General features: G+C 46.6%; 1 pseudogene; it reads right to left on the bottom strand.

Annotated features, from left to right (window-relative positions):
* Positions 1-27,053: 27,053 nt before the first annotated feature.
* Positions 27,054-68,541, bottom strand: LOC141273072 (uncharacterized; annotated as a pseudogene).
* Between the last annotated feature and the right edge of the window lie 3,548 nt (positions 68,542-72,089).

Genomic DNA, 72,089 nt, shown 5'->3' with positions numbered 1-72,089 from the left:
AGGTAGTCGGACCCCCGTCCCTGGTGGCCGCAGGACTCCGCGAGGAGCAGGGAGTCGCCTTCCCGCTAACACATCTGAGTGAGTAAAGCCTTGGAAGTTCACCCCTATGGCCTCCGGACTGTTCATTACGCGCCATACCACGCGACGCGGTGCCCGTACTCCCGCGCTACTGCAACCCCCTCTTCTTCCTGTCTTGCCTGCCCTGAGGCCCTGCTCCGCCTGTGGGGAGCAGCGAGAACTTTAGCCGCCATAACACCGGGCCTCAGCGGACTGCTAGCGGCGCTGGTGGCCCTTCACCAGACACCACAGGTGGCGTAGTCGTTAACCAGCCACTCAACCCGGAATAGCCCACACCATCTCTTTCTAATGTGACGGCCCTGAGCACGGGTCGGGCCAGGGCCACGGCTGCATCCCATCTCTCCAACACGGGGCCCGACACCGAGTCCCCCAACACCCAGGGTAAAACACGGGCTTTCTTAGTAGAGGCGTCACACAATCATGTCACTGTATACTTTCCCTATGGCTAGGGTCAGGGTGAACGGGATTTTATCTGCGCCTTTTAATATCACTAATGGCACCAGGCAGGGCTGCCCTCTCTCTCCTTCTTTATTTGTATTAGTGATGGAATCCTTTATCCAAGCAATCAGACAACAGCCTGGGATTGAGGGTTTGAAGATCAACCATTTAGAGTTGAAGGCTGCTGCCTTCGCGTATGACCTCTTGCTCCTCTTATCCAACCCAAAAATGGCAGTCCCAAAGATTTTGGAGCTTTTCTCCTTATTTGGAGAACTCTCCAACTTTAAGATTAACCTAGATAAATCAGAAGCACTGAATATATCGGCTACTGAAAAAGATGTACAAATTTTGAAGAGCCTTGCCCCTTTTAAATGGCAACAACACAAACTTAAATATCTTGGGATATATAACGGGTGATCCCAGTATGCTTTTCAAACATAATTTCTCCCCTCTGATAGGACAAACCGAAACTCTCCTACGCTCCTATAATACTCCTCTTCTGTCCTGGCTCGGTAGAGTCAACGTGTTTAAGTCCTATGTTTTCCCCAAGATTTTCTATGTGATGAATATGATCCCAAATCAACTCCCCGTTTCTTTCATACGCTCTCTCAATCAATTAATAGCCAAATTTGTTTGGAAATACAAAAAAGCCAGATTACCTTTGAAACTCTTGATGCGCTCAAAATGCGGGGGAGGCGTGGATTTACCAAACCTAGCTTTTTATCATCAAGCCATTCTTCTGGCAAATTGGCTAAAATTAATAAGATGGGCGGAAAAGAGTCATGATTCGCACATTGAAATGCAACTTCTGGGAAAACATGCATTGAAATACTTATGGACAGATTGCCCCCTTCCTAAAGAGGGACTGGGAGATATTCTCCTAGCTATTCTACAAACCAGACGTGCACTGATTCCAATCCAAGCCCCAACTTGTAATTTTCTAGATAAAATACCAATAGGACTTCTCCCCTATCTGTTCTCTCCGGATTTTACAGACCCTTACGATCTATGGTCCTCCTTACCACTTAAACCCATTTCACATTTACTTCAGGGGAAAATTCCGTGTGTTAACGGTTGGCCACTGGCGGCGGGGAAACGCCCTCTCAATTTTTTACAACACCTACAGTACAGACCAAAAGTTTGGACACACCTTCTCATTTAAAGATTTTTCTGTATTTTCATGACTTTGAAAATTGTACATTCACACTGAAGGCATCAAAACTATGAATTAACACATGTGGAATTACAGTGCCTACAAGTAGTATTCAACCCCCTGCAGATTTAGCTGGTTTGTTAAGATGCAAATAAGTTAGAGCCTTCAAACTGCAAACGAGAGTAGGTTTTATGAACAGAAGCATAAATCTTACAAACCAAAAAGTTATGTTGCTCAGTTGAATTTTATTAAATTTTAAACATAAAAGTGTGGGTCAATTATTATACAACCCCTATGTTTAATATTTTGTGGAATAACCCTTGTTTGCAATTACAGCTAATAATCGTCTTTTATAAGACCTGATCAGGCCGGCACAGGTCTGTGGAGTTATCTTGGCCCACTCCTCCATGCAGATCTTCTCCAAGTTACCTAGGTTCTTTGGGTGTCTCATGTGGACTTTATTCTTGAGCTCCTTCCACAAGTTTTCAATTGGGTTAAGGTCAGGAGACTGACTAGGCCACTCCAACACCTTGACTTTTTCCCTATTGAACCAGGCCTTGGTTTTCTTGGCTGTGTGCTTTGGGTCGTTGTCTTGTTGGAAGATGAAATTACGACCCATCTTAAGATCCTTGATGGAGGAGCGGAGGTTCTTGGCCAAAATCTCCAGGTAGGCTGTGCTATCCATCTACCCATGGATGCGGACCAGATGGCCATGCCCCTTGGCAGAGAAACAGCCCCACAGCATGATGCTGCCACCACCATGCTTGACTGTAGGGATGGTATTCTTGGGGTCGTATGCAGTGCCATCCAGTCTCCAAACGTCACGTGTGTGGTTGGCACCAAAGATCTCGATCTTGGTCTCATCAGACCATAGAACCTTGAACCAGTCTGTCTCAGAGTCCTCCAAGTGATCATGAGCAAACTGTAGACGAGCCTTGACATGACGCTTTGAAAGTAAAGGTACCTTACGGGCTCATCTGGAACGGAGACCATTGCGGTGGAGTACGTTACTTATGGTATTGACTGAAACCAATGTCCCCACTGCCATGAGATCTTCCCGGAGCTCCTTCCTTGTTGTCCTTGGGTTAGCCTTGACTCTTCGGACAAGCCTGGCCTCGGCACGGGAGGACACTTTCAAAGGCTATCCTGGCTGTGGAAGGCTAACAGTAGTTCCATAAGCCTTCCACTTACGGATGATGCTCCCAACAGTGGAGACAGGTAGGCCCAACTCCTTGGAAAGGGTTTTGTACCCCTTGCCAGCCTTGTGACCCTCCACGATCTTGTCTCTGATGGCCTTGGAATGCTCCTTTGTCTTTCCCATGTTGACCATGTCTGAGTGCTGTTCACAAGTTTGGGGAGGGTCTTAAATAGTCAGAAAAGGCTGGCAAAAGAGATCTTTAATCCACACATGTGAAGTTCATTATTCTTAGTGCCTGAACTACTTCTTAATACTTTAGGGGGACCAAACAGAATTCTTGTGGTTTGAGGGGTTGAATAATAAATGACACTCTGAATTAACTTTTTACGTTTAAAAAAAAAAAAAATAAAAAAAATTTGCTGCAGTGCATTTCCCACTTCCAGGCTGATCTACAGTACAAATGTCACAATGCCAAGTTAATTCCGCATGTGTCAACCAGCTAAATCTGCAGGGCGTTGAATACTACTTGTAGGCACTGTATATACTTAACAAAAAAGTGTGAAACAACTGAAAATATGTCTTATATTCTAGGTTTTTCAAAGTAACCACTGTAGCGTCGGCGTCCCTGCCTCCTGCTAAGCAGGGACGCTGTTCCCCTCACCTCTCCGTGCCCGGCGTCTTCCTCCCGCTCTGCTGGCAGCGCGCGCTGCTTCCCGGCCACGGTGCTTAGGGCGCGCGCGCTCCCCCTCTCTTAAAGGGGCCGCGCGCGCCATCCTAAGGAGTCCCCGGCCAATGGCCGGAGGACTTCACCATATATAAGGCACCTCCTCCAAAATGGAGGTGCCCGAGCAATGTTGTTGCAAAGCCCTCACTCTGCTTCAGCCCTCAGGTCCCGTTACCAGTTACCTGCCAGTCACCTGCCAGATTCCTGCTTGTTACCTGCCAGTCACCTGCCAGATTCCTGCCTGTTACCTGCCAGATTCCTGCTTGATACCTGCCTGATATCCGCTTACCTGCTTGCAAGCCTGCGGTCCGACGGTCTGCCTTCCGACACCTGTCAGTCTGTCTATGGACCAGCCTGCCGGCTCACCTGGGAGCGCTCACCTGCTACCTGCCTGCTAGCCTACCTGGAGGCTCTGCCATCACTTGCCGTGACCACCTGCCTGTCCAGAGACTCTTGCCCGCTCACCTGGGAGCGTCCACCTGCTACCTGTCTGCTAGTCTACCTGGAGGCTCTGCCGTCACTTGCCTTGACCACCTGCCTGTCCAGAGACTCTTGCCCGCTCACCTGGGAGCATCCACCTGCTACCTGTCTGCTAGTCTACCTGGAGGTTCTGCCGTCACTTGCCGTGACCACCTGCCTGTCCAGAGACTCCCGCCCGCTCACCTGGGAGCGCTCACCAGCCACCTGCCTGCTGTCCTTCTACCCAGAGACTGTCCCTGTCACTTGCCGTGACTACCTGCCCTTCTACCCAGAGACTGTCCCTGTCACTTGCCGTGACTACCTGCCCTTCTACCCAGAGACTGTCCCTGTCACTTGCCGTGACTACCTGCCCGTCTTCCCTGGGAGCCACCCGCTTCCTTACAAGGACCGCCCCCTTGTATAGTTGCTCAGAGGTTCCACCTCCCAGACCCGTTACAGTTTGCTCGGGCCATGGAACCCGGTGGCACCCAAGCTCCCTCGCTCTCGGACCTATGTCATGAACTTTCCCGTCAGAGGACCCAACAGGAGTCCATCCTGAGTCACCTGCGTGGTGTTAACTCCCACCTGGACACATTGACTACCTCTTCGGGAGCTGCCTCCACTCGCACACTTACTACCCCAGCACCGCCGCAGCCCATCAACACCATGGCATCTCTTCCCGGTCCCCGCCTCTCAGCCCCTCCTCGTTTTTGCAGAGATCCCAGCCAGGCACGGGGCTTCATTAACCAGTGCACTCTGCACTTCGAACTGTTGACACACCAGTTTTCCAGCGACTGAGCCAGAGTAGCCTTCATCATGTCCCATCTCACGGGAGAGGCACTGGCTTGGCTAAATCCTCTATGGGAGAGAGGAGACCCCCTGGTGTCCAACCTGCCAGCCTTTCGGAAAGTCTTCGACGAACCAGGACGGAAGACCTCATCCGCATCATCTCTGCTACGCCTCAGTCAAGGAAATCTCTCCGTGGGCCAATACGCCATACGGTTCCGTACCCTTGCTTCGGAGCTGGCCTGGGATAACGACGCCCTGGTGTCTGTCTTTTGGGAGGGTCTGTCCGGCCGGATTAAAGATGAACTTGCCGGTCGGGACATTCCTACCACTCTCGACGACTTAATAACACTTGCCACCCGGATTGACATCCGGTTCCAGGAGCGCGCCAAAGAGGTCACCCGTGAGAGGAGGTTTCCACGTCTAGCCCCTACCTTCCAGAAACCTGTCACTTCTCCCGTTACTACCCAGGCGCACTCACCTGAGCCTATGCAGGTCAACCAGACCAAGATGGTCAAAACCCGTCAAGAGTTACGCCGAGCCGAGGGGAGCTGCTTCTACTGTGGCAGTAAGGAGCACCGGATCCGTTCCTGCCCGGAGAGGTCGGGAGACGCCTGTGTTTAGGATCGCTCAGAGAGGTCGTCCTAGACAAGAGTAAACCCTCTCCATCTCTGTTGCTGTCGGTCTCTATCATCTGCGGGGAGAACCGTTATTTTGAACTAGCCCAACTTGACTCTGGAGCTACCGGAAATCTCATTTCTCAGTCTCTGGTAGAGAAATACCGCATTCCCACCAAACCTCTAGCTGTACCCTTATCTGTCGCTGCCGTGGATGGGGGCCTCTTACCAAATCCCATCCAACTCATCACCGAATCCATAACCCTGCAGGTGGGAATGCTGCACTCTGAGAGCATCTTCTTTCATGTTCTGCCTGGACTCTCTCACGCCCTCTTACTAGGCCTACCTTGGCTTCAGAGACATGCACCCGTGCTTGATTGGCAGACCGGAGAAGTCCTTCGCTGGGGACAGGACTGCCATAAGACTTGTTTAGTTCCCGTCCATCCTGTCCGTCCTTCTCCTACTCCAGCCAATCTACCTGGTCTTCCGGCTCCTTATTGGTCGTATGCGGACGTCTTTAATAAAAAGGAGACAGAGACATTACCCCCTCATAGACCATACGACTGCCCAATCGACCTGATGCCCGGCGCTACTCCTCCCCGTGGGCGCATTTACCCTTTGTCCGCTGCTGAGACCCGATCCATGTCAGAATATATTGAGGAGAATCTGGCCCGGGGATTCATCTGGAAATCTACTTCCCCGGCGGGAGCAGGCTTCTTCTTCGTCAAAAAGAAGGACGGCTCACTCCGTCCCTGTATGGACTATAGAGGCCTTAACCAGATCACGGTGAAGAATAAATACCCCCTTCCGCTCATTCCGGAATTATTTGACCGTCTGAGGGGGGCTAGAATCTTCACCAAGCTGGACCTCCGTGGGGCGTATAACCTGGTCCGTATCCGTCAGGGGGATGAATGGAAGACGGCATTCAACACCCGGGACGGCCACTATGAATACCTGGTAATGCCCTTCGGTCTCTGTAACGCTCCCGCCGTCTTTCAAGAGTTGGTCAATGACATCTTCCGGGACCTTCTCTACTCCTGCGTAGTGGTGTACCTGGACGACATCTTGGTCTTCTCTCCGGATCTCCCCACACACCGGAGGGATGTTCGTCAGGTTCTGCTCAGGCTCAGGCAGAACCACCTCTACGCTAAATAGGAGAAGTGCCTCTTTGAGCAGACCTCGCTTCCATTTCTGGGCTACATAATCTCTCAGACCGGCCTACGAATGGATCCTGAGAAACTGTCTGCCATCCAGAAGTGGCCCTGACCAGAGGGGTTGAAAGCTATTCAGCGGTTCCTGGGTTTCGCCAACTACTACCGCCTCTTCATACCGCACTTCTCTTCCCGGACTGCCCCAATCTCTGCGCTCACCCGTAAGGGCACTAATCCCAGAGAATGGCCGCCCGAAGAAGAGGAAGCCTTTCTTTCCTTAAAACAGGCTTTCTCTTCCGCCCCGGTGCTGCATCGTCCGGACGGCAACAAACAATTCTTCCTGGAAGTTGACGCCTCCTCCTCTGGAGCCTGAGCGGTACTTACCCAAAAGTCGCCTTCCGGAAGAATGGTAACTTGCGGCTTCTTCTCCAAACTTCTCCTCTTCTGAGCGCAATTATTCTATAGGAGATCTAGAGTTATTGGCCATTAAGCTGGCACTGGAGGAGTGGCGTTACCTGCTCGAAAGGGGCTCTTCACCCGGTAATTATTTACACGGACCACAAGAACTTGGCTTACCTCCAGAGCGCCCAGAGACTTAACCCGCGCCAAGCCCGGTGGTCCTTATTTTTTGCCCGCTTTGATTTCGTTCTTCATTTTCGCCCGGCAGACAAAAACATCAAAGCTGACGCCTTGTCCCGATCCTTCCTGGTGTCTGATCTAGAGGAGGAACCGAAGCACATCATTGATCCCGCCAGAGTAATGCAGGTGGCTCCCGTGAATCTAAATCGTCTCCCTCCCGGTAAGGCGTTCGTAACAGTACCTGATCGGAAGAAGGTCCTACTCTGGGGTCACTCATCTAAGCTAGCTGGCCACGCCGGTCAGAAAAAGACCCTCCAGCTTATTACCCGGCATTACTGGTGGCCTACCCTGCACAAGGATGTAATAGACTTTGTTTCAGCCTGTGTGTCCTGCGCCCGCAACAAAGTTCCGAGACACCTGCCAGCCGGTCGCCTCCTTCCTCTTCCAGTACCTGCTGCCCCGTGGCAGCATATAGCTATGGACTTTATAACGGATCTCCCTGTCTCTGCCGGTTGTACGGTCATTTGGGTGGTCGCTGACCGCTTTTCCAAGATGGCGCACTTCATTCCCCTGCCGCGTCTCCCGTCTGCACCCGAACTGGCTAAAGACTTTATCCGCCACATCTTCCATCTCCATGGCCTGCCCCTCCACATCGTGTCGGATTGTGGGGTTCAGTTCACCTCACGCTTCTGGAGAGACACATGTAAGCTGCTTGACGTCACCCTGGACTTCTCCTCCGCTTACCACCCACAGTCCAATGGTCAAGTGGAGCGGATCAATCAGATCCTGACCAGTTACCTCCGGCACTTCGTTAATGCCCACCATTCGGACTGGGTGGATTTCCTACCATGGGCCGAATTCTCTTACAATAATCACGAGAGAGAATCTTCCTCCAAATCCCCGTTTTTTGTAGTCTTCGGTCAGCATCCTCGGATCCCATTTCCCGTCTCCACCTCGGTGGACAATCCGGCTGCGGAATCTCTCATTAGCGAATTCTCCTCCATTTGGGAGAGTACCCGATCCGCACTCCTTCAGTCGTCCGAGCGGATGAAAAAACACACTGACAAAAAACGCCTGGATCCTCCACAATTCCGTCCTGGAGATAAAGTCTGGCTCTCGTCCAAGTATGTCCGGCTCAAGATTCCCTCCTACAAGTTAGGGCCTCGGTTCATCGGCCCACTGGAAGTTATCAAACAAATCAATCCGGCGGCCTATAAATTGAAACTCCCGGCCAACTTACGGATCCCTAACTCCTTCCATGTATCTCTCCTCAAACCCGTGGTACTTAACTCTTTTTCCAAGTCTACAGGTACGCCCCCTGCTCCGGTTTCCGCAGAGAACGAGTTTGAGGTAGAGAACATTCTGGCCACCAAAAGGGTAAGAGGAAAAACCTTTTTTCTGGTAGATTGGAAGGGGTTTGGTCCTGAGGAGAGAACGTAGGAGCCCCGGGAGAACATCCATGCCCCTCTCATCCTTGATAAATTTCTCTCTGGCCTAAAAAAGGGGGGGCCTAAAGGGGGGGGTACTGTAGCGTCGGCGTCCCTGCCTCCTGCTAGGCAGGGACGCTGTTCCCCTCACCTCTCTGCTCTGTGCTCTGCGTCTTCCTCCCGTTCTGCTGGTAGGTCGCGCTGCTTCCCGGCCACGGTGCTTAGGGCGCGTGCGCTCCCCCTCTCTTAAAGGGGCCGCGCACGCCGTCCTAAGGAGTCCCCGGCCAATGGCCGGAGGACTTCACCATATATAAGGTACCTCCTCCAAAATGGAGGTGCCCGAGCAATGTTGTTGCAAAGCCTTCACTCTGCTTCAGCCCTCAGGTCCCGTTACCAGTTACCTGCCAGTCACCTGCCAGATTCCTGCTTGTTACCTGCCAGATTCCTGCCTGTTACCTGCCAGTCACCTGCCAGATTCCTGCTTGATACCTGCCTGATATCCGCTTACCTGCTTGCAAGCCTGCGGTCCGACGGTCTGCCTTCCGACACCTGTCAGTCTGTCTATGGACCAGCCTGCCCGCTCACCTGGGAGCGCTCACCTGCTACCTGCCTGCTAGCCTACCTGGAGGCTCTGCCGTCACTTGCCGTGACCACCTGCCTGTCCAGAGACTCTTGCCCGCTCACCTGGGAGCGCTCACCTGCTACCTGCCTGCTAACCTACCTGGAGGCTCTGCCGTCACTTGCCGTGACCACCTGCCTGTCCAGAGACTCTTGCCCGCTCACCTGGGAGCGTCCACCTGCTACCTGTCTGCTAGTCTACCTGGAGGCTCTGCCGTCACTTGCCGTGACCACCTGCCTGTCCAGAGACTCTTGCCCGCTCACCTGGGAGCATCCACCTGCTACCTGTCTGCTAGTCTACCTGGAGGTTCTGCCGTCACTTGCCGTGACCACCTGCCTGTCCAGAGACTCTCGCCCGCTCACCTGGGAGCGCTCACCAGCCACCTGCCTGCTGTCCTTCTACCCAGAGCCTGTCCCTGTCACTTGCCGTGACTACCTGCCCTTCTACCCAGAGACTGTCCCTGTCACTTGCCGTGACTACCTGCCCTTCTACCCAGAGACTGTCCCTGTCACTTGCCGTGACTACCTGCCCGTCTTCCCTGGGAGCCACCCGCTTCCTTACAAGGACCGCCCCCTTGTATAGTTGCTCAGAGGTTCCACCTCCCAGACCCGTTACAGCCACCTTTTGCTTTGATGACTGCTTTGCACACTCTTGGCATTCTCTTGATGAGCTTCAAGAGGTAGTCACTGGAAATGGTTTTCACTTCACAGATGTTCCCTGTCAGGTTTAATAAGTAGGATTTCTTGCCTTATAAATGGAGTTGGGACCATCAGTTGTGTTGTGCAGAAGTCAGGTGGATACACTGCTGATAGTCCTACTGAATAGACTGTTAGAATTTGTATTATGGCAAGAAAAAAGCAGATAAGTAAAGAAAAACAAGTGGCCATCATTACTTTAAGAAATGAAGGTCAGTCAGTCCGAAATCTGGAAATCTGTGCTTTGGTCTGATGAGTCCAAATTTGAGATCTTTGGTTCCAAACACCGTGTCTTTGTGCGACGCAGAAAAGGTGAACGGATGGACTCTACATGCCTGGTTCCCACCGTGAAGCATGGAGGAGGAGGTGTGATGGTGTGGGGGTGCTTTGCTGGTGACACTGTTGGGGATTTATTCAAAATTGAAGGCATACTGAACCAGCATGGCTACCACAGCATCTTGCAGCGGCATGCTATTCCATCCGGTTTGCGTTTAGTTGTACCATCATTTATTTTTCAACAGGACAATGACCCCAAACACACCTCCAGGCTGTGTAAGGGCTATTTGACCAAGAAGGAGAGTGATGGGGTGCTACGCCAGACCTGGCCTCCACAATCACCAGACCTGAACCCAATCGAGATGGTTTGGGATGAGCTGGACCGCAGAGTGAAGGCAAAAGGGCCAACAAGTACTAAGCATCTCTGGGAACTCCTTCAAGATTGTTGGAAGACCATTTCCGGTGACTACCTCTTGAAGCTCATCAAGAGAATGCCAATAGTGTGCAAAGCAGTCATCAAAGCAAAAGGTGGCTACTTTGAAGAACCTAGAATATAAGACACATTTTCAGTTGTTTCACACTTTTTTGTTAAGTATATAATTCCACATGTGTTAATTCACAGTTTCGATGCCTTCAGTGTGAATGTACAATTTTCAAAGTCATGAAAATACAGAAAAATCTTTAAATGAGAAGGTGTGTCCAAACTTTTGGTCTGCACTGTACATGTTGCCCATTATATGAACTTGATCACAGAATTACCTCAACCCCACACCAAATGGCTTTGGCTTGAGATTCTAACAAAAGTCAATCATTTTGTTCCGAAAATTGTTTCTAAACTTTACTCTAATCTTGCAAACTTGGTAGACAATGCCCCACCGTTATTCTTACACTCTTGGGAATCTCTGAACTGAATATCCACCTCTCCCCAAAAGATAAACAAATGATATGCCTCAATTCACATGGTTTTTCACGATGTGTGGTGTCCCAGGAAATGGTGTACAAATTGCTCTCGCGATGGTGCTATACACCAGATAAACTTTATCATTTGGGGTTAACTAGCTCTCCTCAATGCTGGAGGTGTGAGGGGTCGCGAGGTACTTTGTCCCATGTACTGCCCGGTCCTTCGACAGTTTTGGTCTGAGGTTATGGGGGTTATGCGTTCTCTCAAACTAATTGTTTCAGATTTGACGGTAGTAGAGGTGCTTTTGTCCCTTCCCACAAACAACTTCCACCCTAAAAAGCATGAGTTGGCAACACTGATGTTAGGGGCTGCGAAACAACTGATAGCCTTTAAGTGGAAGCAGCGAACCCTACCAACTTTGGATGAATGGAAATGTAAAATGAGAGACCTTTTCAGGTTGGAGGAACTGACGAGTTGGGACTCCCTGACACATAAGAAGTTTAGGAAGATCTGTGCCCCGTGGATACAATATACAGGGGTATCGCATCTTAGTCCCTGGGTGTCTGGGGGGCACCACAGTGGTCAGCTGAGTATTAAATCACCGTTAAGTTTTGTGTACGACAATGTTAATCCTTCACATATATTGCCAAATTTCGCAAGGAGACTTGAGGGTTTACTGCCCTGTGGGCACTGGTTTGATAAGGGACGGATATCACAAATTTCTCTAATGTATACTGTAATGCATCGACTTGCTGGCATTACGGTAATGGTCCAGGATGTGTTTTTCCTGACCATGTAACTTTCCCCTCAGGTGACTGGTCACATGACTGTGACATAGCACAGGTCCTGCACGCACAGAATGTCTGTCTGATCACATGACTGTGACATCAGCAAGGTCCTGTCAGTATGTGTGTGTGTGTGTGCACGGGATGCATATATAAACCCTGCTTGATGGGAGACAGGTGTGTTCTGTGAGAGAGTCGTAAGGCCTGTTCACGTGTATGTGGGACACCGACCGTGTGAGGCCTAGTGAGGCCGAGTGAAGCCTGGATCCTGTGTGGATGCTTGTGGCCTTGGAAGGCAGAGGCTTGAGTAATAGTCCTGAAAGGCAGAGCCTGGATCCTGTGTGGATGTCAGTGGCCTTTGAGGGAACGACGGCTAGAGACCCCTACCTGGGAAGCCGCAAAGCCACAGTGGTGGCGGAGTAATGGACTGAGACAGCTAAACCCGGCAAAGGTAATACCCTGTGTTATATGGACATTAATATGGACATTGCTATTTTATTACCTTGCTGAAGGCTGTTACTTGGGCCACTTGGGCCTGTCTGCTACTTGAGAGACTCCCAGATGTTAGGTGTGTAAACCTGCCGGTGGCGGACTAAGATGGAAAGTGTGAACTGTGGTTTATGAAGTGTAATAAACTGCAGCATTAAGAAATACCGGAAGGACATTGCTGGTGTGCTTTGATTTACCCGGTGCAGCGAGTATTCCCCATTATGATGACTAATGCTGCCTTACAATACTTAACATCGGTTTATCTCAGGAATTGCTTAAATTCTAGGGATGAGCTAATGCTTTATTGATACTCTCCTGTAATTGGGAATGTTTTGTTTTGAACTGTTTAATATTTCTCTGCTTGTTTAGAGAAAATTGTTAAATCTACTGTATTAAGACTGTGTAACGCAGTGATTTTGTCTTCTTTACTATCGGAACCTATATGTGTCTCTGTTGCATAGTATTTCTTCTTTATTGCAAAATTAAAAATAAAGAATTTTTTTTTAAAAAAAAAAGCCCCCGATATGCCCCCTTCCTTGTGAAAGCCCCCCGACATGCCCACCTTTCTCGTGAAAGCAGCCCAACATGACCCCTTCCCTGTGAAAGCCCTGCAAAAAGCAGCATGCCCCCTTCCCTGTGAAAGCCCCTCCAACATGCCCGCCTTCCACGTAAAAGCCCTCCGACATGCCCCCTTTCCACGTGAAAGCTCCCCCAACATGCCCCACTTCCACGTGAAAGCCCTCCGACATGCCCCCTTTCCACGTGAAAGCCCCCCTTCAACGAGAAAGCTCCCCAATATGCCACCTTTCCATGTGAAAGCCCACCGACATGCCCCCCTTCCCTGAGAAAGCCCCCCGAAATACCTCCCAACATGCATCCTTCCTTGTTAAAGCCCCCTGAAAGCACCCCAACATTCCCCTCTTCCACGTGAAAGCCCTCCGATATACCCCCTTTCCACATGAAACCCCAGCAACATGCCCCCTTCCCCGTGAAAGCCCTGCAAAAAGAAACATGCCCCCTTCCATGTGAAAGCCCCCCTTCCCTGACAAAAAACCCCGACATGCCCTTCTTCCCTGTGACAACCCCCAGACATGCCCTCCTTCCCTGTGAAAGCCCCCTGACATGACCCCCTTCCCTGTGAAAGCCACCCGACATGCCCCCTGACATGACCCCCTTCCCTGTGAAAGCCACCCGACATGCCCCCTTTTCCCGTGAAAGCCCCCCGACATGCCCACTTCCCTGTGAAAGCCCCCCGACATGCCCACTTCCCTGTGAAAGCCCTGCAAAAAGCAACAAGCCTCCTTCCATGTGAAAGCCACCCGACATGACCCCCCCTGTGAAAGCCCTGCAAAAAGCAACATGCCCCCCTTCCACGTGAAAGCCCCTTGACATACCCCCATTCCAACGTGAAAGCCCCCCGACATGCCCTTCTTCCCTAAGAAAGCCCCCTTCCTTGTGAAAGCTCCTCAACATGCCTCCTTCCTCGTGAAAGCCCACCAACATGTCCCCTTTCCTCGTGAAAGCCCTCCAACATGCCCACCTTTCCCATGAAAGCAGCCCGACATGCCTCCAAACATGAATTTCTTCCCTGTGAAAGCCCTGCAAAAATCAGCATGCCCCCTTCCCTGTGAAAGCCCCAACATGCTCACCTTCCACTTGAAAGCCCTACGACATGCCCCCTTTCCTCGTGAAAGCCCCCCAACATGCCCCACTTCCACGTGAAAGCCCTCCAACATGCCCCCTTTCCACATGAAAGGGCCCTGACAAGCCCCCCTTCAACGTGAAAGCCCCCGACATGCCACCTTTCCATGTGAAGGCCCACCAACATGCCCCCTTCCCTGAGAAAGCCCCCCAACATGCCCCAGCATGCATCCTTCCTTGTTAAAGCCCCCCAAAAGCACCCCCAACATGCCCACCTTCCACGTAAAAGGCCTCCGATATGCCTCCTTTCCACGTGAAAGCCCCTCAACATGCCACCTTCCACGTGAAAGCCCCCCCGACATGCCCCCCTTCCACATGACAGCCCCTCTTCCCTAAAAAAGCCCCCGATATACCCCCTTCCCCATGAAAAGCCCCAAACATGCCCCCTTCCTTGTGAAAGCCCCTCAACATGTCTCCTTCCTCGTGAAAGCAGCCCAACATGACCTCTTCCCTGTGAAAGCCCCCCGACAAGCCCCCCTTCAACGAGAAAGCTCCATGATATGCCACCTTTCCATGTGAAAGCCCCCCCGAAATACCTCCCAACATGCCCCCTTCCTTGTGAAAAGCCCCCAACATGCATCCTTCCTTGTTAAAGCCCCCTGAAAGCACCCCCAACATGCCCCTCTTTCACGTAAAAGTCCCCCGACATGCCGCCCTTCCACGTGAAAGCCCCCCCGACATGCCGCCCTTCCAAGTGAAAGCCCCCCCGACATGCCGCCCTTCCAAGTGAAAGGCCCCCGACATGCCGCCCTTCCAAGTGAAAGGCCCCCGACATGCCGCCCTTCCAAGTGAAAGCCCCGTGACATTCCACCCTTCCCTGAGAAAAAACCCTGACATGCCCCCCCCTTCCCTGAGAATGCCCCCAAAACACCCCATTCTCCGTAAAATCTCATAGACATGCCCTCCTTCCCTGTGAAAGCCCTGAAAAAGCAACATGCCCCCCGACATGCCGCCCTTCCAAGTGAAAGCCCCCCGACATGCCGCCCTTCCAAGTGAAAGCCCCCCGACATGCCGCCCTTCCAAGTGAAAGCCCCCCCGACATGCCGCCCTTCCACGTGAAAGCCCCCCCGACATGCCGCCCTTCCAAGTGAAAGCCCCCCCACATGCCGCCCTTCCAAGTGAAAACCTCTGACATGCCACGCTTCCCTGAGAGCCCCCTGAAATGCCCCCCAACATGCATCCTTTCCCGTGAAAGCACCCCGACATGCCCCCTTTCCCTGAGAATGCCCATTACCCATGAAAGCCCCCAAAAATGCCCTCCGTTCCTGTGAAAGCCATCTGACAAGCCCTCCTTCCCTGTGAAAGCCCCCTGACATGCCCTCTTCTGTTAAAGTCCCCCAACATGACCCCCTTCCCTGTGAAAGCCCTGCAAAAAGCAACATGCCCTCCTTCCACGTGAAAGTCCCCCGACATGCCTCCCTTCCACATGAAAGCCCCCCGACATGCCCCTCTTGACTGAGAAAGCCGCCCAGCATGCCCCCCTTTCACGTGAAAGCCCCCTGACATGCCCCCCAACATGCCCTCTTCCTCGTGAAAGCCCCCCAACATGCCCTCTTCCTCGTGAAAGCCCCCCAACATTCCCGCTTCCTAATGAAAGCCCCCCAACATGCCGGCTTCCTCGCCAAGGCCCCCGACATGCCCACCTTCCTTATGGAAGCCCCCCCAACATGCCCCCCCTTCCACGTGAAAACCCTCCGGCATGCCCCCTTTCCACGTGAAAGTCCCCTCAACATGCTTCCCTTCTACATGAAGGCTCCCAGACGTGCCCCCTTTCCACGTGAAAGCCCCCCCTCTGTGAAAGCCCCCCAACATGACCTGCTTCCCTTTGAAAGCCCATCAAAAAGCAACATGCCCCCCTTCCATGTGAAAGCCCCCCGACATGCCCCCTTTTCACGTGAAAGCCCCGCGACATGCCCCTTTCCCCGTGAAAGCCCCCCAACATGCCCCTTCCCCGTGAAAGCCCCCCAACATGCCCCCTTCCACGTGAAAGCCCCCAACATGCCCCCTTCCCCGTGAAAGCCACCTGACATGCCCTCCTTCCCTGTGAAAGCCCTCTGACATGACCCCCTTCCCTGTGAAAGCCCTCTGACATGACCCCCTTCCCTGTGAAAGCCCTCTGACATGACCCCCTTCCCTGTGAAAGCCCTCTGACATGACCCCCTTCCCTGTGAAAGCCCTCTGACGTGACCTTCTTCCCTGTGAAAGCCCTGCAAAAAGCAACATGCCCCCCTTCAATGTGAAAGCCCCCCAAAATGCCCGCTTCCTAATGAAAGCCCCCCGACATGCCCACCTTCCTTATGGAAGCCCCCCAACATGCCCTCTTCCTCGTGAAAGCCCCCCAACATGCCCGCTTCCTAATGAAAGCCCCCCGACATGCCCACCTTCCTTATGTAAGCCCCCCAACATGACCCCCTTCCCTGTGAAAGCCCCCCAACATGCCCCCTCTTCCACGTGAAAGCCCCCCCGAGATGTTCTCTTTCCCTGAGAAAAAACCCCAACCTGCCCCCTTCCCCGTGAAAGCCCCCAACATGTCCCCTTCCCTGTGAAAGCCACCTGACATGCCCTCCTTCCCTGTGAAAGCCCTCTGACGTGACCTTCTTCCCTGTGAAAGCCCTGCAAAAAGCAACATGCCCCCCTTCAATGTGAAAGCCCCCCAAAATGCCCCCAACATGCCCCTCTTACCCGTGAAGAACTCCAACATGACCCTTTTCCCTGTGAAAGCCCTGCAAAAAGCAATATTCCCCCTTTCCACGTGAAAGCCCCCCGACATGCCCCCCTTTCACATCAAAGCCCCCGACATGCCACCTTTCCACGTGAAAGCCCTTGACATGCTCCCTTTCCTTGAGAAAGCCCCCTGACATGCCACCTTCCCCGTGAAAAGTCCCCAACATGCATTCTTCCTTGTGAAAGCCCCCCAGCATGCCCCCTTCCCTGTGAAAAGCCCCCCAACATGACCCCCTGCCCGGAGCAAGCCCACAACAAGCGGCCCCATGCATGCAGCTCCAGAACTACATGCAATCTCAAGTAGTCACATGCATCCAAAATACAATCTTAGACACTTAGTTCTATATGGAAAAAAAATTAAAAGCCATAAATGTCCATCTGCACACAGCTCCAGTATGCCGCACCTCAGCCCACTCAGGATCGTGTGTACACAGCTCACTCACCGGCAGCCGCAGCACAACACTGCGCTCTGATATCCGATCTGACCTGGACTGAGGAGGCTCCGCCCCTTCTAGTGACATCATTCCCTCAAAAAATCAACTGCAATCGCGTCGCTACCGTGACAGGAGGGTGATGCGGAGAAACGTATGACGATTAAGGACTTTCTGATCATTTTGTAAGGTCCTGTTCACACTGCATTTTTTTCTTCAAATGAGCGCAGAAATGTAGTCTAAGGCCACGTGCACACGCTCAGTATTTGCTGAGCTTTATAACTCAGTATGTGTAAGCCAAAACCAGGAGTGGAACAATCAGAGGAAAAGTATAATAGAAACACGTCACCACTTCTGGATTTATCACCCAATCCTGGTTTTGGCGTACAAATACTGAGGTAAAATACTGACCAAATACTCAACATGTGCACGTGGCCTAGGAAACAAGGGGCCATGGGAACCAGTCTATGATGCACAAAGAACCATGAAGTGTAATTGTGAAAGTAAGGGTATGAAGGGTAGTCTGTGACAAAGTGGGATGTGGGGAAAAGTCTGTAAGAGAAGAGGTACCAAGGGAATAGTCATTGAGAGCAGGGCAGCAGTCTGTGGAATGGATGAGTCTATAGGAGGTAGTTCAGACGTCTAAGCAATATAGGTACATCTTAATATGATGACAGTATAAAAAAAACTTTTGCATGCGTATTTGCTATGCGTTTTTCCAATGCATTGTATAGGCAAATACGCATGCAGAAACGCACAAGAATTGGTCATGTCCGTATTTTTTCTGCGAGTAAAATCTGCGCAGAAAAAATCCTGACCATGTGCACAGAACTTGCAGAATGTCATAGAAAGTCATGGGATAAGGTATGCAATGCATTTCTGGAGCGTTTACGCACTGCAAATACGCACCAAAAAACACACCAAGAACACATTGTGGGCACACAGCCTTAGGGTAATTCAGAACGTGGCTGATCTGCACCTAACGCACATTTCACGTATTTAATATAATCCACTCCCCATGGTCCTCGATATGGTATAATGCACTCTCCCTGATCCTCCATATGGTATAATGTATTCTCCATGGTCCTCCATATGGTATAATGCACTCCCCATGGCCCTCCATATGGTATAATGCACTCCCCATGGCCCTCCATATGGTATAATGCACTTCCCATGGTCCTCCATATAATATAATGCACTCCCCATGGGTCTCCATATAATATAATGCACTCCCCATGGGCCTTCATAGAATATAATGCCCTCCCCATGGTCCTCCATAGAATATAGTGCCCTCCCCATGGTCCTCCATAGAATATAATGCACTCCCCATGGTCCTCCATAGAATATAATGCACTCCCCATGGTCCTCCATAAAATATAATGCACTCCCCATGGTCCTCCATAAAATATAATGCACTCCCCATGGTCCTCCATACAATATAATGCACTCTCCATGGTCCTCCATACTCTATTATGGCCACCAGTCACTAATTTAAAAAAAATATATAATACCTCTCTTCGTTCCACCTGATGCTCCGGCCTTTTAAGCGTGTGGTGTAAAGAGCCGCACATCTCAGCAAAATGGGCGCGCTGTAATGACATAATCACGCCCACTGCACTGAGACGTTAGATGCCAAGGAAGAATGATTGGGGCGAAAGAGTCTGCTGACGCTCCCTCCTCCATCATAATTGCTCATAATGACGATGACGGGAGAAGGGGTGGCCCAGTGCAGGTGCTGGCACAAGGCCTCCAGACTTACTGGCCCCATAGCAGTCACGTTCATTGCCGCCACTGGTCACACTGATAAATGGTATTCTTTCGTATCCCCCTTAACACACTTTGCACCTTTTTTGCGACCTTCCTCTCTTTGCTGTTTGAGGGACCTCACCGGGGAAATGTTGCCCTGGTAGAATACAGGCTCCTTCAGTTCTGGAAGTACTGGGGCCCGCTCCTTCCTGATTGCCAAATATTAGGCCCTTGATCACTACTTCCTGGAACTGAAGGAAGGTCCCGTTCTGGCCTGCACATCGTGATAGCATGAAAGAGTTATACATTGCCATCTGTACTGTGTGTACGGCCAGTTTCTTGAACCACACCTTGACTTTTCTCATGGCACTGTACGGCAGAAGGACTAGATCAGAGAGATCAACACCCCCCCCCCCCCCCCCCCTTCATGTTCTTGCTGTACCCCAGTACACAGTTTGGTTTGTGGACCTGTGTAGAGGTACCTCGTACAGCGGTGAGGGTGCTGCCATCACCATGTATGGTGGTCAAGAAAAGGACATCCCTCTTGTACTTGACCACCAGCATGTTGTCGCTACATTGGGCTCTGCTCTCACCCTTTCTGAGCAGCTGCCCAATTAACGTCTTAGGGAGGCCTCTCTGATTTTTGCAGGGGGGGGGTATTCAAGGGGTATAAACCGGCTGTCCTTCCCTTAATAAACCCTAAACTTGTGGGTGTACCCTGAGGTACTCTGTTTGTAGAGCTTAATTCTGTACCTGGCCCTCTTACTGGGCAGGTATTGTCAGAATTTGAGCCTCCCCTTGAAATGTATTAGGGACTCATCCACGCAGATGTCCCTTTGGGGAACGTACACCTCAGCGAAATTGTTGCTGAAGTGATCAATGACCGGCTGAACTTTGAAAAGTTGGGGTCATCTCAGGGAGGACATTGGGAGGGAGGACATTGTGCATTATCACTGTAATGCAAAAATGTGTGGATGGCATCAAAGCGTGTCCGGGGCATAGCCATGAGGAACAGTGGAGTGTTATACAAAACGTCAACACTCCAATATTGCCGAATTTCTGGCTTATGCACACAAAAAAAAACAAGCGAATGCCGATCAGTAATGTGCGTCATTGATCAACGCTTTCTGATGGCAAGAGCAGCACACTTTTATTTTTATGTTGACTCTTTAATCTGTGTTTTTCTTTAGTTGATTAATACAGACTATTATTTGTATAACCCTGAATGTTATCTACTCTTTGATTCTGAAACAATGATGTGTATTTACAAGAGCCCCTGTGATACAAACTATGTAAATAGATTAGCTAGAACAATGAATGTTTCCTAGCTATGTTAAATACCATTGTAGGGTGTTTGCCAGTCAATCTTGGGGGATGAGCTGTGGTTACTAAAGCCTTGTGGAATAATATCATCCCTAATTCTTAACCTGTGGATGTGTATTTAAAAAGGGACATGTGTTTCTGTAGGAGTGAAGTCTTGGAACAGAGATGCAGAAGGACTTTGGAAGGAAAATGGGAGACATCCTTCAGGAAAGTAGATGGATTGCATGGCATCTAGAGACACAGATTTGTATTCTACATGATTCTAGTCTAAGTGTACCAGCCCTGACTGGAAAGATTCGGATCTTCTCCATTAACCATCAGAGAGACATGGATACATTTTGGGGAGTCCAGGAGAGGACGAAGAAGTCACTGGGCCCCTTGGATATGTTGTTTTGGGGCTGCTAGGAGGGACCCACCGCTCGCCTAGAACCCATGAAGACATTTGGAGTTGCCAAGAGGGACCCACTGGTCGCCTGGCCCCATGGAAACTCTCAGAGAGGCCAGGGTGGGACCCTTGAGTCTCCTGGCCTTGTACCTCAATGGATTGCTAGCTTCCTAAGCTTGCAGCTGCCTCCTCTCTGTGGGGGCCCGCCAGAAGCGGGGGGCCACTCATTGAAGTAGTCAGCCCTGGAAGGCTCCAAAGTCGCAGCTGCTCTATCCCAGGCGGGTCAGCGGAAGGGTGAAAACTGTGTAATGTTGGGTATTTGCTGGGACTGTTCTGTGTGTTTATTGTCCGCTTTATGGTTCAATAAAGTATTGCCACGCTGTTTTACCCTCACCCTGTGTTGTCTGAGTAGCGTTCCCCCCCACGGAAGACCCCGGGTCTTCACATTTTGGTGGCAGCGGTGGGATACTACTCAGCCCAGCAGATGTGGGGGAGCAGCAGGGGACTGGTGTTAGCACACACCATCCAAAGGGCTCCACAACCAGGGAGGCATATAGACAGACCCAGCAGTTCATAGGTGAAGCATGCACAGCAGGTTTCGGATGCTACCATGTCCAACTCCACCAGCCCGACCTTGGGAGGGAGACAGGAGAGGATATACAGATAAAGAAAGGAGAACATGTGAGTAATGTTAGTGCAGCATGAATGACAGGAGAGTTCCCTGAGGCTGGGAAAGTCTAAATGGACCAGGGCATGTGGAAAATTCCCTTCTCATGGACAGCCTATTATACCACTTCCAGCACTGACACTCACCGAAAAAGTTCAAACTATAAAGTCCTCTGATCCAAAGGAGTCCCTAGTATGCAGGTGGTGATGAAGCAGACGCTGAAGCAGGATATACAGCAGCAACAAGAAACGGCAACTACAGGAGCTGTGCCAGCTTCAACGGATTGAATACCACCAGGCCACCGAAACTCATCGGATTTAATTCAGGAACCATAGCATGCAGAGGACGGCATGTATGGACACAATGGATACCAGTCTGTTTTCTTCAATTACATTTGGAGTTTATTTGCAAGGAAGACATGGAATATGCTCTGAGGAAACTGGGTGATGCAAAGTTTTGTTCTAGTGAAGGTGATACCTCTTACATTCGTGTCTGTGCTTAAAGACATGCAGGTGGACTGTCTCCAATAAATAGAGAAGGATGATTGGGATCCGTATCGTCACACCTAACTAAATTCAGTAAAAAATACTGTAGTAGACGCCGATTACTAGAGTATAGTTTTACTGTCCTTAATCTAGTCTTATTGACTAATCTAAATTGTTTGCTTTTTTTGTGAAGGAGGCCGGTCAGTGATGTACGTCAGTGATCAGCGCTCAACGGCTGTAGGACGCACGCACGGATGTGGTGCAAAAAGGGGATAAAAAAAATTAGACAGGAAAAAAACAAAGTTCTTGCCAAAAGCTAGCACGGACGGTAATCAGTGATGTTTGTCTGCTTAGCGGCTCGACAGCTGTAGGACACACACATGGAGTGGTGCAAAGAGAGGGGAGAGAAAATAGACAGGGACAAAAAAATGTCCTGGAAAACAGCGAGCACGAGTGCAAATCAGTGATTTGTGTCACTGATCAGCCCTTAGTGGCTTCAGGATGCACGGAAAACAAAAACTGCCAAAAAATAAACCATCAAGTACTAATCAGGGCTTGGCGTCAAAAGGGGGGGTGGGGAGAGGGGAAAAAATGGGGATTGGGTTGGCGTGGATTAGGAAAGATCAGAAATGTCTTCTTTCTTCTTCAGCAGCAGCACCAGCAGAAGTGAAGGCACAGGCTTGAAAAAGTCTGTGGCACCACAAAGCCCAGCACAGCACGAAAGAATGACACAGTAACCGCTCTATACACGTCCGAAGCTAGAATGAGAAAGTACACTGTGGGCTCAGAATTGAACAGCCAATCACAGCACTCATAGTTGCAGAGGGGCAGCGAGCCCCAGTGCCCTGCTGTCAGAAACCGCAGGCACCTTCATGCGATCACCGTGCATTTAGTCACGGTGATCGCATGAATGACATGACGTACAGGTGCATCTCACTAAATTAGAATATCATCAAAAAGTTAATTTATTTCAGTACTTCAATACAAAAAGTGAAACTCATATTACCGTATATTCCGGCGTATAAGACGACCTGGTGTATAAGACGACCCCCCTACTTTCCTGTTAAAATATAGAGTTTAGGATATATTCACCGTATAAGACTACCCCTTTTCCAACGCATACCAAACACCGGTAAAAATAAAAAAAAAACAGATTTGAATTTAACATGGTCCTTTTTTAATTTAAATTCTTATGACATGCAGGTATATAGCAGGAAAACTGTCACTCATAAACATATTAAAATAGGGGGGACCCCACGTCTTTTTGGGGGGTCCCCCATTCTAATAGCTAGTAAAGGCTAGGTATTCAGCTGGGGGCTGATATTAGTAGCCTGGGAAGCTCCGTGGGTATTACCCCCTTCCCAGACTTCAAACATCTGCCCCAGCCGTCTGCTTAACCTCCGCTAGAGACTATAATGATGGGGGATCCCACGCCAATTTTCTTTTTAAAAAATCCTTTATTTTAACACTAAATGACAATTGAGGGGTTAATAAAGATGCAGTCCCTAAATTATTATTAATTTTGTAATTCATTTTTCCCAAAAATGTTGACGTGGGCTTCGCCATATTTTTGTGTCCAGCCAGGTACAGCAGGCAGGAACGGGCTGCCCCCAACCACCAGCTGCCTATTTGTACCTGGCCGGACACAACAATATAGAGAAGCCCTTTTTTTCTTATTTCATGAATTTCATGAAATAATTTAAAAAAAAAAGACGTGGGGCTTCGCCCTATTTTTGTGTCCAGCCAGGTACAACAAGGCAGCTGGGGGCTGGAATCTGCAGCGCAGGGAGGCCCAAGCTTTCTGGGCATCCCCCGCTGCAAATTGCAGTCCGCAGCCACCCCGGAAAATGGCGCGTTCATAGAAGCGCTATCTTCTGGCGCTGTACCCAACTCATCCAGGGCCCTGGTGCGGTGGCTCACTGGGTAATAAAGGGGTTAGGGCCAGCTTGGCATTATCAGCTGGCCCTAAGCCTGAAATTCATGGGGTCACGCCAATATTAGACATGACCGCCATGAATTTCTAGTAAAGTAATTAAAAAAAACACAACACCCAGAAAAAAGTCCTTTAATTGAAATAAACACACAATTTTTTAATGTTCTAAATTAAACCATACTTACAGTCACGCCCATTCCAGCTGAAGCCAACGATCTCCTGCAATAAAAGAAAAATAATAAAGCAACCTCATCCTTACCTCTCCATGGTTCCCAGGACCGGTCCAGCTCTGCTACATTCACATGACAGGCTGCACCGCAGCAGAACGCTACCGTTCAGCTTGCCATGCGGCAGACACTGAGAAGCGCAGGCATGCTTGTGCTCCTCAGTGTCTGACTGTGACGGCATCCAGATGAGCCGACAATGAACTCTGCTCACCTCATGCACGTCACTGACAGCGTGGGAAAATTCTCCTGCTCCCCGCATGCGCAGTAGAAGTTTCCCACGCTGTCAGTGACGGACGTCCAGGAGGTGAGCTGAGTTCATTGTCGGCTCATCTGGATGCCGTCACAGCCAGACACTGTGGAGCGCAAGCATGCCTGCGCTTCTCAGTGTCTGCGGGATGACAGGCTGGATGGCAGCGTTCTGCTGCGGTCCAGCCTGTCATCTCGATGTAGCAGAGCTGGAGCTGTCCTGGGAACCATGGAAAGGTAAGGATGATGTTGCTTTATTATTTTATTTTTATTGCAGGAGATCGTTTGCTTCAGCTGGAATGGGCGTGATGGTAAGTATGGTTTAATTTAGAACAATAAAGAATTGTGTGTTTATTTCAATTAAAGGACTTTATTCTGGGTGTTTGTGTTTTTTTTTTTTTTAACTTTGACTATGGGGTTAGTAATGGGGGTGTCTTATAGACGCCTCTCCATTACTAACCTGGGCTTGATGTCAGCTGGCATTATAAGCTGACATCAACCCCAACCCTATTACCCCACTGCCACCGCTACAGGGCAGTGGGAAGAGCGAGGCTAAGTGCCAGAATTGGCGCATCCTATGGATGCGCCATTTCTGGGGCGGCTGGTGTTTCTAGCCTGGGAGGGGGCCAATATTCATGGCACCCTTCCTGGGCTATTAATATCAGCCCCCAGCTGTCTGCCTAGCCTTTGCTAGCTATTAAAATAGGGGGGACCCCACGTCATTTTTTTGGGATCCCCCATTTTAATAGCTAGTAAAGGCTAGGTATTCAGCTGGGGGCTGATATTAGTAGCCTGGGAAGCTCCGTGGGTATTACCCCCTTCCCAGGCTTCAAACATCTGCCCCAGCTGTCTGCTTAACCTCCGCTAGAGACTAAAATTAAGGGGAACCCCACGCCAATTTTTTTTAAATAAATCCGTTATTTTAACACTAGATGACAAGTACAGTAACCAGCACTGTCACTGTACTTCATATATATGTGACTGACATGTTTCTATCTATCTAATCTATGTGTGATTCTCTATTCTTTCTGTTCTAAATTGTCGGGTACCGCTGCTGAATTGCCGGCCGGCTTTTTTAAAGAGACAGTGCATGAAAACACTAATATTTGTTTTAATAAATCCTTTACACTAAATGACAAGTACAGTAAGCAACACTGTCACTGTACTTCATATATATGTGACTGACATGTTTCTATCTATCTAATCTATGTGTGATTCTCTATTCTTTCTATTCTAAATTGTCGGGTGCCGGCTTATGCCGCTGCTGAATTGCCGGCTTTTCATATATTGTCACAGAAGCGATGCGAACTTCCCTGCTCCGGACACAGCGCAGCGCTTCTGTGACAAGTGAAAGCTGTCGGCACAGAAGCCCTGCGCTGTGTCCGGAGCTGGGAATACGCAGCGATGTGTCAGTTTCAGCACAGAAGCGCTGACTGTCTGGACCTACCGCCGCCGTATTTTAACTCCCTCCACCTTATATTAACTCCCACATGGCAGGGATACGGCCACGGCAGCTTATTAACACCCCCAGAGTATCCCCGCATGTCAATTTCTGAAAGTTCAAAAGCATTACCGGCGTATAAGACGACCCCAGACTAGACAGAAGATTTTTCAGTCTTCAAAAGTCGTCTTATACGCCGGAATACACGGTATATAGAGTCATTACAAACAGAGTGATCTATTTCAAGTGTTTATTTCTGTTAATGTTGATGATTATGGCTTACAGTCAATGAAAACACAGAAGTCATTATCTCAGTAAATTAGAATACTTTATAACAACAGCTTGAAAAATGTTTTTAAAATCCGAAATGTTCGTCTACTGAAATGTATGTTCGGTAACTCAAAATGTTGGGAAGAGGTTAAAATCTAACAAGTGTCACTTTGAGGTAACAACTCTGGAACACTTCAACTTATCCCGGTGATTCTGAAGTTGTTTTTTTGTTACATATTGTACTTCACGTTTGTGGTAAATTATTGTCAATATGATTTCCGTTTATTTATGAATATATCTAACATTTAAAAAAAAAATAGAAAATTTTGCATTTTTAAACTTTGAATTTTTATGCCCTCAAATCAGATAATTATACCACACCAAATAGTTAATAACAATCCCCATATGTCTATTTTACATTAGCATAATTTATGACCACCAATTTTTTGTTAGGAAGTTAGAAGGGTTAAAGGTTTATCAGCAATTTTCCATTTTTTGAACAAAATTTCCAAAACCTTTTTTATTTATTTTTTTTTTTTTTTTAGAGACCACGTCACGTTTGAAGTGACTTTGAGGGGCTATAGGACAGAAAATATCCAAAGTGAAACCATTTTAAAAACTTTACCCCTCAAGGTGCTCAAAACCACATTCAAGAAGTATATTAACCCTTTAGATGCATCCTAGGAATTAAAACTGTGAAAGGAAAAAATGACCATTTTACTTTTTCCCACAAAAATGTTGCTTTAGCCCCAAATTTTTCATTTACACAAGGTTAACAGGAGAAAATGGACCCCAAAATTTGATATTCAATTGCTCCTGAGTATACCAATAACCCATATGTGTTGAAAACTACTGTTTGGGCACACAGCAGGGCTCGGAAGGGAAGGAACGCCATTTAACTTTTGAAGTGCAAAATTGGCAGGAATCGTTAGCAGATGCCATGTTGCGTTTGGAGAGCCCTTGATGTGCCTAAACAGTGGAAACGCCCCACAAGTCAATTTTATAATGTTGAGCCATGAAAGCAGAAAAATACACTTTTCCCATAAAAATGTTGCTTTAGCTGCAAATTTTAAATTTCCACAAGGATAACAGGAGAAAATGGACTGTACAATTTGTTGTGCAGTTTCTCCTGAGTGCACAGATACCCCATCTGTGATGGAAAACTGTTTGGGGGCACGGCAGGGCTCAGAAGAGAAGGAGCGCCATTTGAATTTTGGAGTGCAGGATTATCTGGAATAGACAGTGGACACCATTCACGTTTGCAGATTCCCTGATGTGCCAAAACAATGGAAACCCCCAACAAGTGACCACATTTTTTAAACTACACCCCACAAGGAATTTCTCTGAAGGTTTGGTGAGCATCTTGAACCCACAGGTGCTTCACAGAATTTTAAAGCATTGGACCGTGAAAATCAAAAATGTTTATTTCCCAGAAATATTGTTTTAGCCTCAAATTTTTCATTTTCACAAAGGTAACCGGAGAAAATGGACCACATAATTTGATGTGCATATGTGGTCAGAAACACTTGTTTTGGCAAATGGCAGGGCTTGGAAGGGAAGGAGCGCTATTTGAATTTTGGAGTGCAAAATTGTCTGGAATAGACAATTTCTTGTTAACATGAGAATACCCCATATGTGTCAGTACAGTTCTGTTGGGACCCATGGCGAGAATCAGGAGGGAAGGAGTGCTATTTGACTCTTGGAGAACAAATTTTGGTAGAACAGCTCCTGGACTCCATATACAGAGCCCCTAAGTGCCAGAAGAGCAGAATCACCCTCAAGTGACCCCAATTTGGAAATTACACCCCCCTGGGAATTCATCTACAGGTGTAGTGATGATTTTGCTAGCAACAGATGTTGCTAAGTGAAAATGCAAATATGCCATTGTAGGGCCTGTACATTGTACCCCGTAAATTAAGTGGGCTCTCCTCGCTACAGTAATGCCAAACTTCTGGACGCCAACTGCGGTTTAGGCACACTGTGGGGCTCAGGAGAAGGGGGGCATTTAGGTTTGGGAGTGCAGATTTTGCTGGATTTCTTTTGGTGTGAGCCACATCACTTTTCAAGAGCCCTTGTGCTACCAGTAATGTGGACACTCCCTATATTATGGTTAACAGATGATGGACCTGATTGAGGATTTGTTTGTTTGAAGGTTGAGTGGAAGATTTTATTGGTGGCATTTTGGGACACAGAACACTTTGAATCACATTTATCCGATCAGCACTTACATCGGGTTTTCCATCTCAATCTACAAAATATGTGAATCAGATGAAACCCCTGAGGGATCCATTCTCTAATGACGCAGCAGAGCAGGACCGGCTCCAGGTTTTCATGGGCCCCGGGCAAAAGACTCTCAGTGGGCCCCTTCAACACATACCACTATTCATGATGCACGGATACGGCGAAGAAATATATTTATACAACACAGGACCCAGGATGTCCCCTCAGCCTTAACATATGCAAGCACACACGCACACACACGCACGCACACACACACACACACTGTATGCAGACACACAGACATGAGCGCACGCACGGTACGCAGACATGCACACGGTAATGACGCGTAAGACACAGCCGCACAGCGCACTGCGCGTGGCCATGTGCCGGCAATCAAGCAGCGCCGGCAGTCCTGAACAGGTGCCGGGGAAGCGGCCCAGGCCCCGACAGCGAGTGGGCCCCTCTGATGGTCCAGGGTCCCAGCATTTGCCCGGGTACGCCGGCCCTGCAGCAGAGTTACTTTGGACTCTTTGTGGCTTCTATTCTGTGGTATCTGGCTTCTAAGAGGTGCACAAAACTGTGGCGGACCGTGCTTTATACACGACTACATAGACTGGCACTGCCAGATCATAGACCAGACATAGCCCACAGTGTCCCCTGAATCACGTATTTCAGAGATTTACACGGAAACTCCAGTGCAAACGCTTAGCACAGGATAAATGTAAGCCAAGTATTACTGTGATCTTTGGGAGGCAAAATAAACAAATCAGTAGCAGGTCAAGAATTGGTTTTATTCCTTTTTTACGCCGTTCCTCGTGCGGTATAAGTGATTCGATGACTTTATTCTTCGGGTCGCTGCGATTACAGCGATACCAAACTTATATACCGTAGTCTTTTTGTTTGGCTGCTATCACACACTAAAAACCGTTTTTGCATCGCCATATTTGAGAGCTATAATTTTTCCATACTTCTGCCTACAGAGTCATGTAAAGGGCTTGTTGTTTGCGGGACAGGTTGATGTTTTTATTGATACTATTTTCGGGCTCATACCATTGTTTGATCACTTTCTATTTTGATTTTTAGGAGGCAAAATTAATAAAAACCAGCAACTCAGAGATTGTTTTTTTTTTTTAGCTTTTTTTATGCCGTTCACTGTGTGGTGAAAGTGAACGGCATCAGGGTCAGCGCGATTACAGCGAGACCACATTTATATTATTTTTTTATGTTTTGTCGCTTCTACACAATAAAAACCATTTTATTGAAAAAATATTTTTTTTACATTGCTGCATTCAGAGAGCTATAACTTTATTTTTCCACTGATGGAGCTGTATGGCGGCTTGTTTTTTGTGGGACAAGATGACGTTTTCAGTAGTACAATTATTATTTACATTGGTCTTTTTGATTGCATTTTATTCTCAGCGGTATCATGAAAAAATTGTTTTTTTCCATGTTCTTTATTTTTTTTTCTTACAGCGTCCACTGTAGGGGTTAACTAATGTGATAGTTTTATACATTGGGTCGTGCCAGAAGCAGCAAATACCAAATGTGTACTTTTTTGTTTAGTTTTGTTTTTACAAAAAAATGTTTATTTATTGGTGTAATTTTTTTTGCTCTTTATATTGTGTTTTTTATATATATTTTTTCAATCATCGATATGTTCAAATGTGAAATCTTACAAAGATCCATTACATGGGATTAGGGTTTTGAAAACTCCATTAACATATACTGTACTATACTTTATTTCAGTGCTCAATCTGTGCAGAAAATCTGTGAGATCTGCCAGCCGGTTTTGTTTTCTATGTTGTTTACCTTGCACTTTATAAATGCATGATGCATGAATGAAATATCTAAAGCAATGAAAACATAAATGTTTATTGTACCACAGCTAACAATGGCTCAATATATTAAAGTTTTTTTTACAAGTTTTACCATTATATCTTGTTAGATTTATACAATTTGTGAATAGAATTAGGACACATCCACATAGGACTTATATATTACTGTAAAAAAAAACAAAAAAAAAACATCTTGACATTTGTAGGATTTCATTAACTCCATTATGATGGTTTTGCATAATCATGTTTCTTGTCACCCAGCTTTGATTTGCAGGCACTCTGCTCATCAATATGGCTTCTCTCTGTGGAATTCTAATGCTTTGTGAGGTCGCCGTTCTTAAAGAAGCACTCCTATCAATTTTTTTTATCCTTTTAATATATAGGAATTATCATATTATATAACACTGTATACTTACTATTGCTCATTTTGCCTTTCTAACCAGCTAATTCTTCTTTTACATTAGGTCTACGACATCACGTGATTAAAAACTAGCTGAATCCTTCTGAGCTCTATGTATAAACAGGAGGTCAATTTTCCCTGTATGAGCCACTAGTTACTACAAACATCAATGGCGGGGGGGAGGGACAAAGCAGCTAGGTCAGGAGTTGAAGGAGAGGTTGATTTTTGCAGGGACAAGCAACTTCTTGTTTTTACATAGAGCAAAGAAAATAATTAACTGGGTAGAAAGGCAAAACGAGCAATTACAAGGGCACATTGCTATATAATATGGTGATTGCAATATATTAAGAGGATAAAAACTTTGATGGGAGTGCTTCTTTAACAAAGCAATTGTCACTCTACAGCTATTGGGCCTCTCCCGTGTGAACTGGTTCTTCAGATTGCTCTTGGTAGCTATATGGCCTCTCTCCTATGTGAGTTCTATGATGTTTTGAGTTCACTCCTCGTACAAAACGTTTTGTTACACTCCTATCAAGAATAAAGCCAATCTCCTGTGTGAACTCCATAATGTCTTGTGAGGTTGCTCTTTCTAACAAAGCACTTGTCACACTCCGAGCAGCTATAAGGCCTCTCATCTGTGTGAACTCTTCGATGCTTTGTCAGTTCGCGCTTGGCACTAAAAGTTTCGCTACACTGAGCAGCCATTGGGCCTCTCCCCTGTGTGAACTCTATGATGCTTTGTTAGTTCACTCTTGGTACCAAAAGTCTTGCTACATTCTGAGCAGAAATATGATCGAACCCCGATGTGAACTTTATGATGTTTTGTGAGGTCGCCCTTTGTACAAAAAGTCTTGCTACACTCTGAGCAGATGTAAGGCCAATCTCCTGAGTGTACATTTTGATGTTTCTCCAGCCTTTCTTCTGTGAAGAAAGACCTATTACACTCTAAGCAGGAATAAGGCTTATCCATTGTGATTTTTTTATGATGCTCAAGTTCATCTTCGTTTACTAATGACATATCGCAGGAACATGAGTACAGTTTCGAATGACTTCTTTTGTGCACAGAAAGCTCTGATTTGGTCCTAAAAGCTGTCCCACATTTTTGACAGAATGCCATTTTTTCCCCAGTGTGGATTGTTTGATGATCAACAAGATTAGCTTGATTCTTAAAAATCTTTCCACATTCAGAGCATTGAGGTAAATTCTCAGCCATGTGGATGCTCTGATGTACAACAAGGGATGATTTACTAATGTATGTTTTCCCACAAATCCAACAAGAATATGGCTTTTCGCCTGTGTGGATTTTAAGGTGTCTGGCAAGGTGATGTTTATGAGCAAAAGACTTTCCACATTCAACGCACAGATGTGGTCTTTCTCCTGTGTGAACTTTGTGGTGACGAAGGAGATGTGATTTATCCTTGAATGTTTTTCCACATTCGCTGCAAGAGACTAAACAGTCTTTGCTGTGAATTTTCTGATGGTTATGAGGAGCAATGTTACCATCAATACATTTGGTACGTCGGGAACATTTAAAGGGTGTCTCTTTGACGTGATTGTTCTGGTGTTTAATAAGGTTATATTTCTCACTGAAACTTTTACCACATTCAGGACAAGTGAATGGTTTCTCTCCTGTGTGGACCTTCTGATGTCGAGTTAAATCTGCCTTACAAATGAAGGATTTCGGGCATTCAGAGCATGTGTACGGTTTTTTCCCAGTGTGGATAATCTGGTGTCTTAAAAGTTTGGAGTTTTGTTTAAAAGACTTTCCGCATATTAGGCATGAAAACTCTTTCTCCTTCACATTGGTTCTTCGAGGTTTTCCAGTTGTAGCATATTTAGGACAATCTGGGGAAAAAAGAAGAATTTCACTCTTTAGATGTACCATCTACAACATGAAGAGAAACTACTTATTCTTTGAGTTACATGACCTACCAGTGCCAACAAGAATAGGAGATGGAATGAGTAAGAACAACTGCTCTAAACGCCTTAGCAATGTGAATGTGGACATGATGTTTTGTTAACTTATAAAATAAAGCTTGTTGTCTGCTGGACTGGACTTAATGATTTTGTTGGATCATTTAGCGTGCGTGATCTGAAAGTGTAGGGAGCTGATATGGGCTTTTGGTTTGCTTCAGGGCTGTGGAGTCGGAGTTGGAGTCGTGGAATCGGGGTCCATTTTGGTGGAGTCGGAATCGGAGTTGGTATAAAATGAACCGACTCCAACTCCTAAAATATATAATAAATTGGGTACAGTAGTTCAATGCAGTTTGTGGGGAATATTTTTTTTCATAAGAATTTGGGATAGTTATGAAATGTCCTATAAATGTCTGTCCTATTCCTGATCTAAGGGTCTGGACTTTTAGCTGAGATTAATCTGTGCTACAGTAAATTTATCACTTAACTATCTATGAGGGAGGTGGAGTTGGGAGTCTGTGTCATGGAAATTGAGGAGTCGGAGTTGGAGTAAGAGGTTTGGCTTACCGACTCCACAGCCCTGGTTTGCTTGACTTTGGGGGAATTCATGAAGATGCACTGATTGTTTGCCATGAGCAACATCAACAAGTTTTTTTTGGGGGTGAGGAGGAAGAAACACCATTATTACAAATATACTAAAGACAGGTACACTCGGCTCAGCAAAGCAAATTTTTTTTTCTCTATAAGAGAGCCGCTGCCAGTGGGGTCTATTATCTCTGAACAAAACAAATTGCCATTGAAATTCCAAAACTGAAATCCTTATCTGTCAGGGGAGAGTCGATATGCCCCTATACACATTAGTTGGTGTGCCGATCCAGGCAAAAGTAGTGGGTTCGGTTGACTTTAATATAGTGTGTTTTGGGCCCTTAAGCGTATGTTCACATGAAGATTTTGACATGGATTATGAAGTAGATGCACTCCAAAATCAAAAACCTCTTTACTTGCGATTGATTTAAATGGGAAATCTGCATTGCTGTTCACACAGTGATTTTTTTTTTTCTTACAAGGTTTTGAAGACCTTGCTACAAAAACAAATGACATGTTGCTTCCCTTATGTGGACTCCTTGTGGAATCGCCACAAACCTTGACACTGAAGTCTTGGATACAAAATTAAAAAAACCTACATTAAATAAAAACAAAACAAAACTGAATGGGTTTCTGACGTAAATTTCTCTTGAACACAAAGTCTGATTTTTGCACCTCAACTCTGTCTGAACACACCCTAAGATTACGTTCATACAACATTTCTTAGATGTTGGTTTTTGTTCTGAAGCATTTTTTAGTGGCTTTTTGGTTGTTTACTGAGTGCTTGTTAAAGTTGTTTTGACAACTGGTGGCTTTTTTGAGTGTTTTTGTATAATTTTTGGGTCGTCTTTTTTTACATTCAACCATGAAGAAACCACTAGTGTTGGAAAAACACCCAAAAAAAACCCTGGGCATCTTTTGAGCCTTTCCACTGACTTGTATTGTAAAGTATACAGCAACTTCCAAGTGGAAGACACCTGAAGAATGGGCTGGCCACTTCTTTTAGCCGATTTGCAAGTTGTTATTAAATAGAAATGTATATGTTCATTATTTTGAGCATTTTCTGAGCGCTTTTTCAGACAAAATCACCTCAAAAAGACATTGGCCCTGATTCATCAAGACTGGTTCACGCCAGTCTTGATGAGGTGTCATGGTGAAGTCAGACACTCTTGATTCATTAAGAGGCGCAAGTCTCTTAATGAATCAGGCGCATCTGTAAAGTGGTGTTTCTGGTGTAAAAAAACGCCACAGCTCGTCATGAATTAGACGTGTATATACAGTACACATGTATGCATCCCTACATATTGATATACATGTACTGTACATTTATTTGCCATGTATTATATATTTCTGTATACAGAGAGACACTAAAGTGTATCATTTTTTAACACCTCCCAAATAAATGAAAAACGTTAGAACTGCATTTTTATTTTTTGATCACTAAACCTCCTTAAAAATGCAATAAAAAAAAATTGATCAAAATGTCATAAGTAGCCCAAAGTGGTATCAATAGAACCAGGCTCCATTGATGGAAAAACAAAAACCTTAAGGACATCAAAAAAATGGAAACAGACCAAATTTTTTTTTTTTTTTTTTTTTTTTTACAAAACAGGATTTTTTTTCACCACTCAAACCAAAACAAACTATACAAATTTTGTGTCACTGTAATCGTAGTGATCGGGAGAATCATGTTGCCAGGTCATTTTTACCATAGGTTAAAACATAATAAAAAAAAAATAAGGAAGAATTTAATTTTTTTCACCATTTCTTCCCACTTATAATTTTTTTTATTGTTTTTCAGTATATTGTATGCAAAAAAGGATGGGGTCATTCAAAAGTACAACTTATCCCACAAAAAAGCCTATGTATGGTTATGTTGATGGTAGAATAAAAAAAAAAAAAAAAGTTATGACTATTTCAGGAAGGAGAGGGAAAATGCAAAAGTAAAAACTAAAATTGGCTGTAGAGGCAAGGGGTTAAAGGGAAGCAGTCAGCTCATTCATGATGCCCAAAGCAAATGCTATATTTTTCTCTGAAACGCTCCAGATTTTCAGAGGCAATTAATAGATCACTACCACCCTCTAAATAATCTCCAGTGTATTATCCCCACATCCCATGCCCTCTGGTATACCAGTATTTCCATCCCTTTCTTTATATTATTAACTCTGTATCTTCCATTACTCATCCTCACATTTTTCCGTCAAATGTGTAGGAGCAGCTCTATTCTCATCTGCAGTACCTTCAGCTTTCCTGAGCAAGACTGGGTTCCATGATGACTAATTGCCTGCACTAACCACTCACACAGTGTGCACCTACCCCGCCATCTCCAGGAAACCAGCTCAGACCCCACCATGAGCTACATTTATAATGCATTGCACGATGTAAATAGATGCATAATCCTGGGGACACTTGTACAAAATTTGCTTAAAGAAGTTGTCTACTACTTTTCCATTGATGCCCTATCCGTCTAGCTGTGGTGGCCACCACGGGGTACTGCACATCCGCCTCCTATTCAATTCAATGGGAGGCGGATGTGTAGTACCCCCCGGCGGCCACTACAGCTAGCCAGCCAAGCACCGCGAGTACTTCCAGCCGGCAGCCGCCACCGCCGATAACAGCTGATCGGCGGGGTTGTTGGGTGTGGGACACTGGCCAATCAAACATTGATGCCCTATCCTATGGATAGGGCATCAATGGAAAAGTAGTGGACAATTTCTTTAAGTGCCATATTTATTACAGTTTAAGGCTATTAAACATGAGAGACAGGCAAGTCATGCAAGGTACTCAAACTTGCCTGCAGCTCACTTGTGCGACAAAATGTGTATTTTCCACATTTATTTGCTTCATCTTTGTTCGAGCTTCTGAATTCTTTGAAATATACAGCCCGGTCGCACACTACGCACTTCATAAATATCAGTCCTTCTCTCTTGTACAGCTCTCATGCTCTTATGATATTCTTAAAGGGAACCTGTCACCAGAAAAAAACGCTATTAACCTGCAGATGGGGTTAATCGTGTTATTAACCTGCCTGTCACATGCATGTAGTCGAACACTGCGGGGAGAAAATTAACTTGATTCTCCAGACAAGGGGACACCTCCACAGGTCTAGTCACTGCTCTGAGGGCCACTGTAACCATGCCCCCAGCCCTGACTGACAGCCTGCCCCAGTGTCAGTCAGGGCACTGGGCGCCATTACAGCCACTGCTCTGTATACTCAGAGCAATGACTGAACCTGCACCGCCCTCGTGACTGAAATCCGAACACTGCCGGGAGGAATAAAGTTAATTTCTCCCAGCAGCATTTGGCTAAGTGCAGGTGCTGGGCAGGTTAATAATGCTATTAACCCCATATCTGAAGGTTAATAGCGTTTTTTTCTGGTGACAGGTTCCCTTTAAAAACACTCAAATCCATTCACTCCCACCATACAACACAAGACACACTCTAAAAGATCACAGAACCATCTGCTCATTTTGGCTTTTATCCTTCTAGTCGCAGGAGATATTTTCCCTAACCCTGGCCCTCATTGTACTAATACATTTAACTAATTCTCTGCTTCACATAGAAACTCTGCTAATCTCTTTAATGACAATCTACTCTAGATGTCTCAAACACGTTGCCCAGGAGATGTGTTATGATCAGACTATGTGCCTGTAAGGTCAGACACGGCCATTACACAGTACACAGCAGGGGCACATTTATACGATTATCTCAGCACAGGAAAGTTTTTTTAAAAACACATCCAATTGTGGAAGCTATTATTATTCTAACATCTAGTGTTTAAAATTAACTTTGTGGAAAAACCCCTTTAACCTTCTGGCTCTTACTGAAACCTGGATCCAGCAATCGGACACCACCTCGGCTGCTGCTCTCTCCTATAGAGGCCTACAATTTTCACATACCCACAGACATAAGAACAGACAAGGTGGAGGTGTGATTTTCAGGTCATCTATCCCAGTACCCTCCCTTATCTTCCCCTCTTTTGAAGTCCACATAGTCAGACCTTTCTGCCCCTCCTCTCTGTGAGTGGCAGTTGTGTACTGTCTCAGGGCCAGTCCCACTAGTTCTTAGATCACTTTGCAACCTGGTTTCCTTACTTTCTATCCTGTGACATTCCTACTCTTACTATGGGGAGCATTAACATACTTACTGATAATGTCTGTAAAGCGCTGTGGAAATAATGGCGCTATATATGTGAGTAAAATAAATAAATACTGGCCACGAGTCTCCCGACCAGAGTGGGACAGCTGCCTATATTTCTATGAGGCTGTCACGCTTGCTTAGGGAGACGCATGGCCAGTCAGTGCATTGCGATCCGAGATTGGACCAATGATCACAGACATCTGAAAGAGCCCTTAAACCTATGGTATAGGCCCCTGTAACCAACCTCAGAGTTTATGATATGGCCAATTATTTAAAAGAAAAAATGTACCATATCTGACGTTTTCGCTCAATCTCCCAATACCATGGATCCTCTTCCCTCCCTCACTTCCTCAAGTTCATTTTCTCTCTTTGAACCGGTCCCAAACGAGGTTACCAAGCTCCTTGCTTCTTCTCGCCTTACGAGCTGCACCAGTGACCCTAATCCCGCTAACCTCCTCCAGTCCCTCTCTCTGGCTATCACTGCCCACCTAACTAAAATATTTAACCTCACTCTTTCATCTGTCCAGAACCTTGCCCTCCTCCTTCAAACACATCATCATAAACCCTTTACTAAAAAAAATAAAAGAACTGCGCTGTTAACTACAGACCTGGTCTCTAAACTCCTGGAACACTTAGTTTACACTTATCTAATCTGCTATCTTACAGATAACTCTCTTCTTGACCCTTTATAATCTAGTTTCCGCTCTTTACCTTCTACAGAAACTGCCCTTACTAAGGTGAGTGACACTACCACCGCCCCACAGTTTCTATCATTGCCCTGAAACAAATAGTTATCAAGATGCGGCACTGTTGTCACTCACCCTGCTTCTATCACGACACCCTAATGACATACTGTTACAGAGAAACAAGCTGTGGCCAGCAGTGACAAAATGAGTGTGTGAGTGCTGTTCTCACCTCTCCCACAGCCTCCATCACCACAATTCACTGCGGTTATTATCAGAGGGTAGCGATGAAAATCACTGTGGCAAGTGACCGCAAAGCCGCCCCCTGTTGATGTCTTGTTTCATGCAGGATAAAAGAAGAGAGAAGTCAATGCAGAGTCATCCTTATGAGATGTCCCGTTTGCGACTCCTCTCAAATGAAACGTTCACAGGAAGTAAATTTAAGAAAAGACATAGGGATTAGCTGTATAGGGAGGAGAGTGGGTGGTTTTATAACAAAGCAAATGACAAAAGGTGGTTAGGGGTTAAAAATAGATAACTATAAAGGGCATTTCAGGTATCGGGTAACCCCTTTAAATATCTGTTATGCAAAGAAGAAGACTAATATCCCCACAATCCAAAACACTGCAGTCTCCTCTGAGCCAAAACTAATTTAAAATGGACTGAGGCAAAATGGAAAACTGTTGGTCAGATGAATCAAAATGTGAAATTCTTTATGGAAACCATGCCCGCCGTGTCCTACAGACTCAAAGAAAAGGCATCATCCAGCTCATCAGCACACAGTTGAAAAACCTGCATCTCTGATGGTATGGGGTCGCATTAGTGGCTATGGCATGGGCAGCTTACACATTTAAAAAGACATGAAGTCAGGGCTGCCACTAGGAATTTCAGGGCCCCATACTGGCAAAAGTTTCGGGCCCCCCTGAGACTCCACCCCAGTTCCACCTCCATCCCGCCGCCCAATCTTGGAAAAACTCCACTTCTGCACCATGTCCTCACCAATCACACATTAACAGTTCCCATTGAAGACCAGAAGCTTTTGTTTTAGCCAAAAGATTTCCTAAGCCGCTACCAGGACAACCTATTAAACATTTCTTATAATAACGCTGCAAGCGTCCCTCTGTCTGAAGCCTTTATAGACTGCGCATGCGTGACACGCAGTCTGGCTCCAGACTGAAGAACGCATGAAGCCGTCACAGGTAAGAGGAGTGTATGGCACCGGAGATCGCAGTATGTGTAGACACTGAACGCATACTGCGATCTCCGGCGCCATACTTAGATACTTACCTGACTGTGAGGAGCGTTGCCGCGGCGCCTCTCTCTTCGCCGGAGACCGGGGCAGGAGTGAGGCGTCGGATCTGCGCATGCGCATAGCGCTATCCGGCGCCATTTTACTGAAGACACATTTGCAGTGTCTTCAGCAAAATGGCGCCGGACAGCGCGGTGCTCTGGCGCAGCGCTCCTCCCCGGCCTCCGGCAGAACAGGACGCAGCAGCGCTGGAGCACAGAGAAGAAAGGTGAGTATAAGTGTTTATTTTTTTTGGATGTGTGTACAGTGTGAAAGGGATGCGGGGGCTACACATACCAGGATTGGGGTGAGGGGTACCACACATACCGGGATTGGGGGGGAATGAGGGGTGCCACGCATACCGGGATTCGGATGAGGGGGGCCACGCACACCGGGATTTGGATGAGGGGGGCCATGCATACCAGGATAAGGAATACCACACATACCAGGATAGGGATGGGGTACCACGCATACCAGGATAGGGATGAGGTATGGGATACCATGCATACCAGGATTGGGGTGAGGGGTACCACGCATACCAGGATTGGGGTGAGGGGTACCACACATACCAGGATTGGGGTGAGGGGTATCACACATACCAGGATTGGGGTGAGGGGTACCACACATACCAGGATTGGGGTGAGGGGTACCACACATACCAGGATTGGGGTGAGGGGTACCACACATACCAGGATTGGGGTGAGGGGTACCACACATACCAGTATAGGATGGTGGGGACAGGAGGGGGGCAGCACATACCAGCATGGGAGACCATATACCAATAAAAATGCTCGCCACCCAGGAGTAGAACGGGTTCAATAGCTAGTTTCTTATAATACCCAATACTCTTAAGTATATTTTTCTTTAAGAGAATGTGTCACATACATGGTTTAAAAATGACCAATAATACCACGTAGAAGAGTCAATTACTGCAACACCATTACCAGACCACATATTACCACCACATAGTGATTGAATAATACCAATAATGGGCCAAGTGTTTTCTATTGGTGAAGGGTCTGGACTGCAGGCCGAACTCCTCTTCTGCAAAGCTATGCTGTTGTGGTGAATTAAATAAGTGGCTCAGCATTGTCTTGCTGAAATAGGCAAGGCCTTTCCTGATCTAGGCTTTGGCTGGATGAGAGCATTAATTGTTTATTTTACTTATATAACGCCATCATATTCCACAGCACTTGACATGGGAGGAGAGATGAGACATGACATGGGGGGCATAGATGAGACAAGACATGGTGGGAGAGCGGAGAGACATGGGGGGGGGGAGCGGAGAGACATGGGGGGGGGGGGAGCGGAGAGACATGGGGGGGGGGGGAGAGCGGAGAGACATGGGGGGGGGGGGAGAGCGGAGAGACATGGTGGGGGGGGGAGCGGAGAGACATGGGGCGGGGGAGCGGAGAGACATGGGGCGGGGGAGCGGAGAGACATGGGGCGGGGGAGCGGAGAGACATGGGGCGGGGGAGCGGAGAGACATGGGGGGGGGGGAGAGCGGAGAGACATGGGGGGGGAGAGACATGGGGGGGAGAGCGGAGAGACATGAGGGGAGAGTGGAGAGACATGCATTTTATTTTTTAGGATACTGTTTTCAGTGGGGAGGGGGTCCTGTTACTGTGCAGGGCGACACTTGTCACTTTTTTTTGTCATCTGGTGTAGTGTAGAAGTTGGGGGAAAAGTGGAGAATATGCTCTAGATAACGGTGTTATTTTCTGCAGCGATGACTCCTGGCTGGAAGAAATGGTGGTGGTCTGTGCTGGATGAACAAGAAAAGCTAAGCTGAAGGACTTCAACTAGAGATGTCGCCGGTGAGTCAGTGTGTTACCTGTGCACTGACACTATACACTACATACTACATACATGGCTACTGTGTATAATATCACTGGCAATCACTGCATTACCTGTACACTAAATACAGAGCTCCTTTGTATAATGTCACTGGTGATCCCTGTATTACCTGTACACTGACACTATACACAGAGCTCCTGTGTATAATGTCACTGGTGATCACTGCATTACCTGTACACTTACACTATACACTGTATATTATGTGCAGAGCTCTGGTGTTTAAAAGGCACCTATGGTAATATTAGCATTCTGTTTTTTTTATTAATGATCAGTATTGTAGTAGTCAGTCACTATGTCATGATAATATGTGGTCCGGCGGTATTTGTTCCTAGTATGTGACATTATTTGGTCACTATGTGGTGGTAATATGTGGTATGGTCATGATGCGACTATATTTGTCCTTTGTAGGTGGTACTATTCGATCACTATGCAGTGGTAATATGTGGTCTAGTCATGGTCTGGCAGTATTTGTTCCTTGTATGTGGTATTATTCGGTCACTATGTGGTGGTAATATATGGTCTGGTTATGGAGTGGCGATATTCCTTGTATGTGGTATTATGTGGTATAGAAAGATGCCTGCATTCTCTTTTGTGTGAATACACAATTTTAATCTTAGCTTCATGTACCTTGGAAAATAAAATGAACTTTTTTGGACTTCATCTGTGAGCTGGATTTTTCTGCTTTCTCTATTGGAGTTTGAATGAGCATCTCAAGCTTGAAACAAAGTTGTTTACCTACAATTTTGGAAAGGTGCCAATAATTTTGTCTGGACCATTTCTGGATTTTTGTGTGAAATCATGTACAATTTGCCTTTTTTTCCTCTGTTTTTTTTCGTTTTATTCTAATACACACAGATTTTCTTGGAAAAATACTTCAAGGGTGCCAACACCTCCGGCCATGACTTTATGTGTGCGTGAGGCCGGACAAAACGTTCGCACTGATCAGCTGGAAAGAACATATTGGAACCAAATACAAGTGCTTCTGAGTAAGCCTGAACACAGATAGGGGGAATGCAAGGGAAGAGGTTGTTCCCGAACCTGTTAAAATTAAAACTACTACAGGTCGTATCTAGGGAGTACAACTAAGCTGTAAAGCCTGGGGATGGTGTTCTAGTGGAGGCTAAAACTCATTGCTGCTTTATTTTTTAAAAAGAAATGTATTTGCAAACATTAATAAATGTTTAATTTCCAATTTAATTGCTTAACTTTATATCTTCAGACAATGCCTTTAAATAAAACATAAATCATAATTTGAATCATAATTAAATACTTGCTTTTTTCTGGTGACGTGGAGGGTCGGTGATCCTCCAGCATGATGTCCTTGTACAGGTCCTTGTGTTCTTCAATGTACACCCACTCCTCCATGGAGAAATGGACAGTGACATCCTGACATCTTATAGGAACCTGACACACAATGATACAGTCATCATCCAGACACATTAACCCTTGTGTTAGTGTATAATGTCCCAGTATTCCCAGCAGCGCTCACCTCTCCAGTGAGCAGCTCAATGATCTTGTTGGTGAGGTCCAGGATCTTCTGCTCCTTGTTTTTGTCATATATTAAGTGAAGTTGAGTATTAGCAATGGACCTTAATTTTTTTTTTCTTTTTCCTGATATTCGGTGGCGGATGCTTGATTTCAACGTTTTACTGTCGTTCTCCAATATTAGATATTGCTGTGCATTGTGAGGGGAAAAAAGGTGTTAATTTGTTATGCAGCATGTGCACCCGTAAAAAACTGACACACAGATGGCATAAGGATTGCATATGGATGACAATACAGATAAAAAAAAAAGTCCTCTTCTAAACAAAATTGCTGTTCAATAAAAGTAATCCCACTGTTATTTAGACCAAGTTGACAGCAATAAACATCTTTGTTCATATTTTCAGTCATTACAAAAAGCCATAAAGCATGAACAGTTTGGACTAAAGGAACCCACAGATGGTACACTGGGCCCAATGAGAATGGCTAGATTTACTGGTTCCATAAATCAGAGCTACTAAAGTTGGAGATAAAGTCCCTTATAAATCTTATAGCTAGATATAATTGTAACTATGTTCTAACCACTATGCCTCACCTCCCCTGTGATCTCAGCAAAGAAGTCCAAGGTGAGATTTAACATCAGCTCCCTCAGGTGAGTCCTAGTCTTGTTCACCTGTAAGCCACGTGCGACTCTGACACTGTCCACCATAATGACGTCCTTGTACAGATCCTTGTGTCCTTCTATGTACTCCCACTCCTCCATGGAGAAATGGACAGTGACATCCTGACATCTTATAGGAACCTGACACACAATGATACAGTCATCATCCAGACACATTGACTCTTGTGTTACTGTACAATGTCCCAGTATTCCCAGCAGCGCTCACCTCTCCACTCAGCAGATCAGTGATCTTGTTAGTAAATTCTAGGATCTCCTGATTATTGTTTGCTTCATTTAAGGACAAGTGAAGAGACTCCTTTATGATAGACTTCTGGGTCTTCTTCCTTTCTGAAGATGCAGGATGATGACTGCTGAAGGTCACACACTTACCATATGTTTTCTTAGCTATTGTAGAATCCTGTGTAGAGAGAAAGACATGATCATTATCTATATAAATCCTCAAAAACACATTTTGTCATGTCCCTGTTTTAGTAATAAATGAGTGAGGTCAGATACAGTAACATAAAAATTAAGTACCGTATTTTTCAGACTATAAGATGCACCCCAAATTTAGAGGAGGAAAACAGGAAAAAAATAAATGTGAAAATGGGTTCCATCTTATAGTTCAAATTTAGGTTACCAAGAGGTGGCGGAGCGGAGTCACAGGAGGGAAGAGCAGGGTCTCCGCTGCAGGATTGAGCTGAGATCTAAATCTGCGCATGCACTGTCACTAGCGCCATTCTCCTGAAACCCACCATCGGGAGATCAATGTGTGCAGCTGGGACTCTGCTCCTGCCTTGCACTGCCGACTCTTTCCTGAAGCCCACCACCGGGAGATCAATGGCTCCTGCCTCGCACCGCCGGGACACCCCCTCCTCCTCCCAGCTCAGCCCGCAGCATCTAGTTAATATCAAAAATAGGATATAGGAATTAATTATAAATCTAATTCCAATGGAGATCCCAACATTAATTCATTTTTACAACATGATCCCATTTAACTCTGTCGATGCTCAAATTTTTACATTTAATTTCATCTTTTATTGCACACACAAAGGCAGAAGTACAAACAATTAAAAACGTAACCCCTAAAACTCATAAGAAATCAGGCAGTGTGGTCCAAGATAAGTCTATGTTATAAATATTATTCAGGTTCTATTGAAACTTAGTAATATGAACATACTTATATATGCTGCCTAACTTTGGTGCTGGGTTGTTCCTTTTTTATGTGATTTGTCCTAAGTGTTTAATAAAATATTTTGCTAAACTTTTGCCAAAAAACTCCTGGTTTTTCGTTTTTGCATACAGATCAGCTTTAAGGAGTGGCACAAATTTCCACTTTCCCTGTATTTGGGATCTTACCTTGGTTAGAGTGGTTTTGTTACAATGTACCTAATGAATATATGGATATTTTTCTGTGTTATTCACAGCAGATTCAAAGGGTAATATGGACTTTAGGGCTCGCGATGAGGCGTTGCTCCTAAAATTAAATGAAGGGTTTAAGGATGACTTTGGCTCCATGACTGATGCCAGTGACAAAGGTTTGCAGGAAACGGTGGTGAGACTTAAGATCCTTTTAAATAAAAGGATTAAAACATGGTGGAACCGTGCATTCCCCGAGAAGTACATTCAAAGAGGATTGATTCCCCGTGGATTAAGGGTACAAGTGTTTCCATCCTTCCCGTTGGAAGATGATACCTTTAAGGCCAAATGGGAGGATTTGGAGGATTTATGCTCAAAAGGGTTCATGGAATTACTATGCAATTTTAATCAAACTACATTGAACAATCTAGAGAAAGAGAAGAACTACAGGATACCCTTAAAAAGGGAATAACCAACTGATGCATTGAGGAAACTTAGTGAAGAACTGGACCATGATTTCCAGATATGGGAGAAAGAAATTGTATCCACCAAAACAAAGAAGTTCCAGAGAGATCTTAATGACAGGGCGACCGGTCGGGTTTATAAGTGGAAAACGAATACCAATCGTTCACGGCCTACTTATCATACCGGATCCAGATCTCGCTCTAGGTCCGGATCTGTTGTATCCCTTACATCTGGGGATGAAATTCAAACTAAGACAAATATGGAAGGAAATGACGATCTATAGATGCAATAAAACCAGATTGGCCGCTAAACGAAAGAATTTGACATGTAATCAACAGGATAAAAAAATTAAGACAAATCTACAGGTAATTAGTCATCTCATAACCTTACCCAAGCCCAATATGAAGTATTGAGTAGAGGTTTGTCCTTTGCACCAACTAACCCATTTCATCTGTTTACAGCTATGAAAGATCTTTATATCTTCTCCCGCAAACTCATTATGAAAAAACTGCATAACCGTGGTACATAGGATTTTAGTTTGGACAGTGCAGCTGAGCGGGAAGCTCTCTCCATTCTGGAGGAACTATTACAGGATCAGAGTGTTGAGAAACAAGGCATGTTTCCTCGGAATGTTGTACCTAGATCGACGAGGTTTCCCCGCTTGTCCTTATGCCCAGCTGTTGAGATCTTCACTAAATTAGTGTTGGATGATTTCAGGGAAATTTCTACACAAAGGACACAGCAATCTTAATTATAGACAAAGACAAGCCCTTAGAGAACTACAGGCACTTGATTATGTAGTTTTCAAGGCTGCAGACAAGGGGGGGAAACATCGTCGTCTGGCCAATAAACAAATACGAAAAGGAGGCTCTCAGACAACTGAGAGATAGTTTTTTCATAGGTATTTCTATCGTTCTCACCTCTTGCTTCTTACTCGGCTCAGCTGCACTCCATACTTTGTGGGGCTTTGGATCAGGGTATAATCACAAAACAAATTTTTGAAGGACTGATGACTAAATATCCAAAAGTCCTAACTTTCTACATCCTTCCGAAAATCCACAAAGATCCCGTCGACCCTCCTGGCCGTCCGATCGTGTCAGGAATTGATGGCTTGTGCGAACCAGTGTGTAAGTTCATAGATTACTACTTGAAACCTATGGTGGAAACCTTGCAATCTTTTGTGAAGGACACGACGGACGTGCTAAGAAGGGTGGACGGGATCTTTGTGGAATCAGATATGATATTGGTTACCGTGGATATAGAATCTCTCTACACTTGCATTGATCATGAGGATGGTCTTGATGCTGTCTGCTTCTTCCTGGGGAGTTCAAACTCGGACAGCCAATTGGGTGATTTGGTCCTTGAGTTGCTCCAGTTCATATTAACACAATTTTTTGTATTTAAGGATGTTTTTTACTTGCAGAAACTCTGCACTGCCATGGGGGCGGCCTGTGCGCCCGCATACGCAAACCTTTTCCTGGGTTTCTGGGAGAGGTGTTTGTTTGGTGGTGCGGGGGCGCAGGCTGCCGACAATGTGCAGTGTTGGCTGCGGTATATTGATGATCTTTTTATTATTTGACAGGGTATTGCCTATGAACTGGAGCGATTCATGGACCTACTCAATGATAACCCTTTTAATATTAAACTGACCTTTCAATATAGTGTGAAAAAAAATTTATTTTCTGGATATTTCACTTGAGGTGGATGAACAGGGATGCATTCAAACTGATGTCTACCGCAAGTCTACATCAGTGAATGCATTATTACATGCTGATTCAGCACATAATGCTTCTACGGTCAGGGCTGTCCCAGTTGGTCAATTCCTCAGGATGAGGCGGATATGCTCCTCAGAGGCGAGATTTGAGGATCAGGCCATAGATCTTACCCCGACGCTTTGTAGAGAGAGGCTATAGTAAGCGATGTGTGAAACAAGGGTATAGGAGAGCAAGGCCCACCCCACGTAACAAGTTGTTGAGCTCCACAATAAAACCAAAAGGAGGACTTTGGACCACTGAGATTCATTTCCACTTATAATCAGGATTGGTCGCTCATGAGAACCATCTTGCAACGGCACTGGCCGGTCCTATTGACAGAACCATCTTTGGCTCCCCATATCTCAACATCCCCTCTTATGACTTCAAGAAGATGTAAAAATATCAAAGATATTTTAGTCAAAAGTCACTATGTCCCGCCAAAGCCTAATCCATTTGGATCAAGAGGACCAATAAAGGGGTGTTTTCCGTGCGGTCACTGTGTGGCATGCACCAATGTCTCTCGCAGCACTGATTTCTCTAATGCCTCTGGAAGTCGCCACTATAAAATTAATGAATATAGCTCATGTGGGACCTCAAATGTGGTATATTACGCAACTTGTGGCTGTGGAAAAATATATGTTGGATTGACATCTAGAGAACTGCGAGTGAGGATTAGAGAGCATGTGAGAGACATTGGTGCAGCAAGGACAGTGGCCGACGTTTCTCTATTAAAAACGATATCACGCCATTTTAGGCAACATCATGGTAGCAGCCCCAAAACCTTCATGGTGCGGGGAATTGAAGTTATCCATTGTGGTATTCGAGGAGGAAACATAAAAAAGCTTCTAGCCCAGAAAGAGGCTAAATGGATAGTAGAATTGGGAACTGTGACCCCTAATGGCCTTAATGAGACTTTAAGTTTCGCCCCGTTTCTGTGAACATACAGTAACCCTTTGGCATTTTTAACTAATTTTAATTATATATTTTTTATTTTCTACTGTCCCTTGTCTCTTTTATCTTCTTTTTTCCTTCCATAGCCATATCAATAATCACATGGTATGAATCAAATTCATCTTTCAACACATGAATTTACATCATTTGGACTGGACCTAATAATGTTATTAATATGAATGTATATTTTTTGTCATCTGTATATATTAGATACTGTCATAAACATTCTTTAAATGGTGTGCGCGTGCATGCTGCGCTGTCTGATGTCCCCGCTCTGCCCCCGACATCTCCATGGAGCCTGCGTGTTGTCTGGGAGCCATGGCAACTTACCCTGGTTTTACTGACCTGCGCGGGTTACCTTGATGGCTGTGGGTGGTGCGGCTGACGTGCACGGCGCAGTGCGCCGATATACCATGATATGATTGGTCCATTGTGACCATGTGACCGCAGGTCCTGACCACATTTAAACAGGCATGGAAGGTCCTTTTCTGCATTCCCCCGAGGAAGCTGTCAAATACACCACGCGAAACGCGCGTTGGGGATTTTTCTTGTTGGGCTGCTACTTTCAGCAATGGGTAAGAGTGCAATATTATGACTTAGTGCATCTTTCTATAGGTTGATGTGCTGACACGACTGTTATACCATTTTGCACAGACAATGAACTTATTATTGGATTTGATTGTCGTGTGCAGCACTTAAACAATTATCCCATGTGGGAATAAGCACTGCTGCACTTTTTCCATTGTGGTTTTTACCTTCTAATAGTAGTAATATGAACATATTTATATATGCTGCCTAACTTTGGTGCCGGGTTGTTCCTTTTTAATGTGATTTGCCCTAAGTGTTTAATAAAATATTTTGCTAAACTTTTACCAAAAAACTCCTGGTTTTTCGTTTTTGCATACACATGAAACTTAACAATAAGTAATGTCTATACCCAATGCATAGTCAGTACATCATTAATACAGTTTCGGTGTTTATTAGTGTTGAGCGAGTATGTTCTGTTAACCCTTTCGGCGAGTATGCTCGGGCTGAGCACCGAGTAGTTACAGCTGCTCGGTGATATGTTTGAATCACTCCCGACTGTTTGACAGCTTTATTATGTGAGGAATGCAAAAGAAACAATCATTCCTCACATGTAATAAAGCTGTCAAACAGTCGCAAATCATGCACACGGGAGTGATTTAAACATATTATTATTATTATTATTATTTATTATTATAGCGCCATTTATTCCATGGCGCTTTACATGTGATAGGGATATACATAACAAAAGCATTTACATAATCTTAACAAAACGAGTCAGCGACTGGTACAGGAGGAGCGAGGACCCTGCCCGCGAGGGCTCACAGTCTACGAGGGATGGGTGAGGATACAGTAGGTGAGGGTAGAGCTGGTCGTGCAGTAGTGTTTACTGCAGGTTGTAGGCTTGTCGGAAGAGGTGGGTCTTCAGGTTCCTTTTGAAGGTTTCCACGGTCGGCGAGAGTCTGATATGTTGGGGTAGAGAGTTCCAGAGTAGGGGGGATGCACGGGAGAAATCTTGTAAGCGATTGTGGGAAGAGGAGATAAGAGGGGAGTAGAGAAGGAGATCTTGTGAGGATCGGAGGTTGCGTGCAGGTAAGTACCGGGAGACTAGGTCACAGATGTATGGGGGAGACAGGTTGTGGATGGCTTTGTATGCCATGGTTAGAGTTTTGAACTGAATTCTCTGGGCAATAGGGAGCCAGTGAAGGGATTGACAGAGAGGAGAGGCCGGGGAATAGCGGGGGGACAGGTGGATTAGTCGAGCAGCAGAGTTTAGGATAGATTGGAGAGGTGCAAGAGAGTTGGAAGGGAGGCCACGGAGCAGGAGGTTGCAGTAGTCGAGGCGGGATATGATGAGGGCATGCACTAGTGTTTTTGCAGAGTCTTTGCTGAGGAATGCACGGATCCGGGAGATGTTTTTGAGTTGGAGTCGGCAGGAGGTGGAAAGGGCTTGAATATGTGGCTTGAAGGAGAGATCAGAGTCCAGGGTTACCCCAAGGCAGCGAGCTTGTGGGACTGGGGAGAGTGAACAGCCATTGACGTTGATGGATAGGTCGGATGGGGGATGTGAATGAGAGGGTGGAAAGATGATGAACTCTGTTTTATCCATGTTGAGTTTTAGAAACCTGTCGGAGAAGAAGGATGAGATGGCGGACAGACATTGTGGGATTCTGGTTAGTAGGGAGGAGATATCGGGTCCAGAGAGGTAGATCTGTGTGTCGTCAGCATAGAGGTGATACTGAAAGCCGTGAGACTCTATGAGCTGTCCCAGGCCGAAGGTGTAGATGGAGAAGAGCAGGGGCCCTAGAACTGAACCTTGGGGGACACCGACAGATAGGGGGCGAGATGAGGAGGTGGTGCGTGAGTGGGAGACGCTGAATGTCCTGTCTGTTAAGTATGAGGAGATCCAAGATAGAGCCAAGTCCGTGATGCCAAGAGATGAGAGAATCTGGAGTAAGAGGGAATGGTCCACTGTGTCAAAGGCAGATGACAGGTCCAGAAGGAGGAGGATGGAGTAGTGTCGCTTGGATTTGGCATTTAGTAGGTCGTTGGTGACTTTGGTCAGGGCAGTTTCAGTCGAGTGATGCGGTCGGAAGCCAGATTGTAGACGGTCGAAGAGGGAGCAGGAGGAGAGGTGGGAGGACAGTTCAAGGTGGACATGTTGTTCTAGAAGTTTTGAGGCAAAGGGGAGAAGTGATATGGGGCGGTAGCTGGTCAGAGAGGAAGGGTCAAGGGAGGGCTTTTTGAGGATGGGTGTGATTGCGGCATGTTTGAAACATGAGGGGAAGACTCCGGTTGTTAGTGATAGATTGAAGAGGTGGGTTAGGGTTGGGATGAAGACTGAGGTGAGGTTAGTGATGAGGTGGGATGGGATTGGGTCAAGTTCGCAGGTGGTGAGGTGTGATTTGGAGAGTAAAGAGGAGACTTGACCTTCTGTAATGGTGGAGAAGTGGGGTTTGGAGGAGGATGGTTGAGTAGATATGAGGAGGGGTTGTGTGGACTTTAGGCCAAAGTTTTGTCTGATGGTGTCAATCTTCTGTTTGAAGAATGAGGCAAAGTCGTCGGCTGAGATGAGAGAAGAGGGAGGAGGTGCTGGGGGACGAAGGAGAGAGTTGAAAGTGTTAAATAGCTGTTTAGGGTTGTCAGATAGGGAGGATATGAGAGATGAGAAGTAGGTTTGTTTTGCTGTAGTGAGTGCGGACTTGAAATTAGTGAGGGATTGCTTGAATGCGATGAAGTGCTCGATGGAGTGAGACCTTTTCCATCTCCGCTCCGCAACCCTGGAGGCCCGGCGCAGTTCTTTGGTAAGTTTAGTGTGCCAGGGTTGCCTGTTGAATGTGCGAGGTGTGGTGTGTGTGAGAGGGGCGATCGAGTCTAGAGCTGCAGCTATTGTGGTGTTATATGAAGCAGCAGCAACGTCTGCATCGTGCAAGGAATTTATGTCTGTGAGAGGAAGGAGGGATTCAGAGAGAGAGTGTAGGTCAAGGTGTTTGAGATTTCTGCGAGGGTGTGTGAGTTTGTGGAGTGGGGATTGTGCACCCGGAGAGGAGAGGGTAGAGAATGTGAGGAGGTTATGGTCAGAGAGAGGGAGTGGTGAGTTAGAGAGGTTAGATAGGGAACAGAGGCGGGTGAAGATGAGGTCCAGTGTGTGGCCATCTTTGTGGGTGGGTGTGGAAGACCATTGAGTGAGTCCAAAGGAGGAGGTGAGGGATAGGAGCTTAGAGACAGACGAGTGGGGAGTGTCAATGGGGATGTTGAAGTCACCCATTATGATAGTGGGGATGTCAGTGGAAAGGAAGTGAAGCAGCCAGGTAGTGAAATGGTCTAAGAAGGTGGTGGCTTGCCCTGGGGGTCGGTAAACGACGGCCAGTTGGAGGTTGGAGGGGGAATAGATGCGCACACAGTGCACCTCAAAAGAGGGGAGTGTAACGGAGGGTGGCAGTGGGATTTTGGTGAAAGCGCAGAGTTCCGATAGGAGGAAACCTACGCCTCCACCATGTTTGCCATTGGGGCGGGGGGTGTGGGAAAGGTGGAATCCGCCATATGAAAGGGCAGCTGGGGAGGCTGTGTCAGAGGGGGTGAGCCAGGTTTCAGTGATGGCGAGGAAGGAGAGTTTGTTTGTAATGAAAAGATCGTGGATGAAGGAAAGTTTGTTGCAGACAGAGCGAGCGTTCCATAGAGCTCCTGTTAGTATAGCTGAGGAGGTGGGTATTAGTTGGATGGGTATGAGGTTAGAAGGGTTGCGACAGTTTGAGGAAGGTCGTGGATAGGAGGTAGAAGTGACTGTGGGGATATGGCGAGGAGGACCAGGATTTGGAGAGATATCTCCAGCAGTGAGGAGGAGCAGAGAAAGTGTTAGCAGGTGGGAGCAAGAGAGAGCATGAGGTGGCTGTCTGTGTTTGGAGATCCAGGATTGAATGCTGAGGAATAATTTGGAGGAGGAGGTGAGATGAATGGGGAGAATAGAGGGAGAGATGAAGAGTTTCTTACTTGGTGTAGGGATTTGAGGGGTTATTAGAAAGTGGAGGACTATCACGGAGCAGCTGTAACTACTCGGTGCTCGGCCCGAGCATACTCGGCGAAAGGGTTAACAGAACTTACTCGCTCATCACTAGTGTTTATATATATACCAAATTATTGCACAAAACATAGCAGTATTTACAATAAAGTAGATCTGTTGACCCAAATCAATAATTGATCATATAGTTATTAATATTATTATTTATTTATATAGTGCCATTGATTCCTTAGTGCTGTACATGAGAAGGGGGTTACATACAAAATAAAGATATCACTAACAGTAACAAATAAATAATGATAGACTGGTACAGAGGGAAGAGGACCCTGCCCTTGCGGGCTTACATTCTACAGGATGATGGGGAAGGAGACAGTAGGTGGGGGGGTTGCAGCAGCTCCGGTGTTGGTGAGGCAGCAGCTCCAGTGGTGGTGAGGAGGCAGTGGGGTCATGGCAGGCTGTAGGCTTTCTTGAAGAGATAGGTTTTCATGTTCTGTCCGAAGGATCCGAGTGTGGTGGATAGTCGGATGTGTTGGGGCAAAGAATCCCAGAGGATGGGGGATATTCGGGAGAAGTCTTGGAGGTGATTGGGTGAGGAACGAATAAGTGTGGAAGAGAGAAGGAGATCTTGGGAGGACCGGAGATTATGTGAGGGAATATATCGGGAGATTAGTTCAGAGATGTACGGAGGCTTTGTTGGTCAGTGTTAGTAGTTTGAACTGGAAACGCTGGGCAATTGGGAGCCAGTGAAGGGATTTGAACTAGTCGCACAGCAGAGTTAAGGATGGACTGGAAGGGTGCGACAGTGTTAGCAGGTAGGCCATAGAGGAGGGTGTTGCAGTAGTCGAGGCGGGAGATGATGAGGGCATGCACAAGCAGTTTTGTAGATGGAGGGTTGAGGAAAGGACGGATTCTGGAAATATTTTTGAGCTGGAGGCGACAGGAGGTGGCGAGTGCTTGGATGTGGGGTTTGAAGGACAGGGCAGAGTCAAGGGTTACGCCGAGGCAGCGGATTGCCGGTACAGGGGAAAGTGTGATGTCATTTATTGTGATAGAAAAATCAGGTGGGAAAGATATGCGAGATAGAGTTAAGATGATGAGTTCAGTTTTTCCACATTGAGCTTGAGGAAGCGCGAGGAGAAGAAGGAGGATATGGCTGATAGACACTCTGGGACTCTGGACAGCAGAAAGGTGACATCTGGCCAGAGGTAGATCTGACTGTCATCAGCGTATGGGTGGTACTGGAAGCCATGGGAATTTATGAGTTGTCTCAGGCCAAGGGTATAGATGGAAAAGAGCAGGACAGAGCCTTGAGGGATTCCAACAGAGAGAGGGCGGGATGAGGAGGTAGTGTGGGAGTGGGAGACCCTAAATGTGTTGTTGGAAAGGTATGAGGAGATCCAGGATAGGGCAAGATCTTTGCCGCCAAAGGAAAAGAAGATCTGTAGTAGGAAGTAGGAGGCAGTGGCCAACTGTGCCAAAGGCAGAGGACAGGTCTAGAAGGAGGAGTATAGAAAATTGTCTGTTAGCTTTGGCTGTAAGTAGGTAATTAGGAATTTTGGTCAGGGCAGTTTCAGTGGAATGATGAAAATCAGATTGTAGGTTGTCGAAGAGAGAGTTACTTGTGAGATGGGAGGAAAGTTTAGCGTGAACATGTTGCTCAAGGAGTTTGGAAGCAAATGGGAGCAGTGATATGGGGCGATAGCTTGACATAGCGGTCGAGGGATGGCTTTTTGAGGATAAGCGTGACTGTGGCATGCTTGAAAGCAGAAGGGAAGGTACCAGAAGTTAGTGATAGGTTGAAGAGGTGGGTTAGGGCCGGGATAAATGTGGTAGCGGTGTGATATGGAGAGGAGGCGAGTAAGCACTCCTTCAGTGATGTTGGAGAGGGAGGTTATGGGGTAAGGGCATTGGTCTGGTATACAAAGGGGTTGTGGTGGTTGAACAATAAAGACTTGCCTTGTTTGGTCGATCTTATTTTTGAAGTGTGTGGCAAAGTCCTCAGCAGAAATGGTGTCGGAGGGGGCAGTGGAGGGCGGAGGAGGGAGTTAAAAGTGTTGACTAACTGTTTGGGATTGTAGGATAAGGAAGATACAAGAGTTGTGAAGTAGGCTTGTTTAGCAGAGGTGAGGGCTGATTTGAAAGTGAGTGTGTTGCTTGTTTGAATGCAGTGAAGTTATCTTGTGAGTGATTAGTTACAGTCATAGTTATAACCAAACAATGCAGCATCAACATGTACAGATTATTAGATCATTTATCAATAATAGTCAGTCAAATAGTCATTTATCAAGCCTCATACACACCATGTGCCATATTTGTATAGAGACCACACTGCCCAGCACCCAAAGCATCGCCCCACTCCTGCCGCCGCCGGCTTCCTGAATCGGCGATCCTGCCCCCTGTGACCCCACTTCGCCGCCCCCAATCTCCAATAGGCATCATTCAGAATATAAGACGCACCCTCATGTTCCTCCCAAATTTTGCTGGAAAAAGGTGCATCTTATAGTCCAAAAAATACGGTACTGCATTTCTGGATTATATGGTCTTACATCTACATCTATAGTATAATGGGAGATGCGTGTCTCTGTCTGAAACCTTTATAGACTGCGCAAGAGCGACACGCCTCGGCAGTCTGGCTCCAGACAAAAGCAGACATGGAGCAGTTACAGGTAAGAGGAGTGTGTATGGCGCCGGACATCATGGTATGCGTAGACACTGAACGCATACCGCGATCTCCGGCGCCATACTTACATACTTACCTGACCGGGAGGAGCGTTGCCGCGGCGCCTCTCTTCGCCGGAGACTGGGGCAGGAGTGAGGCGTCGGAATCGGCGCATGTACATAGCGCTATCCGGTGGCATTTTACTGAAGACACATTTGCAGTGTGTCTTCAGAAAAATGGCGCCGGAGAGCGCGGTATAGGCACGCGCGTACTCCAGCGCCGCTCTCCGCCTCCGGCAGAACAGGACACCGCAGCGCTGGAGCACAGGGAAGAAAGGTGAGTATAAGTGTTTATTTTTTTGTATGTGTGCAGAGTGAAAGGGATAAGGGGCGCCATACATACCAGGATTGGGGGGTTGAGGGTGCCATACATACCAGGATTGGGGGAAGAAGTGTACCATGCATACCAGGATTGGAGGATGAGGAATGGGGTGCCATGCATACCAGGATGAGGGGTACCACACATACCAGGATTGGGGGGTGAGGGGGACCATGCATACCAGGATTGGGGGGTGAGGGGACCATGCATACCAAGATTGGGGGGGTGAAGGGTGCCATGCATACCAGGATTAGTGGGTGAGGGGTGCCATGCATACCAGGATAGGAATGCGGGATACCATGCACACCAGGATAGGGATGGAGGTACCATACATACCAGGATAGGAATGCGGGGTACCATGCATACCAGGATGAGGGATGGGGTGCCATGCATACCAGGATGAGGGGTGCCATACATACCAGGATAGGGATGAGGGGTATCATGCATACCAGGATGAGGGATGGTGTGCCATGCATACCAGGATTGGGGGATGAATGGTGCCATGCATACCAGGATTGGATGTGAGGGGTGCCATGCATACCAGGATTGGGGGTGAGGGGTGCCATGCATATCAGGATAGGATGGTGGGGACAGAAGAAATACCAGGATGAGGGCAGCAGAAATACCAGGATGAGGGCAGCACATACCAGCATGGGAAATCATATACCAATAAAAATGCTCGCCACCCGGGCGTAGAACGGGTTCAATAGCTAGTATCAGTATATAATAAAAGAGAAATCTGTTCATTTGAAGGACTCAAAATGAGGTAATTGCATCCTCAGATGAACACCACATGACAAATTACAACATGTCATTATTTATTTAACAAAAACTATGATAAAATGCAAAAACAGTGTGGAAAAAGTAAGTACACCCTTACTACTTCCAGAGGAATTAGGCTATGTGCCCACGATGCAGAAATGCTCCAGATTTTTCCTGAGCGTTTCTGCATCTCCCTGGCAGAAAAAACACATGTGGATTGTACATGCGGATTGTACATGTGTTTTCCTGCCAGGGATATCCAGATCTGAAGTGTTCTTCACATGCATTTCCGCATGCGGGTTGACAAGCGCTTTTAGCATCACTTGGAAAAGTGCTTGACAAATTGGTAACACTATATAAATCCATGCAAACGGCATGGATTTATAGAGTGCGACCCCAAAGAATGTCAAAAAATAAAAAATAAGTCTATACTTACCTTCCAATGGCCCCCGGAGTCTTGCTTTGCTCCGTCCTGGCTTGCCGGTAGCTTGCGGTACACTACACTGAAGGACCTGCCGTCACATGACTATATGATGTCAGCGCAGGTCCTTCAGTCCACCGCGAGCTGCCAGCAAGCGAAGACAAGGAGACTGTGGGCCGTCACAAGGTAAGTATAATATTTATTTTTTATTTTATTCTTTTTTTTTACAGGTTCTATGGTACCCGGGTGTGGAGGAGAGTCTCCTCTCTTCCACACCCGGGTAATATACGTACATTGAAACGCTTGGATTTCGCATGTACAGATGCAGTGATGCGGAATCCAAGCGTTCCAATGCAAGTCAATGGCGGTAAAAATGCAGCACTTACGCAAAATAATCGGTAGTGCTGCATTTTTTTCCGCAATTTTTTCCGGATTATCACTGGGGAACATGGCAGGCCTTCTACCATACGCTTTTTAAGCGTTTCTACAGCGTTTTTGCCGCTGCGGAAACACTTAAAAAATGCATCGTGGGCACACAGCCAAAAGAGGGCAAGTAGCAGCCAAATGCTGATAATCAAATGTCCTTGATTAATTGTTTATCAGCAGCTGTAACCATCTGCTATAAAAGCAGAAGTGTTGGCAGTTTGTTGCTTTGGAGCTTTCAGGCGTGTGTTAACACAATACCAAGAAGGAAAAACATCAGTAATGATCATAGGGAATCTCAATTGTTCATGCCCATCAACTTGGGAAGGGAATAAAATACCATTTCCAAAACAATGTATCACTCTACAGTGAGGAAGATTTTTCACAAGAGGAAAGAATCAAGACAGTTTCCAATTTTCACATAGTGGACATCCAAGCAAATTTATCCCAAGGTTGCTCAGAGAAAATGCAAAAAACCCCTAAGAACTATAGCTCAGACTCTAAAGGCCTCAGTCAGTTTGTTAAATGTTTAAGTTCATTATAGTACAAAAGACTGAAAAAATATGGCTTGTTTAGAAAGGCAGCCAAGAGAAATTTTTTTCTTTCTAAAACTATTGCTTGGCATCATGGCTAAAGTTTGCAAAGTTACATTTAAAGGGAACCTGTTGTGTCACTTCTATAAGTTAAACTGTATAGAAGATTCAAATTGAGTGGGCGGCAACCAGGATGACTAAATACAGAAAGGAACACCCCTATGACTGAACGAGCAAGTAAGTTATAAGTATATAAAGTGAGTTTAGCAAGTGACTATAGCAGTGATTTGCATAGAAAAAGCATGTTAGTGATTCACATTGCATCACTAACCAGAACCTGGGGACAGTTTAACTTATACACTGCTCAAAAAAATAAAGGGAACACTCAAATAACACATCCTAGATCTGAATGAATGAAAAATTCTCATTGAATACTTTGTTCTGTACAAAGTTGAATGTGCTGACAACAAAATCACACAAAAATCATCAATGGAAATCAAATTTATTAACCAATGGAGGACTGGATTTGGAGTCCTCCCCCCAAAATTAAAGTGGAAAAACACACTACAGGTTGATCAAACTTTGATGTAATGTTCCTAAAACAAGTCAAAATGAGGCTCAGTATTGTGTGTGGCCTCCACGTGCCTGTGTGATCTCCCTACAAAGCTTGGGCATGCTCCTGATGAGGTTGCGGATGGTCTCCTGTGGGATCTCCTCCCACACCTGGACTAAAGCATCCGCCAACTCCTGGACAGTCTGTGGTGCAACGTGACGTTGGTGGATGGAGCGAGACACGATGTCCCAGATGTGCTCAATCGGATTCAGGTCTGGGGAACGGGCGGGCCAGTCCATAGCTTCAATGCCTTCATCTTGCAGGAACTGCTGACACACTCCAGCCACATGAGGTCTGGCATTCTCCTGCATTAGGAGGAACCCAGGGCTAACCGCACCAGCATATGGTCTCACAAGGGGTCTGAGGATCTCATCTCGGTACCTAATGGCAGACAGGCTACCTCTGGCAAGCACATGGAGGGCTGTGCGGCCCTCCAAAGAAATGCCATCCCAAACCATTACTGACACACTGTCAAACCAGTCATGCTGAAGGATGTTGCAGGCAGCAGATCGCTCTCCATGGCGTCTCAAGACTCTGTCACGTCGGTCACATGAGCTCAGTGTGAACCTGCTTTAATCTGTGAAGAGCACAGGGCTCCAGTGGCGACTTTGCCAATCCTGTGTTCTGTGGCAAATGCCAAGCATCCTGCATGGTGCTGGGCTGTGAGCACAACCCCCATCTGTGGACGTCGGGCCCTCATACCACCCTCATGGAGTCGGTTTTTAACCTTTTGTGCAGACACATGCACATTTGTGGCCTGCTTGAGGTCATTTTGCAGGGCTCTGGCAGTGCTCTTCCTGTTCCTCCTTGCACAAAGGCGGAGGTAGCGGTCCTGCTGCTGGGTTGTTGCCCTCCTACGGCCCTCTCCATGTCTCCTCGTGTACTGGCCTGTCTCCTGGTAGCGCCTCCAGCCTCTGGACACTACGCTGACAGACACAGCAAACCTTCTTGCCACAGCTCGCATTGATGTGCCATCCTGGATGAACTGCATTACCTGAGCAACTTCTGTGGGTTGTAGAGTCCGTCTCATGCTACCACGAGTGTGAAAGCACAACCAACATTCAAAAGTGACCAAAACATCAGCCAGAAAGCATTGGTACTGAGTAGTGGTGAAAAAAAAATCCAAAGTTTGCTAAAAAAAATAAAAACATATGGCACCATTTTCTGAGACCCATAGCGTATCCATTTTTCGTGATCTGGGGCCGGGTGAGGGCTTATTTTTTGCGCGCCGAGCTGACATTTTTATTGATACCATTTTGGGATAAATCCAATGTTTTGATCGCCCGTTATTGCATTTTACTGCAATGTTGCGGCGACCAAAAAAACATAATTCTGGCATTTGGAATTTTTTTCTCACTATGCCATTTACCGATCGGATTAATTCTTTTTTCATATTGATAGATCAGGCGATTCTGAACGCGGCGATACCAAATATGTGTATGTGTTTTTTTTTTTATTATTTTATTTTGAATGGGGCAAAAGCGGGGTGATTTAAACTTTTATTTATTTTTTATTTTTAAAAACATTTTTTTACACTTTCTGCATGCTTTAATAGTCTCCATGGGAGACTAGAAGCAGCAGTTTTCTGATTGCTTCTACCGCATACAGGCGATGAGCAGATCGCCTGAATGTAGTAGAAATGCTCATGTGCTATGAGCGCTGACCACTAGGTGGCGCTCATAGCAATCTTTACATGACAACCACTGGGGTCTGCTGCAGACCCCGTGTTGCCATGCCCACCCATCGGTGACCCACAATCACGTGACGGGATTACTGATCGGCGGGGTAAGTGACACGCTTCCGGAGCAGCGCTGTTAAGTGCTTAACTGGCTAACAGCTGCGGGTGGATCGCGATTCCACCCAAGGCTGTTGCGGGCACATGTCAGCTGTAAGAATCAGCTGACATGTGCCCGGTTCAGTGCGAGCTCACCGCCGGAGCCCCCGCTGAACCGGCGTTTCCGACGTGGTGCGTACTATTACTGACCACGTCGGAAATGGGTTAAGCTGCGTTTTACAGTACCAGCAAAGTCTATGAGATTTCAGAAATCTCATGCACACACATTGTTTTTTTCTCCTGACTTGATTTGGAAAACTGCTGTGTTTTTGCAAGTTGCAGCATGTCACTTCTTTCAGCGCTTTTTCAGCGTTTTTCACCCATATAAAGCAATGGGTAAATGCAAAAACTGCAGGCATCAGATTTTGCTGCGTTTTTAGTGAAAAAAGCAGGTACAGCAGTATATGAAACCCATTTATTTTTGTGATTTTCCCAAGTTTAAACCATAATGTCTTGGTGTTTATGGCAGTGTAAGATTAGTACAGCTTAATTAGTGATGTGTATAAAGTAAACATTGGCTGATCAAGGAGTGAAATTGAACAATGCCTGTGGCCGACCAAAGTGAGAAAGTAAACAGTGCCCTACAAACTCAATTCTCTGTCAACGTTTTAGGAAATCTATTCCCAACCAATTAATCTCCCCCCCCCCTCTGTTACATTTGTAAGTTCGTATTTTTTATGAACTCATTAACTTTTTTACTCAGAATAGTCACTATTTTTTTAAATCTTTTTCCACTAAATAATTTGATCAAATTGTCCTTTTTCCAAAAACGGTTTTATAGATTCACATATGTCTTGCATTGGTGACCTGTGTTCATGCTTCTGTTGTGGAAGCAAAGCTGAACTTTGAGATCCTGAGAAAACTTAGCAAAACCTGCTTTTTGTAAGCATCTTCTTTACTGCCAAGAGAGCAGGTTTTGCCTCCAGAAAAAAAACGCAGCAAAAACTCAACGTGTGAACATAAGCTAAGAGATGTGGGCATAAACCAACGCCCACAAACTTCTATGTACTTAATCAATGCTGTAAAGAAAAGTGGGCCAAAATTCCTCCAGAATGATGTGAGAGACAGTCATACAGAACCTGATTATTTCTAGTTATTCTAGCCAAGGGTGGTTCTACAAGATATTGATTTATTGGCTGCACTTATTTTTTTCACCCACTGCTTCTGCAGTTTGGCCTAGTTTTTGTTAAATAATTGCATGTGCAGTTGTTAATCTAAGGAGTAATTACCTAAGTTTACCACAATGCCTCACCTTTCCGATCAGCAGATGGATTATTTCCAAGATGAGGTTTAGTATCTTCTCCGTTGTGTCACTCCTCATTCTTTAGCAAACGGTTACAACTACAAGAAAGAGATAAAATGAATAATAAGCCTTAAAAACAGAAAAAAAAGCATTTCCCAACAAACCAATATCACAGAGTAAAACATTCTGTTGATGTGGCAACATGGTCTTAAAGGGAATCTGTCAGCAGGTTTTTGCTATTTAACTTGACAGCAGCATGATATACAAGAGCCTGATTCCAGCAATGTGTCACTCACTTGGCTGCGTGCTGTAGTTTCATTAAAAACAGTTTTATCAGCAGGAAAATGTTACTAGAGGATTATGTGTCTTCCTGCTCTGTGTAACCACATCCCCACCACTGATTTGCAGCTTTCTGCCTATGCACAGTGTACACAGAAAGCTGCCAATCTCTTATTAAAAATTCTCCCCATTTTCAAGAAAAAAGGGATTTTTTATGCTATGGTTTACAGCTTGTTGCGTTTATTATTAGCCACCCTGCAGTCTCAGAGTGGTTGGTTACCTAGGCAAGTACCGAGTGCCGCTTGCAGGCTCTATGCTTTTGGCCACGTGCACACGTTGAGTATTTGGTCACTATGTTATATCAGTATTTGAAGCCAAAACCAGGAGTGGGTGATAAATACAGAAGTGGTGACGAGTTTCTATTATACTTTTCCTCTGATTGTTCCGCTGACTTCTCCCATGCCGCAGAAGCAGGAGGACCACTGGTGCAACCATTCTACTGGCCTGAGCTATCAATGTTTAGGACAAAGAGAGACGGTCCTGAAAAAAGATTACAATACTCCTTTAAGTTCAATGACAGGGAGTAAAAGTGGATTTACTCCTATTACAAATTATATTTTATTCTATGAAATCAGACATATGACTCATATCCATGGGTTGTTTGGAGACGCAATCAGTGGACCAGAAAAAAGAGAGCCCCAGTCCAGCTTTCCTCCTGTTTCCCAATGGGTGATAAGAGATGCTTCACCGCCCCATGGAAACTTCAATATTAGCATATTATATCCTTTTGTCGCAAAATGTAAAAGGGCAAACTAGACTTTGGATACGACACGTGATATGCTGGTAACCAGCTCCAAACTGAGGTGTCGTGGTATTAGTTATATTCCCACCTGTGGAAATGCTATTTTTTCTGCCTGTTTTCTGCTAGTTTCCATGCCAAAATGCGCATTAGCAATCTGCTTTGTTTATCGTGATTTTGTTTGCTTTTTTTTCAAAAAGTTTTCCTCTTTTGTAGTACTAATTTGGTACAGCAATTTTTAGGCGCTTTAAAATGCAGTTTTACATGCAATTTCTCTGGCTTCTCATAAAAGTCTAAGTGAAAAATTGCACCAAAAACTGCACCGTTTGGTAGCACAATGGGGATAAGTTTTCATGAAATCACATCCAAAGTCTGACTGACTAAGCGCTTCCCTCAACAATCTCACAGCAGACGTGCAGCGTTGGCACATGTATCGTAAACTTGCCACGTTCTCAGCATTACGTGATGAATGCAGCACTGTAATTCATTAATAGGGGTAAATACTGCAGATAGTTTCACTTTAAAGGGAACCTGAGGGCGGATCTATGAGGACCATGTCCATTTTTTATTGGAGTCATGGATCAAAATAATTCATACAAATCCATGAAAAATCACTGACCGCATACAATGCCATCTGTATGTAGCCCATGTGTGAGACATTTTTAACCTTGTAATGAATAGGAGAAGCTTTGCAATTAATTTGGTGTTTTAGATCTGAATGAGACCTAAATGCGTCTTCCTGTCAGCATATTAGTTTTCAATAAAAAAGTGTTACTCTATATGGATACGAGACCTGTTATCCTGTATGTATTTGTTTTCCTTATACATAGCTTGGTAACAAATTACTTTGCAGGGCCCACTTACATTGTTACAGGGGCATCTTGTAAAAATATGAAAAGTTTAAATCACTAAACAGAATGCAGCCCTTCAGGTCCCAAATATGGCAGTATTTTGAGATGTTTCGTTTGACAGCCTCGTGGTTTTGATTTAAAGGGAATCTGTCTCCATCTGAGAGCTGCATGATGTAGGTGCAAAACCTCTGATTTCCATGATGCATCACCTACTGGGCTGCTTGCTGCAGTTTTGATAAAATCAATGGTTAATCTGCTGCACACCTACCAGTTCTCTGTGTAACCCCACCTACACAACTGATTGTACACTGTACATAGGCAGAAAGCTGCCAAAGAACGCTGCCAATCAGTCATGGGGGATGGTTATTCAGAGCTCATGAATATTGAGGACTACATGGAACCAGATTTACTAGTCCTCTAGTAATAATCTCCTGCTGATAAAACTGTGAATTAATCAAAACTACAACAACCAGCCCAGTAGGTGACATCACTAGAATCAGGGTCTCTGATTAGGTAGCAAAACCTGTTGACAGATTTAGGCTATTCGCACATGAAGCGTTTTTACTGCGTTTCCGCGGCGTTTTTTCCCCCCGCGGAAAAGCTGTGAAAACGCTTGTTCATAGGTCTGCCAGCTATAGCAATGGTAATCCTGATATGCTGTGCACATGATGTGGAAATTTCCGCTCAGGATTACCATTGCGGTAAAAACCGCAGCTGTTAGAATCTATGTTGTTTTACTTTTCGGCCATCTTTTTGTGGTTTGCTGGCTTCTAGTCTTTTCCTCTGGTGCTGGGTGTCTAGGTCACATGATCTCACTCTTTATTACTCAGCACCTGTCTCCCATTCCTTGCTGGACATCAGTGTTGTTACGTTTGTGCTCTGGCTAAGTTGCCTTGTTAGTTCTTTGTGCTTAGGACTTCTTGTTCCACCAGCTTTGTTCCCTTTAATCTTCGTTTCTGCAGCTAATTTTTCTGTTAGGAGGTCTCCTGTTTTTGCTCCCAGTCCTTAGATCTTTTAGGGACCCCTTTCCCCCTTCCTTCAGGTCTTCTTTTGAGTTCAGTGCAGGTGTGTCGGTGGGGCTATTCACAAGGAATAGGGCACGCACCCCAGCGTAGGGTTTAAGCTGAGTCTCAGTGCAGGGACAGCTTTTCCCTCCTAGTTCTTAGTTGCAGTACATAACAGCAGCATGACCATTGTGCCGGTGTTTCTGCCGCAAATTCACGCCCATTGATTTGAATTGAACCGCAGCAAATCCGCAGGTATAATATTTATACCGGCGGATTTGCTGTGTTTCAATTAAAGCCAATAGCTGCGAATTCACGGCGGAAAAGTGGTGCAGGTGGTACCCGAGTCGGGAGAGGAGGACTACTACTCCTCTCATCCGACCGCCGCTCCAGCTGATAACAGCGAGAGCGGGTCGGCTGGGGGGGGGAGCAGTAGTCTGCTCTGCCAAGCCGGCATGCCCACAGTAAAAAAAAAGAAGAAAAAAAAAAGTACAAATTTAAATAAAAAACACTATACTCACCTGTCCGGTGCCCCCGGGTTTCCTACTGGTCCTCGCGACGTCCCCAGCGATGCTCTCCTCCGGGTGGTACACTGCGGGGAGCGCGCTCGATCCCAGTAGTGTACTGCGCTGCCAGGACCTGCGGTCACGTGAGCAATCAGCTGATCGCTCACATGACCTCACCGTGGGAACATTCTTCAGAATGTTCCCATGGTGGTGAGCTCAATGGGGCTGATCAACTGATCTTCAGCTGATGAACCCCAGTGACCGCCTGCAGAAGCATGTATACTGACAGGAGTGATTTTACACCCCTGTCAGTGTACATTGCTTACTTCTACTTTCATTAAAATACTTTATTCTGGCCGTTTCTTTTATTGAAAAAGCGGCGACCACTTTACTACCCAGTTAGTAATAGGGGCGTCTTACAGATGCCCTCCATTACTGACCTGGGCTTCACATCGGCCGCCAATACAAGGCTGACATGAACCCCAACCCCACTACCCCACTCGCCACCGTTACAGGGCAGTGGGAGGAACCGAGGCTAAGCGCCAGATTTGGCACATTTTATGGATGCGCCATTTCGGGGACTGCTAAGGGGTGATATTAATAGCCGTCTGACTCTTACATAAAGAGTAAAGAACATTAGTTGAGTAGACACAAGGAAACCTGAATTTTACAAGGTGAATGGTTAATCACCAAGTAAAAAATAGAAGTAACCACAATATAATATATAAAATTAATATTTTATTTTAGACATGATAAAAATACAATTAAAAAGGAACAAGGTACCAAAAATAAGGGAAGATCAAGGAAGCCTTTTGTATATATAACAAGCGTGGCTGGTGAATATAAAATACACTAAAAAAGGATCATAGACATCCTTCAATTATTAACGAAAATAATCCTTATACTGAAAAAATCATTTAACACCTCCAAGTCGCATGAAATTAATAAAGGTATAAATAGCAGCATGTAATATTAATAAAGTGCTAAAGTGCATATAGATCGCATAAATAATCAAATCTAACATGCAATCATACTAAAGTCAATATCAAAATCATGTAACACTTCTAAATCATGTGAACTTAATGAGATATATAGATAGCAGCATATAGTATAGATATCAGTAAGGTGCTTTAGTGCATACAGCCCACAGCATGAATCAAAATATGGCATACAACCTTATCAATGTAAAATAATGCTTTCTAGGTCACTGGCACATTATATAGTAATAAAGAAAAGGAGACCCAAATAAATGTCAAATAATCACCTGTTTTGTGTAGCATGCACAAATATAAAGGCTCCTGCTTCCACCCCCTAAAGCACCTTACTGAAGTACAAATTAGTTCTGACGTACGTATGGACCCTCTGTGTTAAACAAGGAAACCTGAGCAGTTATTGTAGGACCTGTAATAACGGTGCAAAATCTGCAGCACATTACAATCCCAGCAAAGAGGATGAGATTTTACCAAATCTAAACCAGATACTACATAGAACAACCATGCAGAATATACACTGAAACTGACATGGAGGTTTTACGTGACAATTTATGCTGCAGATTCACCACTTGTAATGCAGGGAGCAAAATTAGCAGCATATCTGCTCGTCACACAGGCAAATTTTTACAGCAAAATCTGTACCTGAGGTTTTCCATCAATACAACCCGTGAAGAATGAACTGGCAGAATGGTCATGGGGGAATTGGACAGGACTGGCATCCACAGAGGGGAAGGAAAAGAGTGAAGTTGATAGTGGAGTTGTACTAGTAACTAAATATATACTTATGATAGCTGTCACCTGGAGTTTGCTTAATCAATGGTGTAAATGGGGTCCCTTAGTGGATTAGTGTGAAATGCAAACTGATACATCAGGGTGTCTTCAATTTGGGAATGGAGCATGCCCATATACTCCAATGTAAACTATTTATCCATGTTGTTTGCTGACCAAATAATTGCAATATAGGAAAGGAGGTAATACAAAATGAAAAAAGGTTTCTACAAAGGCCAGCTGATAGTCTTCTTGGGACAACACCTCCATAGGCCAGCTATTAGCGCTTACAAAAGGGAGAAATTTAATAGCTGTTATTCCAAGACTCCTTATTTGCTTTTCTGCCGTCCCCAGGAAATTCCTTCATAGATGAGCTAGTATAGCCTGTGTACTTCACATATTTAGCTTTATACTGGAGATATAGGACGGCATCAGTCATACAGATGCGCCCAGAGCAATTACAGTCACCGCTCAGTACACAGTGAGTGGCAGTTGTAAGCACGTCCTGGCACTTTGATTGACAGCTCCCTCTGCAGCACATCTGTGTATAGTGTATGTCGATCACAGTGCTGGAGTGTTCTTACAGCTGTAAGCGGTGCCTGAAGATCCTTTGGGCTCGACTGTATGACTGAAAGCCAGTGGCTCCCGGGAGGAAAAAAGTTAATTTTCTCCCTTTTCAGTAAGGCGGTAGGACAGTATTGAAACGCTATTAACCCTATATCTGCAGGTAAACAGCGCTTGGTGACATGATAGTTAGATACTATTTGGAGTTGACATCTGAGGTTTAATATAGAGCTATGATTGTGTTTGGAGTAAGGGAAAGACCGCACAACAGGGTGGCGCCATATTTACTTCTCTGTGTTCCCACGCAACCCAGTGTCTGATGAACGCATTACTGATGTATACAGATGACAAAACATGGCCACTATGTGGTCATAAAGGGTTGCACTAACTCTGCTCATTATAACACAATCCTCTTTTACTGAACCCCATACACAAGCTTATACTATCCCCACAAAACTCCCACCCTGACAAGGGCAGTCCAGAGCTAGCCCTGTATAGAGACCCTGCACTTTCCCCTTTGAGTGTCCCTACGCGTTTCATCCAAGTAAAATCAAGTATACGCTTGAGTCAAAAGGGGTTAACAGGGACAGCTTATATCTCTACTTGGTTCAGAAGAAACTCTCTGGACAGCAACCTCCATCCCAGAGAAGAAAGAATGGGTGAGAGCATTCCATTTTTTTCGACATAATCATGTATGAACTATGATGGATATGTAGGGTCTGAACTCAGACCTCATATTATTTTCTAAGAAATCTCTATTTCTCTTCTAATTACCTTGATTCCTGGACACGGAAGTAAATTATTGATCTATGGAATAAAATGAAAAATAGAAATTTCCCTTCATTTTAGTTCATGTATATCTAGAAGGTCTATATATTAGGGAATTGGTGTTTGAGGGAGGGCTGCTGCATGGATCCTCTTTACTCAACCTCTTCCATTTATAGACTCTATCCATAGCTTGGTCTTCATACTGCAGGATAGACCTCAAGTTTTACATATCTCTTTACATTTAAATAGAGACACAGTCTCTCAGCTGTGTTCTTGGCAATAATCACTCTAGCCTGGAGACTTACCTCTTTTTATGGGTGGCATTTTTGTTTTTTGTTCTTATTTGATAACATTAAAAGTTATGTTTTAGACACCACTTAGTGACGTCATCGCGCTGAGACGTCAGACGCCGAGGAAGACTGATGAGGCGGAAGCGTCAGCTGATGTCGATACAGTTGAACTTGCGGGGTGGGGGGGCCAGATCACGGGCCCAGATCACCGGCCCCATAGCGGCAGTGGAAGGAGATCATGTCTCCCTGCTCTGCTGCAAGTTTAATTGTATTGGCGAACACTGATACAGTTAAACATAGTGTAGCTCCGGGTGCTCCCCTCAGAGGGCAGGGTCCGGGGTGGCTTTACCCTCTGTGCCCCTGGTAGCTATGCTACTGATAGGGGACAATTATCCTACTGTCACCCAAAACTATCACCGTGTAGGGATCCCACGGTGTCAAGCAGGACCTGTGCAAACAAGTACAATAACAATCTTAGCAGTGGAGCAAGGAATGGTGGAAAGTGCACTTGTGGGAGGCAAGGAATAGGCACAGAATGCTGGGATACAAAGCTGCCATTACCTAGAGTGCTGGCACGTGTAGTTGTGACATATTAGTATATGTAGGAAGCTGGAATAAAACTACATATTTATGGACACTGGGACCTGCAGCGTCTGGTGCATAAGGTGAAAGGACAAACAGACCCACCTGAATCTCTGGAAACTTTCCCAAGGACATTGCTGCAAACAGAAACAAGTCACCAGCGACGTCTGATGATGCGATCTGCGCTCTACAGTCTGCCCTGTGTAATAATCAACGTTTTGAGCATCAAAGCCTGAGTAATAGAGCGCCGATCAGTCTACTATAATAAACAGCTATCCCAGGGCAGAGTAATAGAGTTCCAAGAACATACAGGGTCTGGTAGTCGATTAGTGAAAGGGGGGACTGCAGGGAGTTGTCTATGAGAAAAGAGGCGCCTAGGAATCCGTCTGTATGAGGCAGGGGGGCTATGGGGAGCAGTCTGCCTGGGGGCAAGCTATGTGGAGCAGTCTTCCTTTGAGGGAGAGGAGCTATGGGAAGCAGTCTGCCTATGGGGAGCAGTCTGCCTATGAGGGAGATGAGCTATGGGGAACAGTCTGCCTATGAGGGAGAGGAGCTATGGGGAGCAGTCTGCCTCTGAGGGAGATGAGCTATGGGGAACAGTCTGCCTATGAGGGAGAGGAGCTATGGGGAGCAGTCCGTCTCTGAGGGAGAGGCGCTATGGGGAGCAGTCTGCCTCTGAGGGAGAGGAGCTATGGGGAGCAGTCTGCCTCTGAGGGAGAGGCGCTATCGGGAGCAGTCTGCCTATGAGGGAGAGGAGCTATGGGGAGCAGTCTGCCTATGAGGGAGATGAGCTATGGGGAGCAGTCTGCCTATGAGGGAGAGGAGCTATGGGGAGCAGTCTGCCTCTGAGGGAGAGGAGCTATGGGGAGCAGTCTGCCTCTGAGGGAGAGGCGCTATGGGGAGCAGTCTGCCTCTGAGGGAGAGGCGCTATGGGGAGCAGTCTGCCTCTGAGGGAGAGGAGCTATGGGGAGCAGTCTGCCTCTGAGGGAGAGGAGCTATGGGGAACAGTCTTCCTATGAGGGAGAGGAGCTATGGGCAGCAGTCTGCCTATCAGGGAGAGGCGCTATGGGGAGCAGTCTGCCTATGAGGGAGAGGACCTATGGGGAGCAGTCTGTCTGAGGGAGAGAAGCTATACGCAGCAGTCTGCCTATGAGGGAGAGGAGCTATGGGGAGCAGTCTGCCTATGAGGGAGAGGAGCTATGGGGAGCAGTCTGCCTATGAGGGAGAGGAGCTATGGGGAGCAGTCTGCCTATGAGGGAGAGGAGCTATGGGGAGCAGTCTGCCTATGAGGGAGAGGAGCTATGGGGAGCAGTCTGCCTATGAGGGAGAGGGACTATGGGGAGGAGTCTGCCTATGAGGGAGAGGAGCTATGGGGAGCAGTCTGCCTCTGAGGGAGAGGAGCTATGGGGAGCAGTCTGCCTCTGAGGGAGAGGAGCAGTCTGCCTCTGAGGGAGAGGAGCTATGGGAGCAGTCTGCCTCTGAGGGAGAGGAGCTATGGGGAGCAGTTTGCCTCTGAGGGAGAGGAGCAGTTTGCCTCTGAGGGGGAGGAGCAGTTTGCCTCTGAGGGAGAGGAGCTATGGGAGCAGTCTGCCTCTGAGGTAGAGGAGCTGCGGGGAGCAGTCTGCCTCTGAGGTAGAGGAGCTGCGGGGAGCAGTCTGCCTCTGAGGTAGAGGAGCTACGGGGAGCAGTCTGCCTCTGAGGGAGAGGAGCTATGAGGAACAGTCTTCCTATGAGGGAGAGGAGCTATGAGGAACAGTCTTCCTATGAGGGAGAGGAGCTACGGGGAGCAGTCTGCCTCTGAGGGAGAGGAGCTACGGGGAGCAGTCTGCCTCTGAGGGAGAGGAGCAGTCTGCCTCTGAGGGAGAGGAGCTATGGGAGCAGTCTGCCTCTGAGGGAGAGGAGCTATGGGGAGCAGTTTGCCTCTGAGGGAGAGGAGCAGTTTGCCTCTGAGGGGGAGGAGCAGTTTGCCTCTGAGGGAGAGGAGCTATGGGAGCAGTCTGCCTCTGAGGTAGAGGAGCTGCGGGGAGCAGTCTGCCTCTGAGGTAGAGGAGCTACGGGGAGCAGTCTGCCTCTGAGGGAGAGGAGCTATGAGGAACAGTCTTCCTATGAGGGAGAGGAGCTATGAGGAACAGTCTTCCTATGAGGGAGAGGAGCTATGGGGAGCAGTCTGCCTCTGAGGGAGAGGAGCTACGGGGAGCAGTCTGCCTCTGAGGGAGAGGAGCTACGGGGAGTAGTCTGCCTCTGAGGGAGAGGAGCTACGGGGAGCAGTCTGCCTCTGAGGGAGAGGAGCTACGGGGAGCAGTCTGCCTCTGAGGGAGAGGAGCTACGGGGAGCAGTCTGCCTCTGAGGGAGAGGAGCTACGGCGAGCAGTCTGCCTCTGAGGGAGAGGAGCTACGGGGAGCAGTCTGCCTCTGAGGGAGAGGAGCTACGGGGAGCAGTCTGCCTCTGAGGGAGAGGAGCTACGGGGAGCAGTCTGCCTCTGAGGGAGAGGAGCTACATGGAGCAGTCTGCCTCTGAGGGAGAGGAGCTACATGGAGCAGTCTGCCTCTGAGGGAGAGGAGCTACGGGGAGCAGTCTGCCTCTGAGGGAGAGGAGCTACGGGGAGCAGTCTGCCTCTGAGGGAGAGGAGCTACGGGGAGCAGTCTGCCTCTGAGGGAGAGGAGCTACGGGGAGCAGTCTGCCTCTGAGGGAGAGGAGCTACGGGGAGCAGTCTGCCTCTGAGGGAGAGGAGCTACGTGGAGCAGTCTGCCTCTGAGGGAGAGGAGCTACGTGGAGCAGTCTGCCTCTGAGGGAGAGGAGCTACGGGGAGCAGTCTGCCTCTGAGGGAGAGGAGCTACGGGGAGCAGTCTGCCTCTGAGGGAGAGGAGCTACGGGGAGCAGTCTGCCTCTGAGGGAGAGGAGCTACGGGGAGCAGTCTGCCTCTGAGGGAGAGGAGCTACGGGGAGCAGTCTGCCTCTGAGAGAGAGGAGCTACGGGGAGCAGTCTGCCTCTGAGGGAGAGGAGCAGTTTGCCTCTGAGGAAGAGGAGCTATGAGGAACAGTCTTCCTATGAGGGAGAGGTGCTATGGGGAGCAGTCTGCCTATGACAGAGAGGAGCTATGGGGAGCAGTCTGCCTTTGATGGAGAGGAGCTATGGGGAGCAGTCTGCCTCTGAGGGAGAGGAGCAGTCTGCCTCTGAGGGAGAGGAGCTACGGGGAGCAGTCTGCCTCTGAGGGAGAGGAGCTACGGGGAGCAGTCTGCCTCTGAGGGAGAGGAGCTACGGGGAGCAGTCTGCCTCTGAGGGAGAGGAGCTACGGGGAGCAGTCTGCCTCTGAGGGAGAGGAGCTATGGGGAGCAGTCTGCCTCTGAGGGAGAGGAGCTACGGGGAGCAGGCTGCCTCTGAGGGAGAGGAGCTACGGGGAGCAGTCTGCCTCTGAGGGAGAGGAGCTACGGGGAGCAGTCTGCCTCTGAGGGAGAGGAGCTACGGGGAGCAGTCTGCCTCTGAGGGAGAGGAGCTACGGGGAGCAGTCTGCCTCTGAGGGAGAGGAGCTACGGGGAGCAGTCTGCCTCTGAGGGAGAGGAGCTACGGGGAGCAGTCTGCCTCTGAGGGAGAGGAGCTACGGGGAGCAGTCTGCCTCTGAGGGAGAGGAGCTACGGGGAGCAGTCTGCCTCTGAGGGAGAGGAGCTATGGGGAGCAGTCTGCCTCTGAGGGAGAGGAGCTATGGGGAGCAGTCTGCCTATGAGGGAGAGGAGCTATGGGGAGCAGTCTGCCTATGAGGGAGAGGAGCTATGGGGAGCAGTCTGCCTATGA

Source organism: Phyllobates terribilis, unplaced genomic scaffold (assembly GCF_046119375.1).
Source record: "Phyllobates terribilis strain yellow unplaced genomic scaffold, ASM4611937v1 Scaffold_5__5_contigs__length_657084704, whole genome shotgun sequence".
In the NCBI taxonomy this organism is placed as follows: domain Eukaryota; kingdom Metazoa; phylum Chordata; class Amphibia; order Anura; family Dendrobatidae; genus Phyllobates; species Phyllobates terribilis.
Note: the sequence above shows the minus strand (reverse complement) of the source record. Positions and strands in the feature narration are given on the sequence as shown.